The sequence below is a fragment of the Melampsora larici-populina genome (assembly GCF_000204055.1).
Source record: "Melampsora larici-populina 98AG31 unplaced genomic scaffold MELLAscaffold_3, whole genome shotgun sequence".
Classification (NCBI taxonomy): domain Eukaryota; kingdom Fungi; phylum Basidiomycota; class Pucciniomycetes; order Pucciniales; family Melampsoraceae; genus Melampsora; species Melampsora laricis-populina.
In genome coordinates this window covers 2,308,645-2,380,342 of record NW_006768767.1, presented here as the reverse complement: position 1 = coordinate 2,380,342, position 71,698 = coordinate 2,308,645, and the positions used below count along the sequence as shown (strand labels likewise).

Genomic DNA, 71,698 nt, shown 5'->3' with positions numbered 1-71,698 from the left:
TGTAGCACCAATTTGGCCTTTTGGATGAACATAAATACCTCCATAACTTCCAAAGGTCTATAATTCTTGCCATCAAGCACTCAACTTTCCCCATTGAATTTCAGAAAGCATTTAATTGAATTTTTCAACTGGTCATACCACTTTCTTGCTTCAATTGGTCAGCTCTCAGATACCTAGTCCCCCCCATTTCATTGCATGCCATTGGGTTAGTGAAGTTCAAGAATCATAAATTTCTCCTAATGTATTAAAAAAATTAAAACTGATTTTGGAAGGTCTTCTGGCTAAATACTTCCAACCTGATCTGCTTATTGTCTGAAAATCTGACCTCCTTATGTATTGTGTTTTCCTAGAATCTTATCACTACATCAATCATTCCATCAACACTGCCATCAACATATTCTTTTGGTATATTTGAAGGCCTAATATAAACATTAGGAAATCACCTCTTTAGTAAGTTTATATTAGCCCCACGATCATAAATTAAGCATCTAATTTCAGTTACTCAATTATGCATGATCTTATTCAGGTATGCAATTCAACAAACGTATCACCTTAGGATTCTTGGTGTCTGTTTCTGTGATTTCATTATCCAGTGGTCTCACATGTGATGTTTGCACAGATGACCTCGTGTATACAGGAATACAACGAGAGGCCTGTGACTATCCACTCACTTGTGATTGTGATTTAACAGTGGGGAATTGTGAAACACAAGTGGACAAAGAAAAATATCATTGCACAATCTGTGATCAGACCTACTACCATTGGGAATGTCCAGCAGAAAATCAACATGAACGTACATGCGAAGAGGCACATGGATGAAGGTAGACAGGATACAGATAAATTTGCTTTGTGTCTATTGTTGTTTGTCTCCCTTTTATTTTAAATTGCTCAATGGTCATCTGATTCAAATTTGTGTGGTCTCAATCAATGAGACCTTATCATTAAAATGGAATAAGCTTACAAATCTGCCAAAAGAATCCACAATGAATAAACATTTGTTATCTTGTTTGTCTTGACAAAATCTAGTCTAAAGTACTTTATCCATGTTCATCAAAGCTTTCTGACTGGAACCATGCTCAAGGGATTGGTAAATTGGCCTGGTAGCTTGGTATCTTGCATGGCGTTGTAGAGCTCCTACGCAGTGTAGGGTAGGCTGAGCCGGAGAGGGTAAGAATCACCACTCGTGAGAGCGGATGAAACTATGGGTGCGGTTAAGCTGCCCTCAACCTCTATTTTATTGCAGTTCAAAAAGAACGTGAAGCAATTCTAAATAACTTTCTATCTCTACGTATTCCTCCCGTAAAACTATTTTGATATCTTCAAAGGATCTGCAAGGTTTGTCGGAATCCAATGATACCACTCACAACTCTACACAAGATTGTGGTGTGAAGATGTGTTGATTTCAATGTTGACACGGTTGGGTAACACTTGTAATGTACAGGTCCAAAATGAAATTTTGGATCCCTGAATTGACCCGGCCTCGACTCGAATCAAGAGGCGGGTTTGGTGATTATTGATTTGACGACTTTGACTATCTGGCGACTGTCTTTCGGCTCACAGCTCAGCAATCAATCACGACACAAGCACAGGATAGAACAAAAAACCACCACCAAAAGCTCTCTTTAACAATAAACCAACTCAATCAACCTCCTTATGAGGTAAGTTCTTTCCTTTCTTTTCTTTCTTTTAATCTGATGCTAGTAACTAATAAAAAAAACTGTCTTTTTATAACTCTTGAAATTGGAAATAGAACACTTGTTAACACTAAAAAAAATCGATCACAACTTAAACACGCCTTTATCGCACACAAGAACACACGGACATCAATACCCCGATTCACAAGGACACCAATGCCCTCCCTTTTATATCCTTTTGACTCTCCAACCACAACTCGGCCCAAACTCCTTCACCAACTCTTTTGTATTTTTAAATCGCCCAATCGCTGTCTTTATCTAGCTCAGACCAGCTCCGACTGATTCCACTCCCTCGTCTCGATCTCATGCTCTTCCTTTACATACCAAGTATGTATTCCTTTATTTTTATTTTCCTTCTCTTGTTGTTTATTCCTATTTTTACTAATTTCAACACTGCCTCCTTCAATTCAATCTTTATGTTGATGTATCTATTTCGACTTTTCTTATTTTTAATCTTGTTCTAGCTTGATTCTTTGATTGATCTCATCTTCAATCCGTCCTTGTGCTTTCACATATCAAGTAAGTCTTTTATTATAGATTCTTTCCTTTCTCATTGTTGATTCTTTTATTTTTACGCTTTCTATTTCTACTTTCTTATTTTTTAGTTCTAATTTGGTCTTTTCTTACTTGATCTCGTACTCTTGTTATCTTTTGATTGATTTCTTTGTTTTGTTCATCGACTCGACATGAATGTTTCCTTCCAATCGACACAATTCTAAAAATGTAAGTTCTTTCTTTTTTTATTCTTCTTTTGATTCTTTACATAAGACTAATTGATACTTTGAATTTGTTTAACCATTGATTTAGTTGGCTGGTTCAGAATGTTCTAGATCAATTGATCAATAGATTTCTTTCAATTCGATTTCGTGCCTCCCATTAATAATGTTCAAATTGAAATGTTTCAATCGTCAGTTGATTAATTCTTCTTCTTTAATTCCTTTCTATACTGACTAAAGCTGCTTTTGTTTCCATCTTGTTTGATATTTTGTATTACTGTCATTCTCAAAAAGCTTGTCCGAGTTTTCCCGCAAAACTCGAGCAATTTGGCGGGAAAACCAACCCTGGGCCAGCAACGCGCGTGATGCGTGTTGCGCTGCGCGGCGTTGCGGGTTTTTGGGACCGTGGCGCAGCTGATGTTGCGGTTTTGCGCTGCGCTGGAACCCGGGACGCACCCAGGCCTCCAGATTTTGGGAATTTTTGGCACCGCAACGCACCCCGTAACTGCTGCTGAAAAACCGCAGCAGATGCGGTTGTTGCGGTCCGGGTTTGCCATTCTGTGCTATTCCCAATATGGCAAGGATCCCCTGTTGTCGCACCATACCACCACCCCAAACGGAGTCACTTGGACGCTTTCGATATGCCAATCTGGATCATTCGCGCTGTAGACACCTTCACGCCAGGGGAAGACATGCCAGGGATGGCCCAAGACAGAATCCGAGTCCAGGTAAAAGACCTTCCAGCCTCCTATTCCCATCCTTCTCGAATCTCATCCTTCCATTTTTCCTTTCCTCGTGATTCAATCCATCCGATTCCTAGTTTTTCAATACTCCCTTAACAATCATTCCATCTTAATTTTTCAATTTGTTTGATTTCTTCAATTACCTGACCTTGTTTATAAATCTTTAATTTTCTGATTCTCAAAATCCAGCTCAAACGTACATCCCAATCAACGCATAACTACTTATATAACTTTTCCTCATCCTTTCTTAATCGCTTCATCAACAAATCTATTAACATCATCACCATGTCCTCTCAGTCCATCTTGCCATACAATTCACATGCAAATGATGTCGATGATACGCCTTCCAGACCTTCTTGCAATAGGAAGCAAACCGACTACCCTGGGATGGTCCCTCAATCCCCTGACTGCCGTCGCAGAAGTGTGATCGATCAAACACCTTCGAAAAGAAAACATAAAGACAAGACTTATGACGGTGTTCCAAATACTGACAAACCGGAATCTGATACCTCGATTGTCAGCATGCGTTCCAAAGGGAAACACACCAAGAAGGTGGTATCCCAATCCAAGTCTCGAACCTCTAAGACCAGCAAGAATGTCACAGGCCAGCCCACACCCTCAGATGATGTGAGTTTTTTACATCACCTCTTTATCAATCGTTATAAACTTGGTTGACAGATGAATTTGTCAACAATTCAGCACATCTCGACGAACGTAACCAAACGAGTGTTACAAGCTGATTCCGACGATGAGGTTGTCTTTGTAGCGAAGAAGCGTTGTAAGGTTGATGAACCAGATACCGAATTAGGCCAGCTCAGAGGTTACTATGATGAGCCATTCCATAAACCAGGCGATGTATATATTTGTATTCTTCTTGTACTTTCTACATAAAGAAGAAATCTAACTGTGAGATTTCTTATCTGTAAATTAGGATCTATCAAAGCCACCTCTTTCTTACCCGTGCAAGTTCTGCAAGAAAGATAAGCACAATCCTGTAAGAGTAAGTTACAGCAACATGACTGGTGCTCTTCGGGTTCACCGAGATGGATCGACTCAAACCGGCCGCTCGGACGTTGGCTGCCCTGGGCGACTCAAAGCTCGAGAGCATAAGGAACTGGGTGTACCCTTGTCGGTGGCGGAGCGTAGACTAGCTGAGAAGAAGAAAAGCGGCCCCCTTGATGGATATGTCAGCACTACCATCGGATCGAAGTTCAGCAACAGCACGTTCAACAAAATGGCTAGCATATGGCTAATCCGACATGCCCTGCCTTGGACACGAGTGGAAGATCCAATGCTACGGGCCATGGTCTTCTATCTTAGACGTGAAGCTAGGCTTTACGGCCGTAAATGGGTAGCAGGTGAAGCAAAGATTATCAATTCTTCTCTGAAACAGAACGTTTTTAAGGAACTCAAGGTAAATCGACTTTCCTCTTCATCTTCTTTCATTGTTGAATTCTAACTATATCATCCTCTATGAACAAAACAACAGCAACTTACATCTCGGTTCAACCTTGTCCACGATGGATGGACCAGCAAAGGTAACCATCACGGTTTCATAGGAGCTTCCGCAACTTTTATTGATACGAAGTGGAAATATCATGTTCGACATGTCACCCTCAAAGTTGTGGCTTGGCACCACCATGGACCGTGGCTAGCCGAGCCCATCGTGAACCTCTTGGTCAAGCATGGCATCTTTCAAAAGATAAGTGTATTTCACTTATCTTTCTTCCTTCTTCCACTAGTCCTAATTTTCCAAATTAATTCTGTCACAATGTTCTTTCATGTTCCGTTTGTGTTTTACATCCTTTGCCAGACAACGGACTCAGGTTCGAACAATAAAACGATGGTGGCCGAGATGCATCGACAATTTGCTTTACAACCACAGACTGAAGGAATCAAGTATCAATGGGACCCAAGCAGAATGCATATATTCTGCTTTTGTCACAAACTGGCGCTAATTGTCAATGCCGGACTAGCCGAACTTGGTGTGAAGGCTCCCCCCCCGGCAAAGGTAAAATCAGCAGCTAGAGGTATATTTCCTACAATTGGTACAATCGAAGAAGTTGATGAAGAAGATGAAGAACAACAACAGAAGACAGTGGAAGATGAAGATGAATTACCTGAACACAATCTTGACGAACTAGAAGTTACACCTACACCGGAAGTTCTGAGTGATGAAGGAGCTGCAATAGCTGATGAGGCAGAGTGGGATGTTGCTGATGCCGAAGACAAGATGTCACCATCTGTTGCTCTGGAGGAGGAGGTCGCTCCCACCCATCGCCGCGAAGCTAATCACGTGGATTTTATTTTACGCAAGGTGACGCTTTTCCTTTCATTTGTAAATGTTTTTATACATATAAATATATAAAGTGACTTAATCATTTCAACTCCGCTTAGGTCGACTTTATCATACGTCGAATCACTTGGTTGGCTGCCTGGCGTAAGGAGTTTGACCGTGTCAGTGTCAAGAAGGATTTCAAGGGGTCTCTCATCGCTGGATATGGCATTAGGTGGAACATCAAGTACGAAAGCCGACACAAGGCATGGCTCGCAAGAGATGTAGGTTGATCATTTATATATCTTTCCATTTATATATCTTTCACTTTGGATATCATATGAGTAGACCAAACTAATTAATCATACTTCATTAGGTCATTAATCAGTTGTGCAAGGAGGATTTGGATCGAGTACTCGCTGTTGGTCGACGCCCACGCAGTAATGGTAAACCATATGGTTATTTTCATCAGATGGAAATAACCACTGCTGAGTGGGCTCAGGTGCGACACATAAATGTTGAACTTGAGGTATGTATATATTACTTCATGTTGTACAACTTGTAGTGACACCATTTCGTATAACTTAGATATTTCTTGCCACCACTAAGAAGATGGAAGGAGACGGCCCCACCGGATGTATGGTAATACCGGAATACGTCGAGCTTCGTCAAACTTTACAGGACAAAGTCGACAAATTGAGTTCAAGTGATGCTGTGTACCCGATGTTGGCAAAAATGCTTGCAAAGACTCAAGAATACCTCGACGAGGCACTAGCTTGCGATTCGCTCATCCTGGCAACATTGCTACATCCTTTTTTTCGACTGAAATTTTTCACCAAGTGGTTCAATGGTAAAACCAGTGCCATACCCATTAAAGCTGAGGGAATCCTGTGCCGCGTTTTTTTGGAGTACGAATCTGCTAACCCATCTCGCGGTACTGGTAATCCAAACGAGGTTTCTGCGGGCACCGGTTCTAATACATCTTCTCAGCAACAATCAAAGATTTTCCATGAAGACACTGATGACAAGGACGAACCAGCAGTTTCTATCGACAACTCCTTGGACAACTACTTACGAATGGCCAACAGGATGCGCCAGAAAGATTACAACCTGGCGGACCCGAAGGCTGGACTAGAATGGTGGTCGGTAAGTTATCAATTAGAGTTTGATTTCAATCTCAGTTCAAAATTGATTGGTGCGTTTTTAGGTTCATGAAAAGACCTATCGAATTCTTGCCATTATGGCGCGCGATTACTTGGCAACTACTGGGTCATCTTGCGCAGCCAAAAGAATTTTTTCTTGTGCCGCGGACGTTTGTGCAAGTGATCGAGGTAGCCTCCTCGCACGCACCATTGAGGCTTTGGTGTCGAGTCGTTTATGGTTGAGGGAAGGTGTCAATCTGGGTGTGGAATACGCGGAGCTTACTACTATTCTGAAGAACTTGAATGTGACCTTGGATTGATAGTAACCAACTGGCCTTAATTTTCTCTTATCTTACTTTAATGTTTTACAAAGTAAATGCTCGCGAAAAATGATTTGTATCCTCAGGTTGAACTTATTTCTTAATAAGTTATCACTATTGTTTTTTTGGAATTGTTTTTTTGAACTTATGACCGAAATGTTTCACATTTTCCTCATTGTTTGGTGTGTTGCGGATGCTGCGTTGCTGCAACGTATCTCCTGGGCTGCTGGCGCATCAATGAGCGCTGCTGTGCCTGTTGCGCTGCTGTTGCGCGACTGTCTCGAGCTGCGCTTCCGGTGGTTGGGATTTGATGTTGCGGTTTGAAAAGCAACGCAGCCGATGTTGCGGTACTTTTTGGCCGGCTGCGCCGCGACGCAACAAAAAAAACGATTGTTGCGCCGCGGTGCGTTGCTGGCCCAGGGTTGGGAAAACTTGGACAAGCTTTTGGAGAACGACAGTATCATTTTGCCTAGACTTGTATAGTTGGGTTTGTGTTTCTTCCTTTTTTTTTCTTTTCTGCTTATCATTTCTGCTTTGTTTATTTTGTTCTGTTTGTGAGTATCTTTTCTGTTATTATAATGAGATGGTCTGAAGTAATCAATTCACCCAATTTTCAACTATAAAAAACTATGATGAGACAATTGACTTGAGAGTGAAACTTGAGCCTTAATTCACTACACCAAATGACATCTTTACCCAGGGGTATAGAAAAGTAGTGCGGGCATAGAAAACTATGGGTGAAGTACTTTTCTATACCCATAGAGATAGTATCCTCTCTGCCTAGACATACCATTCTGCTCTATACCCACAGATGAAAATATCCACATGACCACAGGGACTGAATATAAATTTAGACTCAAAGCCCTTCTTGAGCCTTGTCCAATGGGAAAGCATGGTCCATCAGTCATATTGTACACCCACTTCAGCAACCGGTGTGTGAACTATGCGACCGACTGTGCACCACCAAAAAAGCACAGTGATTTTCGGTCGCATATGTCACCTGAAAATCTCGTTTGGTAAACAAAAATGCAACAAAAGAGACACACGGATTTTTGCACATATGTGCAAAGATTGTGCGCATTCTTGAAAACAACTCAAAGTCAAATATTTTCAAATTAATGTGACTGCAACTTTTCATCGTTCTCTCTTCTCAAGCCATCACCACCTGTTATTTCGGACCTCACCATTTTTTTCTTTGTTTTCTACAAGTCCTTTTCTCTTCAATTGCACATCATTCAAATCATCACCACCTCAACCTTTTTCTCTACTTAAACTTTTCAATCTCAAATCCATTCAATCTCATCGTGGTGTTGATTCAGACTCAAATCCAACTTCCTCAAAAGACTTCATTTCCACCAATTCAACTTTGCTGCCAACAGTGAAGAGCTTGGTCATTGACCATGTTATCATCAATTAAATTGCTTAAAAAATAATTGCAGAAGTTGAACGGGTAGATGATATTGAGAGCAATGAGAGCAATTAAGTTTTTTTTTGGTTTTTGAACTCGATCAACAAATGACCTTGTTTACCAAATGGTAAAAGACACCATTGTGATTCATTATCACCGTGGTGATTTTGCTTTTTATTTGGTTACCGAACCTTTCTAACAAGCACACTGTTGTGTGGTTTTACATATACATACATGGTGAGAAATTTTCTCACCGTGATGTAAAAGTTGCATTAAATTATTAATGCAACTTTTTTTGCCAAAAGTGGGTGGTACATATGTAAAAAGTGTCTGTCAATCTGTGTAAGATGGTGCATACATACTCACATACATTGCTGAACATGGTTGAGGATCTCTTTTATCACCATAGAATTGTATTTTAGGATAAAAATATCAAAAAACAGAAAATTGAGATTCTGCACACTGTAGCACTGCCTTTGGGTCCCAATACATACAGCTGAGTCAGGGCAAAGATAATACTCAATTTCTCAATCTGAAATATCTTATATAGGTTTATCAAAAGCATTTTTTATTGGTATAGAAAAGTACCCTACCAATAGTTTTCTATGCCCACACTACTATTCTATACCCCTGGGTAAAGATGTCATTTGTTGTAGTGTATGAACGCCGAGGCAATGTTGTGATGGATTTAGGTAAAGTACAAGCTTGATAACCCTACCACAGATAAAACGCCGCCGGCCTTGCACACCAACAACTCTCAAACTACTGCATTGTTTTCACCAAGGCCCGTTATCTTCTGTGAAGACTCTGAAGATGAAGCAGAAACTCAACAACCTGAAGATAATCAGATCAAGGACTACCTTCAGCAAGTAGATAGGATGAAGGCTGAAGACTATAATGTACTAGATCCTTCTGCAGGTCTTGATTGGTGGAAGGTGAGTCTACTCTCAGATTACATCTCATTATCATATGTCTGATTATATTTCAATTCATCTATACTTAGTTGCACGCAAAGTCTTATTGGATATTGGCTATCATGGCCATGGATTACTTAACATGTACTGGTTCGTCTTGCGCCTCTGAGCGCATCTTTTCCTGTGCATCAGATGTGTGTGCCTCTGGTTGAGGTGCTTTGATTGCTAGGACCATTGAACGACTTGTGTCAAGTCAATTGTGGTTAAGGGAAGGTGTGGAGCTGAGTGAGGATTATAAGGAGCTTGCGCAAGTATTGAAAACATTGGGTATAGTTATGAATTGAATTTTTTTTGTCTTACTTTCATTTCTACTTTTTATTCCTACTTTTTCTACTCTTTATATCTTATTTGGTTATATTTTCCTCTTTTATTACTTTAATGATTCTTTGTTTATAGTTGGATGATCTTTTAGTTGTTTAGCTGTTATCACCATTTTCTTATATTATTTTAATGCTTCAAATGTGAATATTGAAACAGCTTCTTTTGGCAGTGTAGCGTTTTTGCTGTAGCGCTGCTTCTTGGAGGATTGCTACAGCGCTGTCCAATCCTGGAGTTTTGAATTCAAGCTTTGTTACCCTCACCCGGGCCATAGCACCTATGCAATTTCAGCAATGGTATGTTGAAAACGGGTCGTAACGCATTGTTGCGTTGCTGACCTGGTGTTGGCAAGACAAATTGTGACAAGAATTAAAAAAAATAAACAAAAGGAAACAAGTCTTTTCAGATTGATTAATTGGAATTTGTAAACAAATAAGCTACACAGACAAAAATCAAGACAGAACTTAAACAAAATAAAACAAGTCATTTCGGATTAATCAATCTGAAGTTGTAAACAAATAAGCTACACCACACCTTATAAAGTAGAGAGATAAGAATAAATGAAAAAAATTTAAGTTGTTTGTGCCATATCAATTAGAGAAAGAAATGGAAAAAAACAAAATAAAATCAAGCATCTATAAATCAACTTGTTTGCCGTGAAAGTCCCATAAATGATCAATCAAGTCACTTTTAAGTTGTTCATGACGGTTTTGATTAAGGATGGCATCTTGAATGTCCAAGAATTCAGGAAAATTGGCACATTGTTCACGCCAGAATCCTGGTGCCTCGCGGATGGGCTCGGGCTCAATCAGTCCGTCTGCTTGTTCATTTTCAACAATCATGTTGTGCATGATCACACATGCTCGCATGATAGCTTTCAAAGTGGGAGTATGCCACGCTCTGGCTGGGCCGGCGAGAATTGCAAAACACTCCTGCAAAACCCCAAAACAGCGCTCCACGTCCTTGCGATATGATTCCTGGAACTTTGCAAAGTGCTATCAGGGAGGTAATTTCTGCTATCAGTTGGATGTTATCATGGGGCGCCTTCAACAACAACCATAAGCATAACTTTTTCTTTTCCCCTAATGGTTGCAAAATTGTTTGAACAAGGGTAGCCCATTTGGGGTAGATACCATCAGCTAGGTAGTATCCCATGTGATAATCCTTCCCATTATCTTTATATTTGCAAGGTGGCGCCTGGCCTTTTGCAAGGCGAGTGAAGATTTGAGATCTGTCCAATACATTAATGTCGTTTAGTGACCTGGTAGGCCAAAAAAACAGTGCCATATCCATAGGTCTTGAGAGGCAACAGCTTTGAGGATGAGTGTTGGGTAGCCTTGTCTTCCTTGGTATTGGCCTGAATATCCCTTTGGGCAATTCTTCCAGGTCCAGTGCATACAGTCGATGGATCCTAAAATCCCTGGAAACCCTTGAGACTTCGCCTCCGCCAAGAGACATGCGGTGTCTTCTGCGGTAGGCTCGCGTAGGTACTCTTTGCCAAAGGCCGTATTGACAGCCACACAGAACTGCTCGAGTGATTTGAGAGTGGTGGACTCGGATAATCTGAGGTTTTCGTCTTTGCGATCAGCTGGACCACCATAAGCGAGCATTCGGATCGCTGCTGTGCATTTCTGGAGGGGGGTTAGACCTAGTTGTCCAACTGCGTCACACTTTTGGACAAAATAGTTATCTGCCTCTGTGACACCTTGAACAATGCAAAGAAATAAATTGTGTCCCATGCGGAATCTACGTCAAAAGAGCCCCTTGTGGTAATTGGGCTGTTTGGCAAAATAGTTGTCCCAAAGTTGTTTGTGACCTTTGATATGACCTCGATCAATGTTGGGCGCTTTTCCTGGCAGTGAACCTCCACCTTTGCAAGTGCCATTATTGGGGGGTGGTTGATTCAAGATGTGAGTAACCAAATTTGCGGGTTTGGTGACCATTCTAGCACGGTCAGCAGTGCCCGTGCTGATTGCAGATAAGGCTTTGAGTGGTAGTGGCAGCTTTGTAGGCGGAGACATGACTTCAATGGGATATGATTCAAGTAAGTACTCTTTTGCAGGAGTCAGGTGCAGGACTGGAATGGCACACTCACTGAATCAATCAACAGAACAGTAAACTGCTTGAAGTTCCTATCAAAGAGTGTGATGTGAGAGTGATACAAGTGGGGGTCATTTGTAGCTAGCTTGATTGGCGAGGGATGTGAGGTTTGAGGGGTTGAGGGTTTATGATTGTCATTGATTGGTGAGCCGGATGTTGTGAGATACTCCAGCCCCGAGGTATCGACTGGAGTTTGGTCATGTCATAACGCCGGGAGCGTCCTGAGATATATGCTTACCCTAATTGGGGCGCGGGAATGCAAGATGCATGCCACGGGTGGCGGCCACGGTCTTTTTCTCCCACAGGTAAGGATTGACAGGCTGAGATACCCGCCCCAAATGAGCGTGTTTTAGCCATCACCGGTGGCGATGCTCTAAGTTGTTAAGAGCATCACCACCGGGCAGTGTAAAACTAAAAATACAGGACTTTTACACGCTGTGTGGGAAAATATTTGAGCCACTGGACCGTGTAAACACCCTGTATGGGTTACACTCCGTCCAAAATTCGACCGGGAGAGTATAGGAATCCACTCCGGATATATCCACAAATAGCCCCATTTTGATAGGTACCGTCAGACCCTTTCATGTCGTTTTCATGTTTGTTCCTCGTCTTCATTGCCCTATCACACTGTATACCCTTGATTTCGATCGATATCGATCACATCCGCCTCAGCACAATCACTCCCTTGCACCTCAGGTAGCCTTCGCGATCCCTTTTGACCCCTTCTATTAATCACGCAGTTCCCTTTCTGTGTCCTTCTCCACTCCAGCCAACTTCTTTTAACATCACCGCACCAACAATCACGCTTTAAGGTCTCTAATAAGCTCGATTTGGCCACTTCTTCATCGCGATTAAACTTAATGTTGTCCTTGATTGTCAGCAAGTATCCTCAGCCCGGGCTCACGTGTACGTGTTTCCGCGTTGGTATGTCAAGTCAAGGTATATTATAGCACTGACTTCAGCTCATGTATAAAAGCAGTGATGTGATGAAGGCTGATATTGGCGTTTTCGCGGTTCTTGGATTTATCTCTTATCCATCCACACACACAACGGCTCTTTCAAATCTGCTAATTTCTTTTCCTATCTTTTCCTACATCTTTCAGTCCGCCACCGGTTGGCTAGCTCTCTCTGTATATCTTCATCAGTCTCTCATTTGTTCCACGTACCTATCATCACCTTATCCCACTTCCACTCGCCCTCGTTGTTCAACTACTCCAATATGAATAACCAGTATGATACCGATGCCAATCGTAAGTTCTACACGCTTTAAGCACTTCACATGTTGGTTTTGACATTATTGGTTCGGTGTGTTATTAGCCAGGTATGATCACCAACAGGCGTATCACTACCCGGCTGACACTCACACTCCGAGCACGTATTCTGGATATGACCAGCGTAAGTGATTCTATCTTTCCTATGTTGAACAACATGACTCTAACCTGCTCACTTTTTTTTGTTATAAAGCAAACTATGATCGCCAACGGGTATATCACTACCCGGGGGACAACCGCACTTCAGGCTCAAGCTTGCAATCCGGAGGTTATGATGGTATGTCTGGAACTTTTCATCAAATGTTCCAATTCTGACTGAATGTATTTCGTCAGGCAACGTCAATCATCACCATGTGCCCAACAATGGCGGCGGCGAGATGGGCCCTCCAAGGAGTACTTATGGATCGGAAGCTACCTTAGGTACAGAGTACATTTTTTTTCGTTTCAGCAACTATCATCGCAGCTGAAAGTTGTGGTTGGTTATTTCAATGTAGGCATCAGGAATCGAGTGGCTCACCTACCTCGATCAAATCCGCCACCCCAATGGCAGACTCCACCAAAATCACATCAGCCAGTCCAGCCTCCCCCCTTGGTCATCATTCAGAGCTCACCGGCGGCGCCCAAGGCCTCTTCCTCCCAGCCTTCGCCCCAGGCTTTCTCGGTGTCAACAGGAGAAGGTGTTAAGCGCAAGGCCCCGGCATCTTCTTCTCGAGCAAAGTCAAAAGTTATCGACACGCCCCAAATGCCACCTCTCAGCGATCCCCCTGATGATAATGCAACTGGTCGCAAGGGTAACTTCACTCCTGATGAAGACCTCCAGCTTTGTCAATCGTGGCTTAACATCTCACAGGATCCGCTTATCGGCAATGGTCAAACTTCAAATGCAATGTGGCTTAGAATTGCAGCAGACTTCAAGAAACAAATGCTTCTCAAGACCAATCCTAAAGACTACACCGAACAATCTGAAGAATCCCTGCAATGTCGATGGCGCCCTATGAACAGAATGATCAACAAGTATGTTGGATATCTCTCCAAGGTTAAGAGCTTCCACGGTAGTGGTAAATCCGCCCACGACATCACCGCAGACGCACACGAGATGTACTTGCAGAGAGAGAAACATGTCTTCAAACACGTTCGATGCCACAACCTTTTATCAACTGCCCCGAAATGGGCCGACTACAACACTGAACTGGCTAGACGTAGCAATCCAAATCCCACTCCTCCCAAACCTACCCCTTCTGTCATTTCAATTCGGTCAACCACGGCGTCTCTGACCGATCTTGAAGATTCTGACATCGAAGTCATATCTTCTGACTCTCATGATCGCCCTATGGGGAACAAATTTGCCAAAAAATCAAAGCACGCGGAATCTCTTTTGTCGCAGTTGGTAGATAGCACCAAGGCCATCGCGGTGGCTAGTGGCTCGATTGCTTTAGATTCACGAATACAAGCCTCAGCGGTTGACTTCCTTACTGATGATGTTGTACTCAAGACAGATCTTTCCACGCTTCAAGGTGATATCAGATTGTATTATCAAATGAAGCAGGCTGAGATAATCAAGAAGAGAATGGCTAATATGAGGGCTGAACGTGGGCAGTAGTAGTCATTTACCTCATGTTGAGATCAGTCATGGTTTATTTACTCGTTTCACTCAATTTATGCTTCTTGGTTGTTTGTCTGTGCAGTTTATGTTTTTGCTTGTAACTTTCTCTTTACTTACTTGTTAACCTTCGTTCTGTCTCTGCCTCTGTGTGCTGTGTGTGATTTTGTAGATACGACTTTCCCAAAAAAAATTATTGCTGTGTATTTAGTTCATTGCTATTTTTCATGTCATGTTGATAATTATAAACATATTGATTTTTATACACCTTTGGATGATAGTATAGTAGCATCAACCGGCTTCCGCAAGTAAGCTACTAATCGCAGTTCCCCCATTCTGGAACAAGTTGTGAGAGTAACCAGGTGCGTTATTGGGTGATTTGCAACTTGGGTTATTTGCAACTCTGGTGTTTCTCCAGGTTGCCATGACTGATCTTAGATTAATATTAATTATTTCAATAATGAATAATCTACGATGTGGCCTCCTCGCAATACTATAAAAAAGGCTTGATCTTATGTGAGGTTCAAGAAAGATCTCGTTCTCAAACTCCACTGTTTGTTCATAGTTTACTTTACCTCTGTATATATCAACGCTTACACATTCCTTCCGAGTTAACCTTGTCGAACTCTTAAATCATAATGTCTTCTTCCAGTGGCAATTCCGGGAATCAAGCAACCCCAAGTTCCCCCGATGTCACCTGGATGGGTACGACGTTTGGAACCGGATTTTCCCCCCAAGGATTCCTCTGATACAACCGGATTCATCAGGACCTAGCCAAAGGACAAGGCGATGAACGTCGGGAACTTGTAGATCCCAGATTGCGAACACCTGAAAGCGAAGGTGAGTATAAGTCTGATAGTTTGTATTAAACCATCATACTGACTTTCTAATCATTAGGAAACTCCCGCGATTCATCTCCAGATATAATAATTATCGCTTCCAACCGCGGTAACAACCACACGCCCAACGTTCAAGGTCAGCATGATCTTTAATGCAAAAACCCTGCATGCAACACTAAGTTAACGTATTTTATCCTTAGGCAACCATCCCAGCCCCCGAGCTCAACAAGAATTAGAGCTATTGGAGGAGTATCAACGCCGACAAAGAACCAAACAAGAAATGCGACGTATCATTAAAGTCATTCAAAGTAAGAGAAGAGAAGAGTTTCGAGTCCTTCGTGAAGCTCTTGGCCAGGTTTACAATTACCAAGGACGGTACCTTCAAGGGCCGGGTGAAAAGGAGTCTGCCGCTCATATTTTACGAGAGGGTGGTTTGGGAGCTGAATTTGTAAATGTATTTGATCATGAAGCCAAATGGGCTTGGCTTCAAGCTCGTGTGAACGCGCTTTAGAACGCGCTTTAGTTAGCATTTTATGATAGTCTATGATGTGTGGTTGAATCATTCTTGTATTGTGTTGTCGCTCTTCTCATGTTATCTTTTGGTAGTGTCTCGCTCTCGCAGAAGCAGAACATGAAATGAATCTAAACTGATTCATGGGTCCGTATACTCTTGCATACAATACAAATGCTGAGGGATAAAGTGAACATAAAGTAAATGGCAAGGTGAAAAAGTATATGTACAATATATAATAAGACAAAAAAAAACCTCGATGACCCATGAACTGAGTAAAAAGATGGATGACATTCAGATTCCACCAGCCTCACCCCCTCTCCTTAATCCCGCCGCACCTCGTAAGCTCCAGAGATGCTCGATAAGGTTGTTTTGTAGTTGCTGATGTAAATTTTGATCTTCAACTTGGCTTTGCATATTGAGATAACGCTGATAAGGAGTTATGTCATCATCTGGATGTAGCACCTCTGCTATATCCACCAGAGGAATTACTTCGTGGGGCTCCCCGCCTCGCTCATCCTCAACTACCATGTTGTGGAGGATGACACAACATAACATGATAGATTTCAATACTTTTGGACTCCACATACGCGCTGGACCAGCCACTATTGCAAATTGTGATTGTAGAATGCCAAAAGCGCATTCAACATCCTTTCGAATAGATTCTTGCAACGTTGCAAACCACTGTAGAAGTTAAATAACATACCACATGTCAGTAATACTGTTCTCGTAGAGAGAATATACACAAGAGTATAATAAATACCTGTTTTTCACGTCTTGTGGATGTGAAATGGTTTTAACAATAGTAGACCACTTGGGATAGATTCCGTCCCCCAGATAATATCCTTTGTTGTACTGGTGACCATTAACTTCAAAATTAACCTCGGGTGCTTCACCTTGGCAAAGACGATCGAATAACGGAGAATGGTTGAGTACATTGAGATCATTAAGTGAACCAGGAATTCCAAAGAACGCGTGCCATATCCAACGATCTTTGGATGCAACGGCCTCCAACACAATAGTTGGGCCACCTTCTTTGCCTTTATACTGACCGCTATGCGCCCTGGGGCAGTTTTTCCAACGCCAATGCATGCAGTCGAGTGAACCTAGCATGCCTGGGAAGCCCCGTTCTTTGTTTTCCTCAAGAAGTCTTGCAGTGTCCTCTGCGTTGGGTTCTCAGAGGTATTCTGCTCCAAAACGAGACACAACGGCGGCACAAAATCGTTTCATACTCTCCGTAGAGGTTGTTTGGCCCAGACGTAAGTTTTCGTCGTTCATGTCCGCAGGAGTCCCGTAGGCGAGCATTCTAATGGCGGCGGTGCATTTTTGTAAAGGAGTTAGGCCCAGTCTTTGACAAGCATCGCGTTTTTGAACAAAGTAGCGGTCCTCTGCAGTGACGCCTTCGACAACGCGCAAGAAAACATTGCGTCCCATCCGGTAACGACGACGAAACTGATAGTCATTGTAACAAGGATTATCCACGAAGTAGTCTTTCATCAATTTCTCATGTCCTTCTTCGCGGTTACGTTCGATGTTGGGAGCTTTTCCAGGCTTGGAGCCACCCCCTCGTCGCTTGTGAATATCTTGAGAAGTAATGAAGTGACGAGCTACAGACGAGGTCACTTGGCCAGCGTCAACTATTGTTTGCATACGATTATTTGTTTGGGCACATATAGATAACAGGTTGTTTAATGCGAGAGGATGGGGATCTGGCTGATCAGCCATTTGATCACACGTTAAGATTAAAGATCACCGTGAAGAGGAAAGGAATACGGAAAAAGATAAGATATATCGAGAAAAAGATGTGATCGGTTTCAACTGAGCAGTGAAACCGATCACCACCAAAAACCGACTACTCAGAGATAATGTCTGTCACTTCCGTGGCAGACAATATCTCTTTGTGGATATCTAAATTTCCACTTTCTCGTGTTTACACGGCAACGGTTTTCTCGAACGCCGGGCATATTCCATTGACCTGTCATACAGTCTTTGTACAGACAATTACAGAGACCCAAAAGGGTCGGATTTTACACTGCCCGGTGGTGATGCTCTAAGAGGAAAACTTCCTTGATGTTGTTTATGTATTATCATATTTAGTGAGTTATTACGTGTGCATGGTATGAGGTATGAGGTATGAGTGAGATATTGTGCGCTTGGTGGCACTTGTGGTTTCAGTAACGGGACTGCTATTCAAACTCGGTTCTTTCAAAACCTTGACGGACGGCTTGGTCTGGATTTAGATCATAAGATTCCTTGATTATTTCTCAATCATCATTCATCTCTTTCAAGAGTGATTTTTTGTTTTGCAGGTTGACTAATTCACTGATTTTAGAGTGGAGATTTATTTGAAATAAAAGATCACCTTGAAATATTTATCTTGTTATCAACTAGAAAAAAAAATAAGGAGGATTATCTACACACATATATATATATACTTTCATATATCCTCATTACAATCTCTTATATTTGATCACTTCTTTGATTTTTGATTGTCAAATTATTGAAAATTATGAAAGTCTGGTATGCATCCTCTATTTATAAAGAATTGTAAGTATGTCCCAATAAAATGGAAAAACTTTGTAAACAAAATCAAACTTCCTCGCTCCTTGTGTCAGTGAGGATTGTTAAGTTTGAGTAAAATTTAGAAACTTCCGCTCATGAAAGAATCATTCATTTTTGGCCGCCAATCTTATGTCACGGCCTACAAATCCTATCTACGATCCGCCGGTGCTACGATCATACCATGCAAAAAGCCCCCAATTGTCACCAAGGCCCTCGCTCCTCAGGAACTCAAGTTTACCCGACGCCATTGGCGCTAGTAGTACGCCTTCTCGAGGGCGAGGCGAACGCCGCTCGTGAGGGGCTTACTTAAGCTTGGCCTTCCTATGCCTTCCGCTTCTTCACATGCTGGCAGGAAGATTCTCAATCTATCAAATCGCACCCATTCCAAACTGGTATAAAGACACAATAGTTCGATTGACGTTTGACTCGGTGTCATTTTACCAAAAATGCTTCACTTCTTTCCTAAGATCGCCATCCTCCTCTTCCCCCTGTTCATCAAGGAGACAATCCAGCTCCAGGGAGACTGTACTGTATATTTTGCAGTCGAGGGAAACAGTAAAGCAGGTACGGTACCATCCCATTTCAATCTTTCCCTCAATCTTAACTACCAGAATGATGATTGATCTAAACCCTCGACTGACGTAGATTTGTTTCTGTTATCACTCATTACATAAAAGAGTGCTGGGGGGAATCAGATCATTTTGAATGCAATTATGCAAGCTGTCACAACGGTAGTAAGTAATTCACAAACCGATGATTCTTAATCTTGTTTACGATCCCACACCGTCAAGCTGATTAGTGGACATGTGTATCTTATTCATTCTGTGATGATGTAGACTTTCAATGGACTCCGATGACTGGTTGCCAGTTACAAGATTCACCCGACCAAAGCTTTAGTGATCAACAGTGTGTGGAATATCATTTCGACACAATCTCGGCTCGTTATTGTGAGTAGATTTTGATTTTTAACTTATCCATTCCCCATAAGTTCTGACGTTCAAGATTGATATTTGTTTGCGTATGTGTTTGGAACTCTTTAGTTTGTAAAGTTCATCGTCATAAGACTTATGTATGCCCTTTGAAGAATAATATATCCAAGATGCGTTCGTCACTCTTTTCATACTTATCAAAAAAAAGTTATTTAACTGAAGTTGATTTATCTCTTTTTAGAATGTGGCAATTGTGTGAAAACTAGATAACACAGAAAAAAAAATTGGGCATCTCGTACTTGATTCTTAAAAGAAAAAGAAAAACCATGATATTTCAATTATCACTTGATTTTTTCCTCATCATTTATATTTAATCAAGATTGATTCTTTTCTCAAAGATTCACTTTACTGATACAGATTTTAAAATATTGATCTTGGTTTCTGATTACAGAAATCATCGTATCTCTTATTTTCCAATTCTTTTAGTTTTGATTCTCATTATGAATTTGTGGGAAAGCTTGTACATACAGATTGGATAGCTCCTCATGAAAGATCAGTAAAAACCCAAGAAACCTTGAAATGGAACTGAGAGAATCAAGAGCTACTTTATCATGTTTCCATTTAGCACATAATCTGAAGCATCTATGAGAAATGTATAACGTATGCATGCTTACTGATGATGTTGTTTTTGTTGTTCTTGAGCAGCTGATCCTGGTTAAGAAGACAAGTTTTTTTGTCATGACTTCATCTCTGAAACTATCCCTTTTGAATCCTTTGTCTTCATTTTGACATAAAAGGGTCTACCACTTTTTTCCTTTTTGTTTGTTCATTGATAATTTGATATCTCATCTTTTAAATGTTGAACAAAGTTAGGAATATGTGTGTTGATGTTAGAGAAAAAAGACTTTTTCAAAATTATTGTCAATCAAGATTATCTATCGAATATAGGTGTGTCCATGAATTAATCATAAACAAGCTTGTAAATACAAGCTATTCAATGATCTTGTTTTACGATTCTGCCCTTTTTCGCAACCACTCCATGAGTGAGGAGCTCCCTCTATCTGAGTAACTCACGATAAAGCTTTCTCTAACAATTGGCAAAGACCACCTTTGCAAAATACGCATAAAACAAATACACTCTGATAGGTTGCTCTGTATTTGCCATGTGTTAACCATATGGAAGGGTGGAGCCAGGTGGAGCCTCGAATTCCGTGGTTATATACATTTGTACACCTACGGTTCCGCCAGTTGCCGCCAAAATTGTACAATCAGTAAACAAAACGCCACCATTTCATCTACCTTTTGTAATGTGAAAAAGACTGATACGGTCAATTCAGAACCCGCAAAATATGGAGCCCACTGTGGATGCTCCGCTTGTCATCTTCTCTTGATCAAATCCCATCCATCTGAAACTGGTGTCAATTTTGATACTTCCAAGGGTGATCATCTTCGTTTCTAGCTTTACCAAAAAATGCTTCACTTCAAGACCTTCCTCCTTCTATTTTCCATGGGTATCAAGGCGACAATGCAGGAAAGAATTACTTGTGACATAAAGCTTAAAGTCGAGGGAAACAATAAAGCAGGTATGGAAATCCCATTTCAATCTACTTTGGCACTTTAACTACAGTATGATCTACAACCACGGCTAACGCGGAGATGTGTTGTGATCCCTTGTTTCAAAAGAGTGCTGGGCGCACCCGGCAAACTCACCAGGAAAGTATGAGTGTCATTATTCAAGCTGTTTCAATGGTCTTTATGGTAAGTATCCAAAAACCGATCATCATCCCCCTTGATGTGAAATCGCACTGTAAAGCTGATTAGTCGGTATGTATCTTGTGCATTTTTGATACTAGGTTTTCAATGGACTCCGATGAATCTTTGTATTGATGCCGCCGGGATCTTGCTTGATGGAACTCAAAAGTGTATAGAATACGAGCTCGACACAGCAGCGGGTCAATATAGTCAGTCTTCTGGATCATTAACTATCCATTCTTCATAAGTTTCATCATTGAAATGTTTGGGTTATGTGTGTGAATGTGGAATTCTACAGCTTGTCAAGTTCGTCATGCCAAGAATGGACCAAGACTTATTTATAAGTGCCCTCTTACCGACGATAATATACCTCAAACGCGTCAGTCGAGTTTCGCCACCCATCATAAAGGCATATATACTTAACTGACTAAAATTTATCTCTTTTTAGAATGTGGCAATTGCAAGTTGAAGTAATACATAGATCACACCGAAATCACTCGGGTATCTTGTGTCGTTCTACAAGTGATATGGAAGGAAATTGCGATGAATCTATTGACATTATTCCCTGATTTGTTCCTTGTGATCTATATTTGTCGAGAGTCGCGTGGTGAGCACGGATGTTGAGTCTGGGGCAGGCCAGGCGCGGGGTTTGAACTCTCCAAAGGCGCGCCTAAAGTAGGGCCGCTGAGGCGTTAAATCACCCCCCCACTGGCACAAAGCAAAAAAAAGTAAAAAACACTTAGGGCGCGTTCACTTAAGCGCTTTTTCACGAAAAAGCGCTTTCTTGAATGTTGATAAATCGCATTCTGTGAAATGCGTTTGATTTCTTATTTACAAGCATTCTTGAAATCACAGAATGCTTGAAAAAAGTCTTTTTTTGGCACTTTTCAAGAATTCGATAATATCACATTTTTTGCTCTCGAAATCGCATTCTGCCTCAACTTTTCCCACCTATCATTTCATTTGTGAACTTATCCTGAAATCTCACAATGTACCTTCCACTGTACAGGACCCCTCAGATATTTCCCGAGTCCCCATTCATCGTACACAGCTCTCAAAATCCGTCATCCACCACTCTCCTCAAAAAACGTCTTCGATTCATCCTCACTTGATCTCATTCTCAACCCAAGTCACCTTTATACAAGCACAGGAACCTGATCTAATTTTCGTTTGGAAGTGAGGCAAATAGCCATTTGAGCTTTACTGTCATAAGATGATTTAGCTAAACACTGTTTCTCACTCAAACTGAGTTCCAGTTCAGTCTTTTTGATAGACGTCAAAGCATCTTTCTCGATCAATCAAACTTCAGCTGTGATTAGTCGAAGATAATGCTGGTACAAAGACCTGATTGAGTTTGATTCGAGAAAGGATTGAAAGAAAGGATTGAGCATCAACAATTTGCAAAAGTGAGGATGTATGATTGGTTTATGTAGTGGGATTTTTCAGATCGAAGGGTTTGTCTGGGGATCAACAAACAAAAAAATCGTCCTTAATTTCACCTTTAATCAAACGCTTCATGACCTCTTTTGTCATGAAACGTGAAATTTTGTTTTTTTACAAAAATCGCTTTTCTACATGTAGAAAAGCGGTCACCTAGAATGCGCTTTCTGGAAATCCGGCCTAAGTGAACGCGGCCTTAGGGCGCGTTCACTTAACCAAATTCTGGTGAGAAATCACATTCTGCAAAATTTAAAATGTCTATCTGGTGGGGCATGTTACGTTTTTGCATTAAAAAATTTACAGAATGTGATCACTGGTCCGAAATTCCTTAAGTGAACGCACCCTATAGAACATCAAAAATGGCATGTTTCATATTTCATATTACTGCTTTGAATGATCAAAGGAAGCATTTCATCAACAGCCAATAGGCAAGATTATCAAAAAGGATATCCTTGTCCCAATCCTTAGTCTCAGACGCCTCATCTGAAACAATAGTATCAGGTTGTTCTGCTTCAACTCAAATATTGAATAATTTTAAATCAAAAATAGTATCTATATACTAAATCCGGTATAATTCTCTTGTCCTTCTCCCTGATCCACTTCATCTTTGCCATGAATTTCATTTTCAAACTCTTGAATTTTGTCAAGATCTTCAAATCAAGGATCTGGATCTTGTGAGTCATCACTGACACACCATCGGGCCACTGCTTTGCTCTCAGCAAGCAAAGTTGGGCAACACAAAGCAACACATACATTGAAGAAAGATAGGGCAACACATTGGTTCAGACCATTGTCTGATATCCTTTGGATCAATATTTTCTACCATTGCAATGTGGTGCGGCACCATTGTCAGCAATGCAGCGGGGTAACAGGGTATGCCCCACTGGAATGGTGGATCCTCATGTTTTGTTACTTGGAATTCAAGGATCCACTGCATCCGCCAGAAAAGGTCTTGATGTCAAGATTTTAATGTACTACAAAGGGGCCCCTTTGTAGTGGGTGATGTTCTTGACGTCAAGAACCTCTCTGGCGGATGCGGTGATCTCAATTCAGTTGTCCTTAGGCTTTTGACGGTAGACAAAATAAGAAAACCAAATAGTATCATGATTTCAACAATTTTGATACCTTAACACATAATTTTTCTTATACTTATACTTTGATAATTTTTTTTACTCAAACACTTTGATAACTAATTTTCTTATACTTCAATACTTGAATACTCTTTAGACTTGAAAAAACACATTTTCTATTGATTTCTATTTTTTTCTTGTATAAAAATACTTTGATACTCTTTTCTCTTTTCTTTGTTTCAAATTTGATTCATTTGTGTATATTATAAGGTTCCTAAGTGTGTTGTCCGCAACAGCAGTGAATGCAAAACACAACAGCAAGTGGTGCAACTTTGCCAGTGCTTTGCGGCTGATGAGTTGAAAAACACAGATTTTGTGTTGTGCATAACACACATTACTCACAACACAAAGCGACAGCCCATTGTTGGTCATCAGTAGCAGCAGTATGATTGGAATTGGTGGTTGGTTTGGGCACACAATTTAGGTTAGGAATTAGGGTGAGGTTTAGGGTTAGACAATAAGTGTGAGATACATATTTGTGGGAGGACAGTCCCATTGTAATCAGGTGTATGTTTAGTAGCAAATTACAGACTGACTGTGGCCCTGTGCATACTTTGTTGCTTGCGCAAGCAAAGCGGCTTTGTGATTTGCGCAACCCTTTGTTTGCTCTCAAATATGGGCACACCAACCCTAAAATCAGGCCCAAAAGGCCTTCCCCTGGGGCAGGCCAATTGCGCCCCACCCACCACGTCATTTGAGATATGACAGGTATCTACTGAACAAGAGTTGTGAACACAAAACAAAAAAATACAAAGGTCTTGCAGAGGGGGGATATGGGCTATGCTCTTGCCAATGCTACACAGAGCCATAGTTTGTATCTTGAATTCAAACCTGCAAAAAGTACCAGAAATCCTGAACAGCCTCAATTGTGCCGCAAGTAGAGGCCTTTGGGAGATGACTGGCAGCCAGCCGCTGGTATTGGCACTGACACTGCCAGTCAGTTATATCCCATGAATGTATGGCTTACGCGACCTGAGTCTCTTGTGCTCAACCATATGACATACCCACAACACATCAGGTGAAACCTTTTCACCTGGTGCCACCCTTTCTGGACATATACTGCCTGATAACACCATCACAAGTTGGAGCCAACTTCACACTCTGCAGGTTTCATACCTCACAACCTCAAAAATTATTTCAAGATGCTGCTCTCCAAATTCATTGACAACCTCTCTCAGCTCTATCCTGAGCTGCACTTGACACTTAAACTTTGTGATCTGTTTGGTTCTGCCATCCTGGCCGCCAAAGTCTCTGATAAAATGAAAACACTTGAAAGAACCAATTGTCCAGTGAGCAAGCAATGAACAAGCATCATTTACTTTTGACTGCTCTCTTGGTTCACATGGGGGGCTGGCCTGGCACACCTCACATTGCAAAGAAAGAACAAGCTGTTTCCAACTGTGTTTGAAAAAACACAGTTACATAATATTAATACATTGCAAAACATAGAAAAAATGATGGGCTGGGAATCCCCCTAATTGATCATCATATGTATGGCCCTCTCTGACTCAGACATGCACCAACCATTGTTGTTAATACCATTGAAATCTAGTGTCAAAAACTAATTCACCTGATTTTCAAGTCATTTTTTGCTACAGCTGATTGTGTACTAGGCTGGATGCCGCACTACATAGTCTCAGACATAGGGATTCCAAGGACTGGTTAGCAAGGTTTTCAGAACAAGGATATAGAAAGACAACAAAAGAAGGAACCAGACTATTCACATCAACACCACAAGTGAGGATATTTGAGGATGTATTTGAGGGGGGTCCACTTATCCTTGTCTTCCTCAAGAAATCCAGGACAGATGATGCCAGCCGCACCAAATAAAGTAGCTTGGGATATTGTGTAGGACAATGGCAGGCTACATTGGGGATTGAAGTCAGAAAGCAGGACTAGATGGGTGGTAGTGCTGGTAGTGTGCATGACACGTAACAATTGGGAAGTGGTAGGAAGGGGTACAAGTTGGCAAGGGGCCCTGTTACGTGAGGTTTGACATTACTGTCCAGTGTCAACAAGGGTAATGTGGCACAGAGCTTTCAGCAGCGCTGTGAGCCCTACCACCGGTGAGCCCTACAGCATGGAGCGGCATGATGACACCGCTTTCACGGGGGGTGGGTGATGTAAGTGAAAGGAGTAGGCGATAAATTGGCAGTACCATGTTCTCCCGAAAGCCCGTCGTTGCCGGTTGAACGCCGGTGGCGCTACGTCGGCTGCCGCTTTTTCGCATGGTGTGCGCCCTCATGTATCTGTTATAGTCTGCTATTCTCTTCCTCCCTTCTTTGTTGTAGTCATCTTCTCTTGATCAAATCACACCCATTCCAAAGTGGAACAATTTTTAATACTTCAATTGTTGCTCATCCTCGTGTCGAGCTTCACCAAAGATGCTCCACTTATTTCCGAAGGTCACCCTCATTTTATTGTTCCTGTGCATCAAAGCGACGCTGCAAAAAATTCAATGTACCGTAGAATTTCAAATTATCAGGGGACAAAATCGAGCAAGTATGTATGGGATTCGGGAACCACATTTCAATCTTCACTTCCATTTTAACTCCGGTATGATCTACACCCACGACTGACACGGATTTGCTTTGTGATCACTCACATTGACAGAGTGCTGGACAAAAGATATAAACGGACTTGAACAACATTATATATGCCATCATAATACCTGTTGGAACGGTGGTAGGTATCTGCAAACCGATCTTTATCCCACTTGATAAAAATGACACCGTAAAGCTTATTAACGGAACTAACCTCATGTGTTTTCTAATATCAGATCATCAATGGACTCAGATGCGAGATTGTTGGCCGTTGTATACCGGCACCCCAAACCGCGGACCCTGGAGTGATCAACAGTGTATAGAATATAATTACGACGCAGCCCAGCGATATTATGGTCAGGATTCTGGATCTTTAGCTATCCGTTCCTTGTAAAGTTTTTCACTCAATTTTTATTGTTTGCGTTTGTGGATGTGGAATTCTCTAGTTTGTGCCCCTACTGGTCACCTGGGGTTTGCGTGCCCTACGAGCATTGTGAATGCACCCCAAATGTGTCAGCCAAACAGTTTCCCACTGATCACGAAGCTTATTTAACTGAAGACGATTGGTATTTTTGTAGATTGTGGCCATTGCACGTTGGTGAAGTAGACCACAAGAAACACTGGGGGATCTCGTAACGGTATCACTATTATTCTGCACATAGTGTAGAAGGAAATCGTGATGAATCTTTTCGAAATGATTTGTACCTCACATTCTTACATGCGTTAACAGTCATTTTACCTTGACTCTCCACTCATCAACACACAATTGATGTATTGATGTTGTTTTCAAATACAAAAATGTCAAGACTGTGACTATCACTTTCATACACCCTCATCACTTATTTGCCGCTTCTTTTCCTTTTTATTTTCATTTAGACTTGTGAAATTCTGGCACAGATGGTAGAGCCTCCCCAAAGACCAAAGAAGGGGGGACAAAAAAGGAAAGCCAAAGAGAATTAGGTAGTACTAAGATTCACAATAAGAAACCGTAATTTGAACTAACACCAACGGGAAAAAAGTTCCATAGAATGACAATAGAAATGATCAAGACATGTACCAAACATTGTAGACAGCAAAAGAAATGTTTTTATAGATCAAAAAGTAAAGATCAACATGTGGAAAGGAGTAAAAAACTCACTCTTGATAAGTTGAACAGTTACTTTGGTATCAAGGATTAGGAAGCCTCAAAGCAAGCTGCTGGTTGACCTCGAGGCTCGAACATGAGTTCAACGTTGTGGAAAGGGTGTTTTGCCGAAACACTGTTTCACGTTGATGAACTGCATTTAAACAGCTGTTTCACGTGAGTCTCGATTGAAAGGTCAAGTTTTCATTTTCCTTTGATGAATCCACCAAATCACAACTTACGACCAACTTCAACTAAATTCCTTTTCTTTTATTTGACAACCAAGATTTTATCAATCCGCATACGATCAACGCGTCCTAACATCGAAAATGTCTTCCGATGAGGTAAACAGCTATCCTGCTTGACTCACTCACCTTTCAAGGTCAAAAGACGCGTGATATCGGATTTGGTCAATATATTGACACACCGTTTTCCTCACTCCTGCAACCGATATTAACAAAAACAGGAAGAAGACTTCGATATGCCTGATGTAGCATCAGGTTCTGACTTTGAAATGGACGCGCCAAAATCGAAAGCCAAAGCCAAACCGAAAGCTAAAGTAAGTCATTCTCAACTACCATACAACGTTTTCGATCTTTGCTTAATCTTGATCCAATTTGAATGTTTAGGCCCCTGCCAAACCCAAAACTACTACAGCTACTACAAAGCCTGCAAAGACAACTAAAGCTACAACCACCAAGGCTACGACAGCTAAACCGAAGAAGAAAGATGTACTGCAGTCTAGAGATGAGAATACGCTGCACTCCGATGACGATGCGGGGCGGAGTGAAGAGGATGATGTTGTGGCTCCATTACCAGCTAAATCCTCTACAAGTGGCCCTGCACCTTCTAAGAAGTCAGCCAGTCAAACTTATCAAAAGGTTAGAATTAGATTTCTGCTCATCTGTTTTTGATTTGATGCTGAATAATGTCTTGACCATTTGGATATCTTTCGGTTTCGAATTAGTTGACTCAACTAGAGCATGTACTCAAAAGACCGGATACGTATATAGGAAGTGTTGAAGCGATACGACAATATATGTGGGTTTATGATAAAGAGAAAAAAGCAATGGCCAACAAAGAGATTTCCTTCGTACCTGGTTTATATAAGATTGTGGACGAGATCTTGGTGAATGCTGCGGATAACAAGGTAAGAGAGTTCTTAGAGTAGTCTTCATTAGATAGAGCAAGAGAGCTTAAAGTTGGGATTGATTTTAGCAACGTGATGATAAAATGGACACCTTGAAAGTTACTATTGATCCTGAAAAGAATCTAATATCAGTGATGAATAACGGAAAAGGAATTCCAATTGAGGTAGGTTTACTTTTTTGACGTGTTTGGCTGATTCTATTGCTTTGAGTCAGCTAGCTGACAAGTTATATGCTTTTTTTCTCCAAGATTCACGAAACTGAAGGATGCTACATTCCAGAATTGATCTTCGGACACCTTTTAGCGGGTAGTAATTTTGATGACGACGAGAAAAAAACAACTGGTGGAAGAAATGGATATGGAGCTAGTTGAGTCATTTCTGTTCTTTTAGCGTTTCGCCCATTTCGCAAATCCAACCGAATCTGTCATCGTCCCTTTGAACTACGCTAGAATTGGCAAATATTTATTCGACCGAGTTCATTGTGGAAACTGCGGAAGCAACTACATGTAAGAAGTATAAACAAACTTTTCGAAAGTGAGTCTTGATCTCAACCTAGGTTTTGTAAAAATTGATCACTAACCGATCGACATTATTTCCTATAGCAATATGTCGGTCAAAGAAAAGCCGAAAATTACAGAAAACAAGAAGGGAGACCAATACACTAAGATCTCGTTCAAGCCAGATCTTGTAAAATTTAATTTACCAGCTGAAAATGGTCTCGCAGGTGATATGGAAGCTTTGCTGAGTAAACGTGTGTATGATATGGCTGGTACATTGAAGAATGTCAAGGTCTGGTTGAATGATGAGCGGTTGAAAGTGACTACATTCAAGAAATATGTTGAAATGTATACTAATGGCATCAATGAAGTAAGTCTCATGGAACTCAATGCCTTCACTCTGATTGAACCAGGATTTAGTTTGCTCATCCTTTTGACCGTACCAACAATAGGCTGTCAAGGGCGGTGTAAAGGAAGAAGAAATTCCAGGATCACCAGGAGCCGGTCCTCCCAAAGCCACAATCTTATATGAAGAATGTGGTAAAAGATGGGAAGTGGCCTTCACACCTTCCGATGGACAATTTCAACAAATCTCATTTTGTAACTCGATTGCAACTACCAAAGGAGGTACACATGTCGATCATGTGGTGAAACAACTTGTAGAAAAAATCACAGAAGCTGCTAATAAACATAAAGCTAAAGTTAAACTTAAACCTTTTCAAGTTAGAAACCATTTATGGGTCTTTGTAAATTGTTTAGTTGAGAATCCGGCATTTGATAGTCAAACTAAGGAAAATATGACACTTGGAGTTAGTAAATTCGGGAGTAAATGTGTGATGTCAGATGAGTTTTTCAAGAAAGGTATGTCACTTCTTTTTGAGCATCGGCTTTTTGTCCTTGAAGCCTTCAGAGAAACTGTTATTGATTTTGTTTTGTTTTGTGAAGTGATGAAATCCGGTGTGATTGATAGCGTGGTAGACTTTGCGAAATTGAAGGAAGAAGTGGCATTGAAGAAGACGGACGGGTCCAAGCGATCTCGTATCACCGGAATTGTCAAACTAGAGGATGCCAATAACGCGGGGACGAAGAAAGCGGCAGAGTGTACTTTAATTTTAACGGAAGGAGATTCAGCCAAATCATTGGCTGTTGCTGGGTTAACAGTCATTGGACGTGATAATTATGGTGTTTTCCCACTTCGTGGAAAATTATTAAACGTTCGAGAAGCTAGCGGAACTCAATTGTTGGCGAATGCTGAGATTCAACATATTAAGAAGATCATGGGACTTCAACAAGGCAAGAAATATACCAGTCGAGAGTCCTTGCGATATGGGAGTTTGATGATCATGACGGATCAGGTATTTACACCATGTTGGATTGTACCATTCTTTTTGGTATGTTTACTGATGAGTGTTTGATTTGATAGGATCACGATGGATCTCACATCAAAGGCTTGATTATCAACTTTCTTGATTACTTTTTCCCATCACTATTAGAAATTCCTGGGTTTCTGGTTGAATTTATCACTCCTATTGTTAAAGTGACCCGTAAGAAACAAGAATTATCATTCTTTACTATGCCAGAGTTTGAAAGATGGAAAGAAGAGAATAATGGAGGAAGGGAATGGAAGAGTAAATACTACAAAGTAAGCGTCTTCAATGCTTTTTATCAATTTCTGGCAGGTCAAGGTGAACTGATTTGGTTATGTACGTGTATAGGGATTGGGTACCAGTGATGCGAAGGATGCTAAGAAGTATTTTAGCAAGATGTCATCTCATAGAATTAAATTTGCTCCCACTCAACCTACTGATCGGGACCTTATTGACATGGCTTTCAACAAGAAAAAAGCTGATAACCGTAAGGAATGGTTACGCGGATTTGAGGTCAGTTTTAGTATGCCAAAGAGACCTTAGTAGGCCAAGCAGGACTGACTAAAACACCTGTTGCTCATCCAGCCCGGTACACACTTGGATCACAACGTCTCCCAAATTAGCTACACCGAATTCATCAACAAAGAATTGATTCTGTTCTCTATGGCTGACAATATCCGATCGATACCATCGATGGTTGACGGCTTTAAACCGGGTCAAAGAAAAGTTCTGTTTGCTTGCTTCAAAAGGAAATTGAAAGCGGAGATCAAAGTAGCTCAATTGGGAGGTTACTGTGCCGAACATTCAGCCTATCATCACGGAGAACAAAGTCTTACACAAACGATTGTCGCACTCGCACAAAACTTTGTCGGAAGCAACAACATCAACGTACTTTCACCTAATGGACAATTTGGTACACGGGCAAATGGTGGTAAAGATGCAGCCTCTGCAAGGTATATCTTTACCAATATTGAAAAGATTACTAGAGCGATCTTCCCACCTCAAGACGATCACGTTTTGAATTATTTAAATGATGATGGAGCTCAAATCGAACCTGAATGGTATGTACCTGTCTTACCGATGGTCCTAGTAAATGGATCAAGTGGAATTGGGACAGGATGGAGTTCAGATATACCGAATTATAATCCGATGGATATCGTTGAAAACTTGAGAAGAAAGTTATCAGATGAACCATTAGAACCGATTTATCCTTGGTTTCGTGGGTTTACAGGTCATATCACACCTGAAGCACCTGGTAAATTCAAGGTTACTGGAGAATGGAATCAACCTGATGAAGATACGGTGGAGATTACTGAATTACCGATTAGAGTTTGGAATTTGACTTATAAAGAACTGCTGGAAGCTTGGATCACTTCGACGGACAAGGTGCCCGCATTGGTCAAGGTAATATTTCAATCTTCTTGTCTGCTATCAATATTATATTATCTTAAGATCTGATGAGAGTAAAAATCGATAGGATTATCGTGAATATCATACAGAAACCACAGTTCATTTTATAATTCAATTAACTGATAAAGGCAAAGAAGCCATCAAAAAAGATGGTCTAGAAAAAGTGTTCAAGTTAACTGGCAATGTGTCTACTACCAATATGGTTTGTTTTGATTCGTTTGGAAAAATCAAAAAGTATAGTACACCTGAAGAAATTTTGGAAGATTTTTATGACATTCGACTTGAATATTATCAAAAGCGAAAGGTTTGTCGCATATTTTCAACTTCTTTTTCATTCAAGAAAATGCTTTGAAAGTTGAAACTGAATTGAGGGCTTTGATAACTTGAATGTATATATAGGAATTTTTGGTTCAAGATTTGACGACTACATATGAAAGATTATCAAATCAAGCAAGATTTGTTTTAATGATTATTGAAAAGAAACTAATCATCAATAATCGAAAGAAAGCAGAAGTAGTAATCGATTTACGTAAACTTGATTTTAGACCATTTCCTCGTAAACCTAAACCTAAGACTGCAGGTGATCCCGATCAAGTTGGTGAAGATGATCAAGAGGAAGAAGAACATGACGAAGTCGAATCAGCTGGGGATTATGATTATCTTTTGAGCATGGGTGAGGTCATGTTTTTCTACCTCTGCAAAGAGTTCTTTTGGGTTCGTTTATTGATTGTGTTCAATACTGCTTCAGCCATCTCGAGACTTACTGCTGAACAGGTTGCTAAACTATTGGCTGAACGAGATGAGAAAGAGAAAGACCTCCAAATCTTATTAGGTAAAACTGCTAAGGATCTATGGCATGTTGATCTTGATGCATTTGAGGCAGAATGGACCGTAAGTTTAGATTTCCCGTGAATTTCCTATGTACCAGTCGGTCTGATGTTTCCGTCTTTTTTGCAAATCCAGAATATCATGCAAGCAAGCGATTTACAACGTCGTACTAGCGTGAAGCGTGTGAAGCCCATGGGTTTTAAGCCTCCTACGGCTGCTGCTAAAGCTAAAGCTAAAGTAAATTTGAAATCTCACTAAGTAGAAAGTGACACAGTCTGATGTTTTCATTAATTTTACTCCAGGCAAAAGAATTGGATAGCGATGGTGAAGAGATTTACAAGCCTAAGGCAGCCGTAGCTAAGAAACCGGCCACCAAAGCCAAAGCAGAAAGTGGACAGACTAAGCTTGATTTTAAACCGAAAGCTTCGGACCCACTGGCGGAAAGTTCAACAACTGCTCAGAGTAAACCAGCGGCTGTGAGAAAGGTTTCAGGTTCTCGCGGAGCCAAACGTGGGTCGCAAGAAGCTGGCGAGGATGATGATGATGATGATGACACGAAGGATTTAGGAGGCAATAAAGCAGCGCAAGGGTCATCGAAGGCTCCAGCGCCGAAAAGAGCTAAAAAGGTTTGCTCTTGATATATCTTATGACAGTCACCTGAAACAACAAACTAATTCAAAGATGCAATCATGTGTCAAATTTATCTAGGCTCCAGCTAACAAAGAGCCAGAGAGTGATGGACCATCAGAAAGTGAAGATGATTTTACAATCAAATCAAGTAGTAAGGCACCTATACCTGCGAAGAAATCAACTAAAACTAAAGACTTAAGTGATAGTGATAGTGATGAAGTAAAAGTGATTAGTTCCAAGAAAAAGGCGGTACCTGCACCAAAGAAGACAGTAGCTAAGAAGAAACCTAAAGCAATCGTCGATGACGAAGATTCGGTTGATTCAGAAATTGCTGCTCTTGATTTGGATACGGGTTCTGAATCTGATGGATCAGATGATGACAAACCAGCGGTGAAGAAGAAAGTGGCGACAAATGTTAAGAAGGCTAAAAAGATCTTATCAGATGACGATGAAGATGTGGATATACCAAAGAATAAGAAAAAGGTTACAGCTACCAAAAAAGGCAAAGAGATCGCACTCGATAATGATGAATCTTCAGATGATTTGATCATGAAGAAGAAACCAAAGAAACCGAATTCAGCTGGGTCGACCGTTGAAGAACCTGCGAAACGTCCAGCAAGGTAAGTTTTGATTGTATTCAAGAGTAAGACATTTTGGGTTTTGGAGAGGAATTTATTGATTTGTATCTTTTGTTTCAATTCATAGAGCTCGTGCACCTATTAAATATAATGTGGCAGAAGTTGATAGTGGAACCAATGAATCTGAAGCTGAAAGTGATTTTCAAATGGATGAAGATGATTGAATAATCACAAACAAACATGCGTTTAATCAGAATATTTTCAGTGTTTTTTCCATATCATCTGTGTTTTTGTTTTTTTGTTTTTATAATGAGGCTCTTATAAGTGAATATCTTGTGAGACGTGTTGATCTATTTGTAGATAATTGAGAGTGTTTTTGGATTTGTTTGGTTTTTGTATTAGTTGACTCATATACATACGTAGTCAAAGTGTTTTTTTGGATATCTTGAGTTTTTGTTCTTAGTCATTTTATCAGTACTACAAATGTCTCTGATTGTGGAAAATTTGATTGTGGATTTGGTTTGCATGTTGGTTGATCGGGATTGCCTTTGATGCTCTGTGACGTCACATTGAGGAACATGGAGGCCATCGCGTTGAGATGAGCTATCCATCTATTTTTATTCCTGCGCGCTACTTCAAGTGATCAGCCTTCCCGGTCGCGACCCTCCACAGCTTCCGGCTGATACCGGACCGTCCGACAAAAGCTCAAAAGATGATGCTCCGCTGGAAGATTTGGTCAGACGCCACACCAAGAGCCGACGTACAGAACCCTACTGAACCAGCTTGTACATCTGGTGGACCAGGTTGATTTTTAATCTGCCAATGCCATTGAGGACATCGCGCTGAGCCGCATTGAAATTTGACACCCTGAAGCTTCCGTACCAGATTTCTTTCCTCCAATGTCCAACTATATTCTATCTTCACGAGTTCCGCGTTCATTTTTCTATCGGAGCATAACACTTGACAGGCCTCATCCTCGGCAAATCGTGTTGTGATCCCAAATTGATTTCTGCAATTTCTATGTTGCGTTTCAAGCTGGGGGCGCGTGTGAACAAACGGGCGAAAAGGCGCCCAGAAAACTCAGAAAGTAGGCAGGCGCGCCCAAAAGTATGTACTATGTTGGCTATTCCCTGCTCAGGGAAATTGCTTGGTTGCGTTGAGTCTAACCAAACTTGTGCCATTGTTTGGTTGGAAAGGCTAAGATCAAGCATTCAACTCGAGTTAAAAGCTGGCAGGAGTGGAATCAAGAAGTTATCACATGAATTACACCTTCAAAATCCTCAAAATCCGCCAATCCTTTTGGGAAAAAGTTGTTAGCCTGACTTGTGTTGCTCTCAAATTTGATGGATTTGTTTCTTTGGCCATCAAGGCTTGTTTTTCTGTTACATTTTGCGCAAAAGATGCCAATAGAAATAACATGTGAGTTATTTTGAGCTCTCTTATCATTCAGATTCAGAACACCAAAATATAACTTATGTATCTTTAGATTCACACAGACTAGGTATAAGTCTGGGCTCAAGTTTGTAAAACAGTTTTTGTCAGATAACACTTGTAGGCTGTGTATGATGACTGCACCAACACAAGAGCATCTAAAAGTTTAGCATGATCTTCTTCCTTTCTCATGGAAACAGTGATCTCATTCTTGATTACCAAAAAAGAAATCAAAATGATAAAATATAATGATGTCATTATCTAAATTGAACCCCTTTTACATGTCATCTTGGCTGTGATTGGTGAGCAGATTACCAAGATCTATAGGACATACCTTTTGCATTTACAAATCTTTTCAGAATTGAAACTCATCTTGTTCATTTATGAAGAAACCAAATTAATAGACCTCCCTCCAAGAAGGAGTAGGTTCTAATTTGAGTTTTTATAAACTTATTTATAAACTGTAAATTGATAAGAGGTGTAGGTAAGCGTACAGGCATGCCAAGGAGCAAGGAACTTTGTTGAGTTTGAATGTGGTGAACTTGAACTCATAATGTTAAACCTACAATTCAAAAAACTTGACATACATATTGAGCAGACTCCCTCTTGCCTTGGTTGTTGATCTCCCATATTTAAATGTGGACAAGATAGTGTTTACTTAGGCGTCGTTCGGCAACAGAGTCAAATTTGTAGGTACTGTGAATCTACTAGGGTTCAGAAGTACCGAGAGTCTAATTCGGGTAAAGGCTTATAATGCGAGAATAGCGGATTCGAGGATTATAAGGAAGTGATTAGGCAAAAGGCACTGTGCGGTGAATCAGTAGAGAGCAAGCTGGGGATTGAATTGCAGCGAAGAAAGGTCCGCCTTTTATAGGCGAGACTTTCGCAGTGAAATCTCATTCTAGGCTACAAGATAAGAGCGCACAAGATAAAGGCCGGAAGCGGCGAACAAATAAGGAAACAAGATATGGAAAAGGATATCGAGAAGATATCCATATAATATATATGGAAGTAAGTAAATAAAACATGCGCGTCGCGTGAACCATCTGATGGTTCACCACTACAGGAAACCCGGATCCGGCGAGGCTTTGTTAAACGGATCCGGAGGTTTCACATCATCCCTTCTCCAGTTCGAAGCACCGTATTCAAGAAGAGAAATATTTGGAAAGAAGTATAAAGGAAAACAAATAAAATATAAATTGAAACATATCCATTATACTACTACAAGTTAGTTATAAGAAAACAATTGAGAGAAAAATAAATATAAGAAATAAAAAGGAAAAGAAACAATTCTTAATTGTTATAGCTTAACATTCCTCTGCGTTGCAGAGCCCATTTGTCGCGTCTTTTAACATCGGCGGACGCGTAGAAAAAGTTATTGGGGGGACCTTTATAATGTTTTAAGCGGTCTTGGTTGGTTGGTAACATTAGAGAGTGTCCTCCAGAAGTCATGAGCACACAACTTCCATTTGGATGGATGTCTTGGATGACAAAGGGTCCGTCCCATCGAGGGTGAAGTTTGGTTGGGCGGTCTTCGAATCTTCTCAGGACGAGATCGCCTTCTTTGAAGTTTTGTTCGACATAAGTCTCTTCAGACTGAGCGGCACGTCTTTGAGCTTTCTCATTGGCGGTGTTGATAGCTTCCTGTCGGGCTATGTTGAGTTCTTTTGAATCTAGGTTGCGTTTTCGGTAGATTAATTCGGCTTCTTGAGTTGAGATAGGAGGTACTGGACCAAAGAAGCGAGGATTGTGAGGTAGGCGTGGTTCTATACCGTGGACTAGGAAATAGGGAGATTTTCCTAATGTCGCGTTCTTGGACACACGGTAGCCAAAGAGGGCTTGTTCGAGAACTTCATCCCAGAGATTTTGAGAGTCAGGCGAGACAAGTTTTCGAACTGATGAGATTAAAGTTTGATGGAATCTTTCGACGAGTCCATTGGATTGAGGGTGGTAAGGGCTGGTTTGGTTGTGTTGGATGAGATTGGCCTTTAAGAAGTTAATGAATTCATAGGAGTCGAATTCAGGGCCATTGTCAGTGGTTATTTCTTCGGGAAGTCCAAACTGTAAGATGAGACTCTTTACCATTTGGATTGCAGCTTTAGCAGACTGCTTCTTGAGCGGGATCGCACAAGCCCAAGCTGTGCCATAATCAATGGCGGTGACTAGGTATTGATAACCGTTTGCGGTTTGAGGGAGAGGACCTACAAAGTCCATTCCCCATTTCTTGAAAGGTCCACCACGCTCTATGACTCGGAGGCTGGTGGTTTGTTTTGAGGTTGGAGGTGCGGAAAGTTGGCAAGGGTTGCAGACTTCGATGACACCTTCCACGACTTTGGTCATATCAGGGCACCAAAGCCTTTTCTGGACTGCGTCTAATGTATCCTTGACGCTTCGATGTCCTAAATCAGTGTGGATGCCTTTAATGATTTCTTCGGCTTCGCGGCGGTTGCTAGGCACTGGGAGTTTGTCTTCGTTGTCCAAGTTCTGGATCATCAAGGTATTATCTTGAATGGAGAATCTTCCAGATCCTACGAGAGAGGGGTCGACGCCTTTAAGGAGTTGGTCGCGGTACTTGGTGATAGTGTCGAAACTGTCTAAAGTTTCCTGTTTGGTAACGAATAAGGGAGCGGCGGTTTCGGGTGGATCAACATCTGCTTCAGTGTTTGGGCGTCGAGAGAGAGCATCGGCGGCGAGCTGTTGAGAGCCGGGTCGATAAATGATTAGAACATTGAAGAATTCAATTTCGTCCACAAATCTTGCGAGTCTTCAATTGACGTGGCGTTGAGTTTTGAAATGCTTGAGGGACTCGTGATCAGTCCGTACGAGGATAGGGGATCCTTCGATGAATCCTCGGAATTTCTTCAATGCATGTACGATAGCCAGGAGTTCACGCTCCTGCGCTGAGTAGTTCTGCTCCGTCTTCGAGAGCTTTCGAGATTCGTAGGCAATGGGCCTAAGGGTCGAGTTCTTGGCCTTCTTGTTGTATTCGACAAGTGAGAAGGAGGAGTCAATAAGTTCTGAATTTGGATCTTGCTGCAAGACGGCGCCAATGTTGAAACCGGAGGCGTCAGTATCAATAACGAAAGGTCTGAATGGAATTGGATGGGATAGGAGGGCGGTGTTGGCAAGATGATGCTTGAGGGATTTGAAGGCAGCATCATGCTCCTTCCCCCACGAAATTGCAGCCCGCTTTTTCGGGGAGCCTTCCGTCAAGGCGTACAGTGGGGTTGCAATTTTTGAAAAATCCTTGATAAAACGCTTGTAATAGGTTGATAAATTAAGAAATCCACGAACTTCGGTAATGTTCGTAGGGGTAGGCCATTCTTGTATTTTCTTGATTTTTTCGTCGTCAACTTGAATACCTTGACCATTGACTTTGTGTCCTAAAAAAATCAAATCAGTATGTGCCCATTTGCACTTCTTTGGTGATAAGACAAGGTTCACACCATCTAAAAGTTGCAAAACTTTTGTCACATCCTTGATGTGTTGTTCGAAAGATGATGAATAGATCACTACATCGTCTAGATAAACCAAAGCACATTTATCCAAAACAGGTCTCAGTATATCATTCATCATAGATTGAAAGGTTGCTGGCGCATTGCACAGCCCAAATGGCATGACCAAGAATTCATATGATCCTTTCTTGGTCCCGAAGGCTGTCTTTTCAATTGAAGATGGGTCCATTGAAACCTGCCAAAACCCACTTTTTAAATCTATGCACGTGAACCAAATTGCGCCTTTGAGGAATTGATATGCTTCATCAATTCTAGGGAGTGGATACGAATTCTTTCTTGTCAATGCATTGAGAGATCTGAAATCTACACAAACACAAGTCTCTCCATTAGCTTTCTTTACAAGAATTATCGGAGCAGACCAGGGAGAGTTAGAAGGACGAATAATACCTTCTTCGAGTCCTTCTTTCACAAATTTATCAATTAAGAGATGTTCCGGTGGCGTATAAGGTCTGCCATGAACTTTTACTGGTTTGGCGTCGCCAGTGTCGATTATGTGTGACCACTTACGCTTGGTGTCAGTTGATATTGATTCCTTGAAACAATTTGGAACAAACTTTCTAGCTATTGCTTCCATTCGGATTGATTCGGAGGATCTTCCTTCTGCGTCGAGTATAAATAAGGTCTGTTGTTTCCCTTCAGGATGGTTTTGAGGTAAGATCTTGATGTCCTTGTGATGGTATTTAAAATTCCATCCGAGAGTCTTGTAATCGGGAACAACTTCATTTTTTCTTAACCACGGTAGACCAAGAACAAGGTCAAATCCGGGCAAATCAGTGATGAGGGCTTCACAGTGTTGGAGGTAATCTTGGCCCCATCGGAGGCTAAACTTAGCCTTGTGTCGGATGATCGTAGTTTGACCATTAGCTACTTTGACTTGTCGAGCTGGGCAGATTTCGACCTTCATCCTTCCTTGAAGACATGCGGTCCTGGCGAATTTCTTGCTAATATAAATTGTACCGGCGCCAGTGTCGATAATTGTGGTGGCTCGGAGACCACCGGCTAAGAATTCAAATCGGGGTAATTGAGTTTCTCCTTCAGAGAGGTTCAATTCGAGATAATTGAATGACAAAGTTGAATTCGATGGAAGGTAAGGATAGGGAGTACCACGACGAGGAAATTTCTTTCGTGGGCTTATTTCTTCTTGTGGAAATAGAATATCAGGTTCATACTTTCTTTTACCATTGCTGACTGATTTTCTCCATTCTTCGATACTAATTTCTTTGATGTCTTCTGTTGCGTCAACTAGAGTGATCTGACTTGAACTAGGAGTTTCTTCTATGAAGTCCTCAACTTCTTTTACGAACAAGGGTTGAGGTTCTTCTTCATCTTTAGTAAGATCTATAACAATACGTTCTGGGGTACTTTCTTTATCACCATATCCGGCGAAGATCTCCAATAATTCATCTACATTGAGCTGATAATCTTCTTGAATGTAAACTTGTTCTTTTCCGTCCCATAGAGAAGGAGGCAGGACTGAAGAGCTGCAAGAAGAGGCGTCCTTTTCGGTTGTCTTAGTGGTGATGTGACTATCTAAGCTTTCATTTTGATTTGAGTAAGCGGCTATGTCGGTCTCGTAATGGGAAGAGACAGGATTCAAATAGACATCTTCGATCTCGTGAAGGAAGTGTTCGAGATCTTCGTCTCCATCAGACATAGTTTCACACCATAATTTCTTGACAGCCATCATCTCGTCTTGAGCAAGAAGACCTCTAGTATGGTTTACGTTGCGTCGGGTGTAATGGTCTCGTAGACCCGGCGTGAATTCAATGGCTTCAGGGTGTAGGTGAGTGACGTCTTCATCAACTTCTAAGTTATTCTTGAGTCTTTCCATAGGAGTTCTATTGTCGGGGGTATTGAATACTAGGTCTAGGAGTTTATCGGGTATGTTGTTCTCGTCGATAAAGTGAGGGTTAAATCCAATCTCGGGAGTTCCTTCTAAATAATGTAAGTCCAGTTCCATTTGAGTAGTTTCTTCTTGATAATGTAGATCAACTTCTACAGTTCCTTCTCCGGAATCTTCAATTCTATCGGAGTCTTCCATTAAGTTAAATGAGAATTTATTCTGTGTGCGATGATTGGAATTTGGTTGATTAGTTTTCTTCCTTGGAGCGCGACATTCTTTCGAGAAATGTCCGGTCTTATTGCAATTATAACATCTTGATTTACTCACCTCGGCGACGTCTAAATCCATGGGAGTCGCTGAGGAATTTCGAAAATTGTTGTGAGAATGATTTGGTTGACGGTTACGGAAATTTGAGTTGGTTTGCCAACGGGAATCAGATGGTAATGGGGAAGAATGAGACTTGTTAGAGAACACTGAACGAGACAACCTCTCATTTTCACGGAGAGATTTAGCTAAGGCGTCCAAAGTCTCACCTTTCTCAGACAGGACTCGCCTCTGGAGATCGTGAGGTAAGTTCCTTATAAATAAATATTGAGTTTCCCAGTCCGTAAGTTTTTCTTTAGGAATCTTGAAACTGAGGCGTTTAAACTTTTCAATATATTCCTCTGCGGTTCGAAATTTGAGATTATCAATGGCTTGTCGGGCTTCCAGTTGTTTAAAAGAATAGTTATAATGTTCCAGTAGCTTACTTTTAAACAATTCCCAACTCATGCCTTCATAGCCGTATTCTTTGGCTAAGTTATACCACCAGGTTTCGGCCTCATCTTTCATGCAACCAACAATAGTGTTGGTCCAACGCTCTAAAGGGTATTTTCGAGAGGTAAGCATGGCTTCTACTTTAGTTAGCCAAATTTCGGGATCGTTCTTACCATTGAAGATGGGTAAGTCCACACGGATGGTTTCGACACGCTCCGTGTGAGTGTGAGGTGGTTGTTGATTTTGCTGAGACGCGTTGAGGGATAGTCTGTTGACTTCCTCTTGAAGTTGAGCAATTAAAGTGGCGGTTGCGGGGTCCATCGCTGATATAAGTGACTGATCTCTAGTATGTTGATTTTTAGGGGAGACTCTTCGCGAAAAGATTTCGGCAAGTTCTTCCGGACTATACTTATCCCAACACGGTTTGCAAAGCTGTGTCAGTATAGTGAACTTGGTCGTGAATATATATAAATTAGAGAGATAGTCTTAAAAACGGCTTACACTAAATTCGGAGTGTAAGAGATATAATAATAGTCCTTGGAGAATGACTCCAACGGAAAAAAAACGATTAATGATCCTTGGAAAGAACGGTTCCAACAGATCCTTCGGAAAGATACGGTTCCGATACTAAGCTTCTATAAGCTTTCAACGGTTCCTGCTGATCAGGCGAGGAAAGATAACGATAAAAAATAAACGGATGCTACGAAAAAAAATCGCAGAAATATTTCTGTGAATCTACTAGGGTTCAGAAGTACCGAGAGTCTAATTCGGGTAAAGGCTTATAATGCGAGAATAGCGGATTCGAGGATTATAAGGAAGTGATTAGGCAAAAGGCACTGTGCGGTGAATCAGTAGAGAGCAAGCTGGGGATTGAATTGCAGCGAAGAAAGGTCCGCCTTTTATAGGCGAGACTTTCGCAGTGAAATCTCATTCTAGGCTACAAGATAAGAGCGCACAAGATAAAGGCCGGAAGCGGCGAACAAATAAGGAAACAAGATATGGAAAAGGATATCGAGAAGATATCCATATAATATATATGGAAGTAAGTAAATAAAACATGCGCGTCGCGTGAACCATCTGATGGTTCACCACTACAGGAAACCCGGATCCGGCGAGGCTTTGTTAAACGGATCCGGAGGTTTCACAGTACCTACGCATTCGACCACATTCATACATGTATGAATGTGGTCGAAGGCGCTTTTTGACTGAGAATCCAGAGGAATGTAGTCAGAAAGCGCATTCAGCTCGGTCTGAAGGTGAATGCGATAAAAAAATGAAAAATGAAATTGATCAATTTTCAAAAAGTTCCAAGTCCCAAAAAAAACCTTTTGAATGTCTGAATCAGCACGTTCATCGACATCGAGCAATCAAGAACCCCATCTTGACCTATTAGGGATGGTCTTCAGAGCCGGCCGAGCCGTCCTCGACTTCCTTGGTCGCCAAAAAGTGCCATGTCGAACATCAAAGCTTCGCGGAAACGCTTATGCTGAAGAAGTTTACAACGGCTCTCCAGTCCGCTTCCGAGAACTGTGTCGGATGAACAAACCAGCATTTGATGCTTTGGTTGATCGTCTGAGCCCTTCAATCCAAAGTTCAATCGAGGTGTCGGCTTGAGAACAGATTATGATCTTTCTCTTTATTGTGGGCAACTCCGGTACGAATCGATTAGCTGGAGAACGCTTTCAGCGGTCAGGAGATACCATCAGTAGATACTTCAACAAAGTCTGTGAAGCCATTGCTGAGCTGAAGGAAGAAATTATCGTGATGCCTGGTGAAAACACACCGATCCCACCTGAAATCGAAGACAATCCTAAACGATTTCCTTACTTCAAGGATTGCATCGGTGCAATGGACGGAACCCATATACCTGCAGTAGTTCCGCATGAACTACATCCGTCCTATCGAGGTTACAAGAAGGGCCTCTCACAGAACGTCTTGGCAGCTTGTAGTTTTTCAATGCTATTTGTATTTGTTCTCGCAGGCTTTCCGGGGTCCAATCACGATGGTACTGTGTTTAAGGAAGCCTGTCGAGGGGGTCGCTTCAAAGTCCCAGCAGGTATGTTTGTTTGTTTCTCTCAAATCAAATGTACCAGAACTAATCTGAACATTTCTAGGTCGCTACTTTTTAAGTGATGCAGGTTATATGTGCACTCAAACTCTTCTCACACCCTATCGAGGGGTTCGATATCACTTGCAAGAGTGGAGTCGGTGTGGATTACAACCCCGTACCTTCAAAGAGCTTTTTAACCTGCGCCACTCCGGTCTAAGAATGGTCATCGAGCGCATCTTTGGAGTACTCAAATTTCGATTTCCAATCCTTCGAGATATGTCTTCCTACTCTCTCAGGACACAGAGCATGATTGTAGTAGCTCTTTGTGTCCTACATAATATCATACGACTTCACGGTGGACCTGATGAATTTGACGAACTCAAAGATCTTGAACATCGCATGCAAGATCAAGCTGAAGCGGCTGCTCGTCAGCCTGCTCCATATGTAGAACCTACAGCTCTCAATTGAGCTGAAGGAGCAAATCAACGTGATATCATAGCACAAGCTATGTTTGATGAATATCTTACTCATTGTCGTGCTCAAAGACGTGGCTAAACTCAAAGTGTATAAGGATGCTGAAATTTCACTCAAAAACAAACTTGTGTTTCTTTTGTTCATTGATCAAAGGATACAAATAAACAACTACTTTTCATTTCTTTTGTAACATTTGGGATAATACATGTATTTGTAGTTTAAAATATGTGTTTACAAAAGAGTTTGGAATAATACCTACAATTTACTCTTCATTCTTCTTGATTTGTTTGAAAAGCCATTTGAATCTGAGTTTTGCTGATAAATTTACAAATGAACTAGCCTTAGCTTCATCACAAAGAACATCAGCAGCCTCCAATTCGAGGTCCTCATCACCTCCAAAAGCTTCAGCCGCTCCTTGGTCAAACAACTCCATCGCTTGTTTCTTGTAGGGGAACTTCTCCAACTTCGCCGAGGCTATTGCAAGATCAGAGGTGAGTCGAGTCTTCTCTACTTTGACTGCTTGGTCCATCGAGCTCGCAAGGGCTGAAGTTCCTGTCAATCAAGATTTGGGAGCTGCGGTCGGACCTTTGGTTTTTTTTCCAGCTGGTGACGGTGGAGGTGAAGCTGAAAGAGAGATTTGACGCTTAGAAGTCGAAGCTCTTGTGCTGGGAGTGGTCACAGCTCTCTTGATGACCGTGGTTGGGGTTGTGTTGCTGGGAAAGTCCATAATGCCACTCTTAAACACCACGTTCTTGCCCTTCAAGAATCGGTTAAAAGGAAGTGGGTTTTTCGTAGTGACAGGGGTCTGAGCAACGGTATTGGTGGCTCCAGGCTCATCTAAATTGGGCTGTATCATAGAGTCTAAAAAAAGATATCAAACAAATGAAAAAAAAAGAATTAGCAAAATCAACTTACCTGAAACTCCACCTTGGTCTAGGTCAGACGTGTCCTCGTCCTCAGCTGGTTTGTGGTGGTTCGAAGGTGGAGAAGGAATCGGAGCACCAGTTCCGATTATGTTGCTGGGAAGACCTTGATGCTGTTTCCCCATAAAAGATCCCATGAGCTCGAGAAACGGGAACACTCGTTTTTCAAATTGTTTCACATCTGAATGTGACTGTAAAAGTAAAGCACATTTGAGTAGATGAAATGCATGATATTGAACAGAAAAGAAAGCTGCTTACATCAATATAAGTCTTCCACTGGTCCGGACTCATATCAACATGTTGAGTCTCGTTGTTCCAGCCAGCGCCCGATTTGAAAGCAATCTCGTAGTATGTGTTGTAGGCTTTCTTGAGCTAGAGGAGCAAAGCAAATTTCATATGAGTTACATGGAACAGAGTTCGCATAGTCATATATACAATGTACCTTTTGAAATTGATTCTTGAGTTGTTTTTTTGAGTTAGAAACTTTGTAGTTTTCATACCAATTTGAAACTACATCAGTCCAACCACTGGCTTGAAGACCACTATCCGTTCCACGACCCAGCTCGATCTGTCAATTGACTTCTTCTAATAACCACTTCGATCGAGAGTCAGTCCACTGAATTGGTGGATCTTTCGGGGAACTTCCGTTGTTTTTGGATGCCATTGAAGGAGTTTAGATGATTGGAGAAAATTGGAGATGATTTGGAATGACTTGAGAGAGAAACAGAGAGGTAAAGAAGTGTTGAGGGAAACGTGAGTGGCCAAAAACCGTCAAGTTCACGGTCAAAACCATGAAACCGTGGTCAAACCACGAAAAAAATCCACAAAAAGCTGTTTCTGAGAAAGAGGCAAAAACCACATTCTTTTGTGGTTTTGTAGGCGATAAAACCATGGTTTTTGGCCGATGCTTAAGCTACCGAACGCTTTAAAAAAAGTGTGGTTTTATTGCATTCTGACCACAGTCAGTAGGCGATAAAACCATGGTCAAATGCGTGGCCAAACACCGCCTTAGTCAACTTTGGTCCTGTCATCATTGTTAAAAAAATGGGTTTAGCTAACTTAACCAAGGCCCTCAGAGCACCCACTATCATGAGGGTGATTTATTGTAAATTTTGAATTCCTGAGCACAAAATTTGATCATGTGTGTTTTATCCAAGTTGGTAACCACAACTTTGGGATGATTTACCATCTGATTTACCATGGTTCCTACAATCAATCAAGTTGTAGGCATGTGTAGATTTGAACACACGGGGTGCAAGATTTGATGCAGTTGTACAGACCACAGGTATATAACAGGTCCATAGTGGAGCTGTTTGTATTTTAGCATTAAAGTGACACTGATTCATGTTGTTAACACAACCATAGTGGATGCTCTCAATGCCAAGACAGATGTCATTCAAGCAAGTTGAATCCACATGTCTCAGGAGTCAGCATGAGGGACTTACATCTAAACTTGTCATTTTGGCCTGAGGAGTAAGGATTCCTTTTCAGAGGAAATCCCAATTTCCTCATTCCTGTGAGTTCCCCAAGCAATACTGGAACAGCTCCACTCGAAAGTGCGGGAGCGGAGCAGGAGCGGAGCGCTTTTTTGTGCGCTCCGCGCACCGCACATCCGAGTGGAGCCCTCCGCTCCACTCCCTGGGACCGGGAAATCATAGAGCGGAGCCATCGCTCCGCTCCCCGCTCCGGCCCTGCGCACCCCGCTCTATAGAGCGGAGCAGAAACCCTGTACCCAGGGGCAAGGGTACAGGTTGTAGAGGTGGCTTCCCTCCTCAATTCCAATCACTTATCCCTTCAAACACCAACACCAAAGATCGTGGCGCTTCGACTGTTTTGGCAACATGGACGACCCCTGGCAAGACTTCCGACTACGGCTAGCTTGTGGTCTGTCTTTTTTTTGGACTTCTTGGTTTACTATCTTGATTAGGTTAGTCCCCCTCGCTCTTTTTTATTCAGATCAGAAAAATAAAAAAATCTTACACTTACCTTGCATTTACCTTCGTATACTTCCTTTACTTATCTTTCATCTTCCTTCCCACACTTCCTTTTTTCTCGTCTGCTTGATCAAATGGCACCCTCTAAAAAATCATCAAATAGTTCCTCGCTCCAGGTCCCCAGTCACAGTTCTAGTAGACAACTTCGTCCACCCAGCCCTGTACGAACCCAGCCAGGTTTTGTTGTACCTCCAAAAGATTCATGTCAACGAGCATCTCCTTCGATTCATGACGAGGAGGAGGAATCAACTCCTGGACCTCTTGCTAATCGATTGGCTTCACCTCGGCCGCCAGCTTCTTTGAACAAGGGCAAGAAGAAAGCTGGTCCAGCACCAGTTCAATCAAAAGCAAAACCTACCTCGCCAGGAAAAGTGAGTTTAATCATTTCAATCAATATCATTAAACACTCAATACTCATTCCCAATGTCTTATGTTTTGGTTTGGTTATCTAGACACGCTCTTCAACTTGCAAGCGTGCCAGATCACCATCTGGTAGTGTAGGCACAGTCTCACCCCGAACATCTAAGCGGACCAAATCGGACAAATCAGATGTAAGTCAAGGTTCTCACCTATCATGATTGTTTGATTTAATCATTCGATCATTGTTTTAACAATCTTTTGCTCTCTTTATCTCTTTAGGCTTTTGAGGTCCCAGAAAACGCCGACCTTGACCAAGACTCCGATGTTGAGTTTGTTAGTCAGAGCGAACCTGGATACAACGCAGTTCGATCGGCCCGCGTTGAGGACCTGCTTACATATTATTTTCCTCCTAAGGTATTCTCTGACTCTTCCTTTCTTTCCACCTTCATTATATCATGCACGACACAGCTCACTGACGTTGCATTTCTTTAGGGTCTACTTTACAAGTGTAGATGGTGTCCTAAGTCGTATTCTGCCGGGGACAGATCCTTCTGGGGTCTTTGGTGCCATCGCGATGGAGGCGAAGGACGACCTCAATGCAAGAACCGTCACAAAGCGATTGCTGCGGGTGTCAAGCTTCTGATTTCATACAAAGAAAGACTGCAAGATGAGAAGAAGGAGGAAAAGGCTACCAAATTAGATTCATACCTTGCTGGACCGAAGTTTTCACCCAATCTCCTCAACATGTTTCTAGTCATGTGGGTGGTTTGGCACGCTCTACCTTGGGTTCGGTTCAAAGACCCACTCCTGAGAGCAGCATTCAGCGGTGTTAATCGAGGAGCTGTGCTTCGCTCAAAGACATGGGCGGCACAGCAGTCACACCATCTGTTTGCTGGATTGCACAACAAGGTGATTACTACGCTTCAAGTAAGTCATTTCCGATCTTTTTTCATTTCCGAACATTTTCACTTATATTCATCTTCTTATGTTTCTAAAACAACAATGTCTTTCAACAGCAAAACGAAGGCAAGTTTTGCCTGATCCACAACGTCTGGACCACTAAAGGCAACCGATTCGCCTTTGTGGGCGCATCAGCGAACTACATCAACAACAATTGGGAATATAAATCAACTCACCTTACACTCAAAATGGTCGCATGGCGTCACTTTGGCGCTCTTCTTGCAAGACCCATCGGAAGATTCTTGGTCCGACACGGACTTCACAAAAAGATAAGTCGTCCTTCTTTGTTTTCCTTGTATCTATTTTTCTTTATTCATTTAGTTAGTTCTTCATACTGATATTATCTTTTTCAAACTACTTACATGCTAGCTCAGACCACGGACAGTGGAGGCAACAACGGTCCGATGGCAGCTGAGCTGCAGTCAATGTTCTCAAAAGCTGACGACCCGATTTATTGGAATGCCTCAGGGCATCATATAAAATGTTATGCGCATAAGTTGAATTTAACCGTTGGCCACGGTTTGAAAGCTCTAGGTCAGACGGTTGGAACTTCAAAACCAACGACTCCCAAGAAAGTTTCTCTCCCGATTCCTGCTCTCGAGATTAACAATGGCGATGGCAAGGTTCAAGTAGACGATCCGGACTCAGAAGAAGATGACACTGACCTACCTGAGAAGCCCGATGGAGTTGATGATGACGGAGAGAGTGATGTTGACATTAACATCAATGCGGGCGAAGGAGAAAAGGATCAGGATGTGGCCGAGGATGTTGTTGCGTCAGCCCTTGCAAAGGTCAGTACCCATCTCCTACTTTTTGTCCAAGTGTGAGCGCTGATATTTCAATTTTCCCATTAGGTCGATACAATTTCCGGGCAGATTGCAAGTAGTGCCGCTCGTCGCAACAATTTCAAGACGCGTGCGACCCGTATGGGATACAAGGGTCGCATGCTCAAACGCCCATGTAAGACACGCTGGAACAGCCATTACGCGAGTTGGCAGATAGCTTTGGAGGCTCAAGAGGCAAGTCTTCCTTCTTTGTGATCTTTCTTTAACTTTTCAAATGTCCAATTTATTTCTTGAATTATACTGATATATGTTTGTCAATGAAGGTCATCAACTCGATGATCGCAGCAGATCGTAAGGCATGTTTTTTTAAGGGTGTTACAATCTCACCTGAAGAATGGCACGCAGTTGAGATGGTCAACAAGGTCCTTAAGGTAAGTTTGTTTTGTCTTTGGTTTCCTCTGGTGGTTTTGAACTGAGATATTGACAACATTGTTTGACTAGACCTTTGTCGAAGCAACATCTTGTGTCGAGGGCAATGGCCCTACTGGCTGTATTTTACTACAAGAGTATCGCCGGGTGATCTCTGACCTCAAAACTCATCAAGCCGAAGCATCCACGTTTCCAAGTCTCGACAACTCGATCAACATCATGATCGAGTGGCTTACCAAGTACCAAGAAGAGGCGGCAGATTCTGAAGGCATTGTCTTGGCGACAATTCTGAACCCTCGACTTCGTGGAAAATTCTTCACCATCCATTACCCCCAACACGAAACCTCTGCACTTGAAGCGATTGACACTGCTTATACCACTGAATTAGAAGCTTCTCAGGTACGCAATGCGACCCCTCCACCTGATGACAACAATGAAAATACCGAGGTCGATGAATATGATATCTTTGGAGTGGCGAACGGAGGTACAGAGACTTCACAGAAGTCTGAGCTGGAAGAGTACATGTCTGGACGCTTCCCAATCAGAAAGGAACAGACTCCACTTGGTTGGTGGAAGGTTAGTCCAGGTTTTTTTATCTTTTTTTTATCTGCAACTTGGGTTTGAAGTTGACTATCATTTCTTTATGTTTTTTCTTTCTTAATTCACAGGACCACGCACAACATTTCCCTACACTTGCTAAGCTCTCCCGCGACTATCTAGCTATTTCAGCCACCTCCTGTGCATGTGAGCGGACCTTTTCCGCGGCCGCCGATGTGTGTACACCTTCAAGAGGTAGTATGCTCCCAAAGACAATGGAGCGTCTGGTTGGGTGTCAAGCGTGGATGAAAGAAGGAATCATGCCGGATGGGATTTTTGAAGAGGCTTCAAAGGCCCTTGAATGCTATTTAGGACTGAAAAATAAAAAGAAGAACGAAAATAAAAAGAACGAAAATAAGAAGAACGAAAATAAGAAGAAAGGCTAGGTTCTATCATTTATGCTACTTTACATAGTTATATCATCTATATAAACATGTTTTCTATTACATCACCTTTGAAAAAAAACAATTTTTTGTTTTTCTCGCTAATCAAGCGCTCAAAAGAGCGGTGCGGAGCGCGAGCGGAGCGGTTTTGCCGCTCCACTCGACCAGGGTCCAATTTTTTTTGAGAAAGAGCGGAGCCGGTGCGGTCCGCTCGAGCGCAGTGACTCCGCTCCGCACCCCAAACTGGCCAAAATCCAGAGTGGTGCGGAGCGGTTCCAGTATTGCCCCAAGGATCTTCTTCACCATGCTTCATGGGCATATGTGCTGCTACTTGCTTCAAAATGTGCCACTTGAATGATTATAATTCCTGAGTTTCTCACTGAGCTACATATTTACGGTACTCAAAGTTGTGTATACTTTGCCTTAGATAGTTTTTTGTCTTTTTCACAACTACACACGACCAGGAAAAACTATGTTTCTGGCTCAGAAGTACATATTTTTGAGCTTTGAACAAAAGACATACTTTTTCCGGGTTGTGTCTACAGCCATTCCGATATTTCTTGTTGCTCTGTTTTGAAAAAGAAAAAGTGAAACTTGGTGAAACCTAAGTTTTTACTCGATAAAACTTTGAATTTGGCTGTAATTCAAGGAGATACAGCCATTTTTCAGGTTTTAACTGGTTAAAACTTAGGTTTCGAGCTCATAAACTTTTTCTTTCCAAAAATGTGAGCGACAACAAATATCAGAATGGCTGTAGCTTCAAAAAAACCAAAAAAAAAACTAGACACGGCAAAGTATACACAACTTTGAGTACCATAATTGTTTTGTTTTGTCATTTTCACATGTAATTCACCTGTAGCTGGCATGTAGCTCTGTGGTTCATGACAATAATTCCTCAACTTAACAGAGCTGTGAGCCATAGGTGAAAATCACAAAATATCAAATCATGTAGCTTAGTGAGCAACCAAGGAATCTTTATGATTCCACTTGCACATTATGAAGAGGGGTTTCAGCGCATACATATCCCCATGAAGCACGGTAAAAGTTTCTTTGGTGAGCTCATGAAAAAGGACAAATCAAGATTTCTTCTGCAAGGAAATCCTTATAAGGCCTCAGGCCAGTTAACACAACATTAGATGTAAGTCCCTCATGCTCAGCTATGCAGATTCAACTTACTTGAATGACAGATGTCTCAGCATCAAGGGACTTAGTTAAGTTAATGGTCTTGAGTATCTTAATCTTTCTTCACACCTCCATCATCTTTAATGTGGTATCAAACCGTGTTTTTCACATGTTGAATATAGGTCATGAACGCGCCCCTGGCCTCAAGATGGCCTTTCCGGGCGCGCCTGGGCCAAGCATGTTGATGTGGTTCTAGAAAATTACGGTTTGAAAAGGAGAAGTTGATCAGTGTTTGATTTACATCTGAATTCGATTTTTCTGAAAGCTTGAGAATGCAGAAATTGGCAAGGGTTTTGGTTATTTTATTTGATCAAGTCTTGAATTTTTTTTTCTAGCCCCTTTGTTTGTTAGAATGCCAAAATGGGAAATCCTATCACAGTGTTGTTGAAGGATTGACAATTTGAGGTTTCTGAATTGAAAAGTGAGATGATTATTTTCTACGATCCAATCCTATATGTACAACTTGCTGGAGAGTATCGGGGGATTCATGGAATCCGCGAGGCTCACCAAAGGGTGAGCAGTGAGCTTTCCCCCCCTGTCACGCAGCGATACAGTCTGACCCAAATAGAAGTGTATAAATATATATACAACCAATTCGGTATATGTAATTCCGAAGGTAGACGCATCGAATCAGAAAGAACACATCCGTCATTCCGTTCTCCCGTCACCTCCTCGTTTGCCCGCCGGTCATCCATGCCACCTTTATCCATTCAGCAAAATGAACCAAGTTAGCACATTTCGCTCAAGCAACCCGAGCACTGGCGGTGATCAACACAAGCTGACCAGGGGAATATTAGATCGTAACAGAGAGGGACTTTGCGATGGTCATGACTTCGGGAACGAAGACCACCTAGATGAAAGGGAGAAAAGCCGGGTAGAAGAAGCTGAAGGAATGAACTTCTTTGCGGTTTTGAAACACTCAATATATAAACACATAGTATATATATTTGCAAACATTATCAATATCTTTCTAATGCCTGCCAAAGTTCCTCCTAATTACAACCTCACTGCGATTAACCCATTTCAACGAGTACCATATCCACCTCTTTCCAACCGCGCAGAGACCGGCCTGATCTGCCCGTCTGACGCTTGCAGGAGAAGACCCACTCATTCAACGGTGTACTTCAAGTCGAAGCATAAACATCTCGTTGGAGTTCAGGTAAGCGGATATTATATCTATTCCTTAGACACCAACGAATTGAATTAGTACTTCAACGTGTTAGTGCCCGATCGACAAAGAAGGATACACTCGAACTTACAACTCGGAGCACTTCCAAGCACAACTGCGTGACCTCAATTGACGAGTGATTGATCAAGCCGTAGAAGGTTGTCCTTCAGCCTGAGTATAGTATTCACGACTTTCGCCACGACGCATATAGCACGGTGTGTAAGTTGCATTACAGTCTGTAAGCAAAATACTCAATATATCAGTCCGTGAGTATGTGGATGTTAGGGAGATATGCCTTTACATGAGGCACGATGTGTGAAGTTGATCCATGAAGGGTGCACTGAGATGAACGACTGATAGGAGTTGAGGATTTAGTAATAGACCACCGTGTCTTCCTTCAGACCAAAAGAGAGAATATCAAATTCTTCTTTGGAATTGTTGAAGACTATGTTAGACTATGAAGTATCATATGTCACTAACAAAAGAAGACACGTATCAGGAAGGAGAGTATAAGTCAGAAGACTAGAACTAGAGATCACTCTAGACCTAGTTCCCTTATCCCCCCTTTCCATTTCCTCTTCATTATCCTTCAGTTATCACCACAGTAAAACACCTTCTATACGTGCTCAACTTCGTTTAAGAATATAGTCTAGTTAACCTAGTAATCTAGCATAAAAAATTCCTTTTTGTCCAGCCCTCCCTCCCTTACATATGGTAAAAGGTAAACGTGCCGTTTCCCCCGTGAGGAGACCCCGGCTCCCCACGCTCTAGTCTTTCTAAGGAGTTGGACTCTTTGATTAGTTCTAAGAGCGGTTAAGAAACCACGAATAGAACTAATAGGAGTCGAACCCCTTAAAAACTGGCCTTCCCGGATCCCTAAAGATTCGAGAAGGCCTCTAGCCCACACAGATTCTTACCTTGCTAAGTAAAGAAACTTAGGAAGGTAAGACTCAATTCTTAAGGAAGATTATTGAGACACGGAAAAATGGATGAAAGATTCTTACTACGACAATACGCCGTGAAGTATTGCAAGGTCTCAACACCGCCAATGTCATACAAGTATCCATAGACTTGGCATCGCGTCTCGAGTGGAAGAGGCTCTTCGTATTCGGTAGCAGTCACTGTAACGCACGTCAAACACACTGTTGTAGGAGGGCTGAATGTTTTCTCTGGAATCTTAACGGCGTTTGGAGGACGAAGTGAGGCTGAAGGAATCCCATGGTGGTAGAAATGGGAGGTGTCGTAACCACACGCCGGCAGGTCTTTGTACATCAAGTACCATAGTTGAGCCCAGGTAGTGGGGGGCTGAGCTGGGTCGAGGCAATGGGTGATGAATTCAAGAGGCCCCTCCTCACATGAGGGCCCATAGGCGATGTCGGTCCTCTTCAAAAAGTCTGCCGCGAGGGCTCCAAAGTTGCAAAGTTGGCCTACAGTCAGGGTGTTGTGTATCAAGGGTGTCAACTCGAAGAGTTCTTTGATCAAGTCTTTGACGAGCATGATGGTCAAATGGAAATAAGATGAAGAACAAGGCACACTGGGTGTGAGTAATAGAAATTGAATTTGTAGCGGATGGAAATGCGACAAAATAGAAGAAGACGCCGGGTCTTATTGATGGAAATTGAAGTCGTGCTTTGATTGAAAGCAAAAAAGTTAGAGAAGGGGTAAACAGTCAAACTATCACATTGTGGGTGGTTGAAGCAAGAAAGGTAGTGGATATGAAACTAAATTGGGCAGAGAGATGAAGAGAAGTATTGGTGATCTATGTCTTGTCAAAGCCTTATATCACTTTGGTGCTCTTTAAAACTCAAAAGCAAGGCCGAGTGGAAGTGGTTTTAAGAAATAAAGTGGGTTGATGCCTCATCAATGACGCTTTGCTGCTTTGCCCTTGATCTGCAATTTACAAGGTATCACTGCTTTGGTCTTGGAACAAATACCTTCAAAGTAAAGGCAAGGCTGAGTGAAAGTGGGTCATCTGAGGGAATAGAGTGGGTGGTTGCGTCGTCAATTACTTTTGGCCGTAATCCCAAAACTACGAAAATGGTGTGGTCTTTTTTAAGCTTAACTAAGCCCCTCTCGGACGAGCGAGTAGTCGAGAGAGGGGCTTAAATGGGACTCGCGTTTCATGGCGGGAGAGCTCCAGAAATTAAGTACCTTTATGTACTTTTCTGGAGCTCTCCTCAAATACTCATTGTGGGATTTCTCAAGGTTCAGATATGTGTAGCTTCATGAGAAGCTACACAACCTCGTACCACTTTCAGCAAGATTTGTTGGAAGTAAGGGTATTCAAAACGGATTTCCAGTTTGTTGCAATGTGTAGCTGGCTATTTCAGACCAGGAGGCTGAAATGGCAGCTTTGTCGGAAACTACCAATTTCTTGACAAAACACCACAAGGGTTTCGTCTTCGTAAAAACAATAAAGGACCTCGCGCCACCGGGATAAGTGTCCCTCGATATCCAAGGGTTTTGATGAATATCTTAAGGGTTTTAGCTTTTATCCATTTCGACAGCAGTTTTGGCGAAGGACCAAACATCCAAATTTCGGTGAAGGCCAGTACAGGCCTGTACTGGCATGCTTAGGCTGTTACAGGAGGACGTAAGAAACCATTTGCGCAACGTTTCCTGAAAGCGTCACAGCTCTCAGTTGTTGATGAAAGTGGTACGAGGTTGTGTAGCTCCTCATGAAGGAGAACATACCTGAACCTTGAGAAATCCTACGGTGAGGAATTGAGGAGAGCTCCAGAAAAGTACATAAAGGCACTTAATTTCTGGAGCTCTCCCGCCATGAAACGCGAGTCCGATATAAGCCCCTCTGCGAGGGCGCGGCGAACGCGCTAGAGGGGCTTAGTTAAGCTTAGGTCTTTTTCGAGGCATATGAGGTCACCGTTAACCGGTGTCAATTTAGGTCAACATGGGTCAATCTTGGAGATACATCTTAGTTCACTTGTTTTTGGTTTTTTTGTTCACCGAAAAAACCCAAAAAGTTGGATGTATGTACATCTTATTACTCCTTGCTTCCGAGTTTCTAGCGGTATTTTTGTTGGTATTACTTCCGCTTTATTCGCGGGTATTGCAAGGTTACACATCAAACCTTGGTTTGGGGTAAGGATGAGGTCGGGATGGCGGACGGGTGGATGAGATGAGATCTGATGAGATAGTCTAGCCGTATTGCGTTACTGCATGTGACACGTATGATGCATCCGTCCGTGTGACTTTCAGACCCGTCAGACAGTTGGGCACATTACAAATAGTCTGCGGAACTGTACCATGCTCACAACTCCCCGTACAACGAGGCTCACGGATTCCATGAGTCCCTGGATTCTCTGACTTGCTGGGAATAGAAGCCAACTTGTTGATTTGAAGGCACATGAGAGTTTGAAGAAAAGTGACGTGGAATTGAATTGAGTATTGTGTAATTGAGTTTTAATCTAAATCAATTTTGACAACAACACACTATAAAAGAAGCGCGTTAAAAGAGAAAACAGAGAAATTAAAACTTGAAACAGTTTCATGAAGTTCAGCTTTAAAGGACATTAAACCAAATCAAAATAAACAAGTTCAAAGAAATATAATATCAGGATCGATCTAGATAGACCATCAAGTAAATATTTCCAAATAAGAATTGATGTTTTGATTCGGAAAGTAGAAAATGTTTAACAAATTCACATCTCGATCCAAGAAAACCTCATCAGTTAGTTCTAAATTGATAATTTCAAATGAAGATTCACCCAATTCATCATCCATCACAGAACCAACACCTCAACCAGGATCAAAACCATCAGGAAGTTTGGATAATCAAGAACAAGAATCAAGAATCGATCAAAGAAGTCATGATGACCATAACTCATTATTAGTCATCACACCACAAAATGAATTAAACTCACCTAGTGCTTCATTCTTCAATCTCAACTCAAACACTCCCAAATCATTAAAAACATTAAATATCAATCCAAACTTTAATTCTTCAAAAACTTCAATCTCATCTAAATCGGGAATTGGTATTGGAAACTCAACTCCAACTGGCATTCGTTCATCATCATCATCATCATCAAATCATCAAACAGCAGTACAAGAAGAACCTAAACCATCTCATCAGAACCATCATCAACATACTCATAGTTTACAACAACTTATTCAAGATTCAATAGATCAAGATTCAATCGAATCCACTTCAAATCAATCTATCGAAAACACAACAACACCTACCATCAACAATTCAAGCCAAGCTCCCCCTTCACGTAATTCACCTTCAACTACATTATTAGCACCATTACCATTATCATCGACATCTACTACAGCTACACCTACTCATTCACCTATCTCATCAAATCATCAGATCAATCCACGAAAACCAAATAAGAAAGCTTCTAAATCATCTTCGATCACTAGTACCAATAGTGTGATTGCCACTGGAGGAATAGCCGAAGCATTAGCCATGTCAGGTGTAGCTTTGTTAACCCAAGCAAATCATGTACCATCACCACCATCGATCCGTAGAACGTCTAATCCGACTTCAACTCATCAATCTAATGGAAACTTAAACGATCCACAACTTTTGAATATCAACTCTTCGACTTCTAATGGGTTTCGATCACCTACTTCTGTACTTCATCAACATGGCTCTAATTATGATTTGGCTAGTGAATTTGATGATCAGTTTCTTGGAACGGGCTATGCTGTGGCTTCTAGAAAACGAAACTTTGATTTCCATTCAATCTTTAAAGCTATTCCTCAAGATGATTATTTAATTGAAGGTTCATTTTCGATCATTCTTGAGTCTTGGATTCCGTTCTGAAAAGTACTGATGTTGGTTTCCTTCTTTCTTTTTCGGGGGGTTTCTTGGCTTACAGATTATGGTTGTGCTTTACAACGTGATATTTTGGTTCAAGGTAGATTATATATTTCTGAACAACATCTTTGTTTTAATGCGAATATCTTTGGATGGGTTACAACTGTTAGTAAAATCCAAGTCATCTTTAAGAAAAAAAACCCTATTTTCAAATCTTTTTTTTTGGGGGGAATTCGTGTTGACTTTTTTGGGGGGGTTTAAGTTGGTCTTACCATTTTCAGATGTGGTTTCGATTGAAAAGAAAATGACTGCTTTGATTATTCCGAATGCAATACAAGTGATGACCATGCAAAGTCGTGTAAGTCAGCTTTTTCTCTTTGTCCTAAATGATTAACTAACCAAGAGTCTATAATGTCTTTATAGCATACATTTGCTTCATTTATCTCACGTGATGTAACATACGATTTAATGAATAATATATGGAGGATTTCACATCCCACAATTCCAACGCATAATAATTCATCAACAATTTCATTGAATCCAGCTATAGGTAATGATGAAGTACATGTAGAATATCTTGGACCATCAACTACAGATCCTAATTCGACTACCAATTCTAATCCCAATGAAACCACCAACACTAATCCTAATACCACCACCACCATGACGAAATTACCTGAATCAACTGTTTGTGCTTGTTTGGGTACTGATGCTCATTATAAAGATGTAGCACTTGATACAACTTATAAAACTTCAGTTGAGAATTTGTATAACTTGTTATTTTTAAATAGTGAATTTATGATATCTTTTTGGGAAAATGATCAAAGATTAACCGGTAAGTTAGTAGTTAAACTGACTCTCCTCTCCAAAAAAAAGCTCAATACTCTCTTTCTTGAACTTCTTGATTGATTTTCTGAATTTCTTATCCTTTTTTTTTTGGTTTGGTTTTTTTTTAGAATTAGAAACAAGTGAATGGACTAATAAGACGAAAAAAATTAGTTATATTAAACCTTTGAATGCATCCATGGGACCTAAACAGTGTAAATGTGAATTGAATTTACAAATCATTGAATTAGATTTTTTAAATTCGATTACAGTCTTGACGACCACACGTACACCGGATGTACCGGCTGGTTCATCTTTTTCGGTCTTGACAAGAACTTGTTTGATGTTTGTACCTGATGGAGTTAGGATTGTGGTCACTACTTCTGTTGAATGGTCTAAAGTTAATCGGTTTTTAAAAGGTAAGTATTTTTTTAGATTTTTTTTTTTTCGTTTAGATTGGTTGTTAATGAATTTGGGTTTTGGGTTTTAATAGGGATTATTGAAAGTTCAGCACTTAGTGGACAAAAAGCTTATCATGTTGATTTAGATGTAGCTATACGAGAAGAATTAAAAAGACAAGAAAATGATCAAGTTCAAAGGAATGGAGGAAATAGTGATGAGAATCAAAGGAAAGAATCAGATCAAAGAAATGGTAGTTTGAATGAAAAGAAATTAAATCCGATTCGAAATCAAAATGAATCTATTAAACCAAATCAAAAAGTTGATTCGAATTTAACTTTTAATTCTTCTAATCAACAACAACAACATCAAGCTTTTTATAAGGTTATGAATTTGAAGAGTTTTAGTATTACTACTTATTTAGGAATCTCAATTATCATGATCTTATTAATTTCGAATTTATTGAGTTTTAGAAACCATCAATCTATTGGAATCAATCATGGGAATCAAGAAAGAATCGTTTCTAGAGATGAGATTAGGAAAGCTATTAGAGATGGAATTGATGATTGGGTTTTAAATCTTAAGAGAAAAGAAAGTGATGAGATTAGAGAGATCGAAGTGGTTTTGGATCGGTTTGAGGAAAGGATTAAGGTTTTGAGAGGAGTTCTTTTGGGTCATAGGAAAGATTTTGGAAAGGCAGATTTGGATGAACAATCAGATGGAGATGTGGATGAATTTAGAGTTGAAGGTGAATTTAATGTTGAAGGTAATAGGATTAGGAATGAAGTACTTGATGATCATCTTGATGAGAAATTAAAAGAAAAAGAAAAAAATGTAATAGGTAAATAAGGAAAGTTGAAAAAATTATTCAAAGATTAAATGGTTTAATCGTTTTGTAATGTGTGTGTTTGTGTGTCTTTTCTTTACAAGAATAATAAAGAGACTTGGGATTTTTTTTTCATAAAAAAGCATCTTTTTTTTATCTTTCTTTTTATTCTTTCTTCTTCTTTTGAATTGATCCTTTATTCTTTTTTTGGGTTTTTTTAACCTTTTTGTGATATATATATATCTTTTTTTATTGAACTCATTTATTTTTAAAAAAAGTCATCAAAATCTTTTCATTAACTTTATGGAACTCTTAAAATCTCTTTATTTTTTTTCAATTGTTGTTGTTGTTTTATTTCCAAAAGTTTGTTGATTTTTTTTCTTTTGTTGTATTTTGAAAATTTTGGTTTCTTTTTTCTTTTTGGTTATGAAAAGAAAAGTTTATGAATTTGTTACAAATTGATTGTTTGTTGAAATGAGAAAAAATGATTAGGTTATTTGGATTTGAAAAATGAATTTTTTAAAGAAAGTTTTTAAGGAGAATAAGAGGTTTTTAGTGTGTGTGTAATATGTATGTAGGAGATGGTTTACTTGAATAGTTTTTTTTTGGAAATGATTTGGGTTTTGGAAAAGAAAATTTCAAGATAAAGATTTCCAAAAACCCAAAGTCAATTCATTCTTTTTCCATCAAGAAGACTGATTTCCAAACATTATTCTCTGGAAATCATGGAATGATTTTATCCACATCCACAATTCTAATTAATTTGATTTCTGTCTGTTGCATTTGGTTCAACTTCAAGAAACGGCTTATGTGCAAGTTGATTCTTACTACTCATAACACTTTACTCATCATACTTTTTCATCTTGCTTTAAATGAATTCTTTATGTGATAGTTTATTTACAAAGACCACTCCCAATGTGTTGATTGACCTGCATCCTACTAAAACACAGCTTGTAATGAGATATAATCTTTAGATACCAAGGCAATTACACCATTAATTGTAGCACAATCCTCAGGAAATGTATTGATAGACAAAAGCCCCACATGAATTGCAACACTGGGAGATAACCACAAGGATCTCAAGTTTCAATCTGACCAGTGTTCATATAACACAGCCTGTGTTTCTTACAAAACTTCACTTCTTGGTGAATCCAATTGATATCTATAATGGGATGTTCTCTCATAGAGCCTTTACTTGTCAGGCGGTCCTCATTGACTATTTGAATAGAGCAGTCTAGAGCACAGCCGTGACAGATAAGACAAATTACAGATCTTTGAAAAAAACCTCATCATGGTGTCAAGTTTCACTCCAATTTGTAATTGTCTTGCACTGCTGATGTTTCTTCTGACACTTCACTGTGACTTGTACATTCAATATGGCCTATAAAAAGATGTCCACAATAAAGCCATAACTTGTCAGACAATCCTCAATGAATGTTTCAATAAGCCAGTCAAAATGACAGTGCATGCTATGATAAGGATGATTGCCTTCAGCTTGCAAAAAAAAACCAGGGATGTAATGTTTATCAATTGAGTCAGCTACATTGAAAAAAATAGACACAATAAGCTTATCTGTCTCTGTGATGCATTCATTTATGAAATTGATTAGGTAAACCTCCTGTTGCATCAGCAAGGATTCTCTGAAATGATTTGATAATTTGCCACCATCAGATTTGTCTGTATGACAGGTGTTTTGCCTATAAATTAGGTCCCCTTTTTGCGCATGTTCAGGTCAACTGCTTCACACATCTTTTCAGAAATTAAAAGCACCCAACATGAATGTTATCAAGGTGGAAAAAATCATTTGTGTTGCATTATCTTCCTTGTGTCTTTGGTCAACACTTTCATTGGCTCAATTTACACCTGAAAATATATTGGAGCATCTTGATGATGGTCAGAGTGAGTTTAAATAAATACCTTGAAATCACAAATGAGAATAAGTACATAGGCTCACCAATATCTTGCTTTGTGCTCCCAATGAAGAAACTTCTTGGTCAAGAGTTGCTGAATTCTATGATGCATTGGATGACCACCGAATACACAACCACCAACACCCATTTGCCTCAATTAAAGGTCGTATGTTTCAATTTTGGCAAACAGATACTGCACCAAATGCAGAGCTGACAGACTGTAAGGCCCAAATAAACACTTCTTTTGGGGGAAATAATTTTGATAGTTATTTACATATTTTCATTCACTGTATTTTTCACTCACTGAAATCCATTTATTTGGTGTTAAATTGGTTTATCTCTAGTCAAACTCCCTGGTTTTAGAAATGAAGTAAAAGGCTGGCAATACAAGATCATCAATGGTATGTCATTCTTGAAGATGTTTTCAATTCTTCCAGACCATTCTTAAGGAAATATTCCTGAAATCTGTACATAAAAATCTGACACTAAATTTAAAAACACACTTCAGTCACTTACGATTTGTCAGCAGGGGAAATCGAATTCAAGTTAAAGGGGCATTTTTACCGAACACATCCATTGTATCCAGGTGTTGAGGTAAAGAATCATGAGGCCAGGTTTGAATTGAAGGCTATGCGTCGAAGTTGGTCAATTCAGAATGTCGTAATTGTTCATGGAACCCCCAGACACCAAGCAGATTCCCATTATGTAGATGAGAATTTATTTGAGTTACTTCCAGGTTCATCTTCCCATTAGTCAATTATGATAAGCTTGTGATTTAAGGGAGATCAGAATAGATGTATCATACTGTTTACAAACACTTCTGCAAGAGCTTATCTTGATCATCTGTACAGGATTAGTGTAATGATGTCTAACATGGATCCTCATAGCATTACAGTTGCTCTCACCTAGTCACAACAACAGCCTGATGTGGCTTGGCCTTGCCCCTACCCTGGTCCAAAATGTTGATGAGTTGTGACCATATATGTTTGGTGCTTTTCTGGTATTTTTGCAGTCATTATCAACCAGATTGAGTTGTCCTAGGACCTAGACCCATGAGTTCTACCTGAAGCTATAATCCTGACCCATAAGTACAGCCTGAACCCATTCTGGAGGGCCATAAAGTGGACTATTGCAAGAATCTAAAGAAACTCGAGTCACCAGAATGGTAACTTAGGATGCCAGTAAACGGGCGTCAGTCTTTACGGTTCTGAACACCGAAGACAAAGATAAAGAATCACACCTTAGGATGCCAGTAAACGGGCGTCAGTCTTTACGGTTCTGAACACCGAAGACAAAGATAAAGAATCACACCTATTAAGGGTGAAAGAAAACAACAAAGTACGCCACTTTGTTCCTCAGTGAACTGATCATAATATTTCATATAGTTAATAGTGTCTAACCTTAGGATGCCAGTAAACGGGCGTCAGTCTTTACGGTTCTGAACACCGAAGACAAAGATAAAGAATCACACCTATTAAGGGTGAAAGAAAACAACAAAGTCTGAAGAGAAATGGAGAAAGAGATTAACAATTGATCTATCCGGATTGAAAGAATACAGACTATGAAACCACTTACACGCCACTTTGTTCCTCAGTGAACTGATGAGGAGAAAGTGGCGATTGTGGATGAGCGGTACTATTTAAATGTGATACAAATTTAAATTAGGTTTAAGTTTGATATAAACTAGGTTTGAGTACTGTATGTAAATATGATTTTGATGTAATGTGTTTGACGAGTTTGATAATCTATATGTATTCTAACACCCCCCCTCAAACACGTCAAATACTGAAAGAGATCACAGTCTTTATATATAAGCAAGGAAGAAGTAAAAAAAAAGAAAAAAAAAGAGAAAAGAAAAGAGAAAGAGCAAAAAAAATACTAAGATGTTGGCTCGCGATGATGAAGTCCAATTGATTTTCTTAGCCATTGAAATGAAGCTTTACCTAATGGTTTGGTGAGTACATCAGCGATCATCTTGTGAGATTGGCAATGGGTTAATTCCACCGTTCCACGTTTAACCAACTCCCGAATCCAATGGTATTGAATCTCAATATGTTTGGTACGAGCGTGGAAAATGGTCTTGGAGGTCAGATGGATTGCGCCGAGATTGTCACAGTGAAGACGTGTAGGTTGATTGATGTTGAAGCCAAAGGATTTGAGCAAGTTTTGAAGCCATGTTGCTTCTTGTCCAGCCTCGGTGGTTGCGCGGTATTCGGCCTCGGTGCTGGACAGTGCAACGGTTGGTTGGAGGCGACTCTTCCAGCTTACTGCTCCTCCTAAGAATTTGAAGACATATCCGGTAGTTGATCGACGGTTGTCCTTGTTTCCGGCCCAGTCAGCGTCTGAGAATCCATATGGGCAATCCCAGGATTGGTTGCCAGATAGTCCTTTATCATCAGCACTGTATTCAATAAATAGGTGAGTGGTTCCACGAAGGTATCGTAAGACATGGATGAGGGCGTTCCAATGCGCACGTGAGGGTCGGTCGAGGTGTTGAGATAAAACACCAACAGCGTATGCAATATCAGGTCGAGTACATTGAGATAAGTACATCAATGATCCAACCCCGTTCCTGTAAGGAAGATTTTGACGAGCGAAATCTTGAGCATCAAAGTCGCTAGCTCGAGTGAGTTTCTGTTCGGCTGGAAGTGGGGTGCTGGCTGGTTTACAGTTATTCATTCCAAATCTTTCTAATATGCTTTCAATCATAGCAGGTTGACCAATGGCGTATGAATATTCAGAAGTTCTACTAATTTGAATGCCTACTATACAGTGTGAGATACCCAGGTCTTCCATTTCCCAGCGTTTTGAGATGAGCTGCTTGACTTCTTCAATTTCATTTCCGGTAATAGCCATGTCGTCCACATGAACGTACATTGCCGAGAATTTTGTTCCATTCATTGAGATTCTTATAAATACGCACGCATCGGCTTCAGATTGAACAAACCCAATTGATAATAAAAATTCGGTAACATCGTCACTCCAATATTTTGCTGACTGTTTGAGACCGTAGATTGTACTTCCTAAACATGCAACCATATCAGCTCCGTAAATTTCTTTAAGATTATCCGGTAGCTCCATATAGATTTCGTAATCTAGTTTGTTGTTTAAGAAAGCACATATGGCGTCCATTGAATGAACAGGCCATCCATTCAAAGCAGCAATAGCGATCATGATACGGAGCGATGCAGGTTTACCGGTTGGTGAATACGTCTCGTGATAATCGACTCCAGCAACTTGAGAGAAACCTTTGGCCACATATCGGGCTTTGAATTTGGCTATTGAGCCATCAAGATTGGGCTTAATCCGAAATACCCATCGGCCACCAACTACTGATCTGTTCTTTGGTCGCTTTACGATGGTCCATACCTTCCTTTCATTGATTGAGTTGATTTCTTTGTTCATGGCTTTGATCCATTCTTCTTTCTCTGATGATTTCATGGCTTGTTTGTAAGTTTTCGGTTCATTCACAAGTCTGACGGTTGGCATGGTACTGTAAGCGTATAAGTCCTCTTCTTCTCTGGTAATGAATGCGTTGATGTCTGCCCAGAAAGTATGCTGACTCGATGGCGTATATCGATCAGGGGGTTTTCTATCTCTAGTTGATTTCCGGATAGTTGGTTGTTGGTTGGGGATTTGTTCCGCATCCTGTGAAGCATCCGAAGGAGGTTCAGACTCCTCGGTTGTTTCAGGTGGGGTAGATTGAGGCGCTGGAATATTATCAGTATTAACATCAGGAGGTTCAGACTCCGATGTAATAACTGGATTCACGTCAGGCCGAGGATTAGGGAGGATAGGATAGTCGTCATCATCAAGGTTTATGACAGTTTCTAATCCAGGATGTGAGTCTTCAAGTTCATTCAATTCTTTCTTTGAAAATAAATGATTGTATTGGAATTTGATTGATTTTCGAAAAGGGAAGAAGTCTTCACGGAATTTCACGTCATGAGATGTGAGAATCTTCTTGGATTCAAGATCGTATAATCGATAGTTGAAGTTGTCAGTTGCAAAACCGAGGAGCACAGCAGTTCGAGTGATAGCATGAAACTTGCCGTCACGTTGACTCTTCCTGACAATATATTCTACACCACATCCAAAAGTCCGGATATGAGATACTGACGGTTTTCTTCCATACCATCCTTCAAAAGGTGTCATGATACCTTTGTTGTACGCTAAAGATACGGTGCGATTATCAAGATAGACAGCGGTATTGACAGCTTCAAAGCAGAAACTAGGTGGTACGTTTGAGTGTTGGAGTAGAGCTCTTGCTTTGTAAGTGATAGTCTTGTTCGAACGCTCGGCGACACCGTTTTCCTCAGGTGTGTAGGCAGCGGTTTCGTGTAGCCATATGCCATGCTCCTTACAATAAGGTACGAAAAGAGAGTTGAAAAATTCTGAACCCTGATCTAATGTGAAGCATTTGACTTTTCTTTCGCTCTGGCGCTCGGCAAATGAAATAAATGCACATAATGAATTAAAAACTGAATTTTTATCTTTTGATTTCAAGAAGTACACAAAACGCATTCCAGTTAAGTCGTCGGTAAAAAGGATGTAGTATAGATAGCCACTGTTCACATATCCTCTCACAATTCCACTCAAGTCTACATGAACATTATCTAATTTATTTTCAGCACGAGGTCGGGTATTGGAGAAAGGGGTTCGTTCACTCTTTGACTTGATACAAGCGATACATTCAACAGGTTTAGAAAAATCAAAATTCTTAGGAACTCCTTCAATCATCTCATCTTTAATCATTTTTCGGAGGTAGGTGAAATTCGGATGACCTAATCGATTGTGAAGATTGATTAGTGTGTCAGATTGAATGATTGATATTGAAGATGATTGCTGAGAGGGAATCTGACGTACAGGGCATTCGATCAGTTTGACTATCATGAGGTTGCCGGAAAAGAATCCTCGGAAGAGCGTTTTCTTGCCAAGAATCAGATCAAATAGATGAGGTTTAGTGGGATTAATGGAAGGAACGACTCCTTTTTTGATAAGAGCACCAGCAGCAATCAAGTTCTTGTTCAGATGAGGTACGTATAATGAGTTTTCAAACTTCATAACATTTCCATCAGCGTCTAATAAATATGCAGTTCCGATCTTCTGAATCTCAAGTGTATCATTACCACCAGCTAAGTTAAGTCTCTTGCTTGGATCAGGATTTGGGGTGAGCGAGTTTTGATCGAAATGTTTTAGATTATTAAACATGTGATGAGATGATCCCGTATCAGCTAGTCCAAAAGAGTTACTCGGAACTTTAGCCTGTACAGCTTTATTACTGCAGAAGTAATCAATATGGAACACGGTTGGTTGACTATCATCTGTTGATACGTTCATGGAATTCATAGCTTCAGTTAATTCATCTAAATCACAATCGATATTGGTCTCTGGCTGAACATTTGATGAACTTCGATGTTGAAACGTCTTAGGCTGACTACTTGATTGTAAGTGATTCGGAATCTGACCTCGCCATCTACCTTTCTTGATTAGATCCTTCTGCCATCTGATCTTCTTCTCTTGATTCTTCGGGTTTTCAAAACACTCATCTCTACCATACTTGCATACACATCGGTCGGCAGTACATTTGGGTCGTGTAAATTGATTGTTGCGATTTTGATTATTACTACGATTCACGAAATGAGCTCCAGGATGAAAAGATTGATTTTTGTGAAGATTAGCGAATTGAGGTAAGTTTCGTAACTCCTTTTCTTTCTTCAATATGTACTGCTCTACACCATCATAAGTAAGGGGTTTTACCATATCAAATACATTCGATAAAATAAGTTGATTATCGGGATGAAGTGATTTGATAAGTCTCCTAGCTAATTGACCATCATTTAAATCTCCACCAGCTAAAGTTAATTCATCTTTCAATTCTCTGAACTCTGCTAGATGAGCTTCTAAAGTTGTTCGATTATCTTGACGGAATTCATCCAGTTGATTATCGAGTTGGAATTGAGCAGCTTCGGAAATTGGGGCCTTGTTTTCTCGAACTATCTTCCATAATTTAGATGGTTCGTATTCAAGATCAATTTCTTCATCAATTTGAATTTGTAATTTTGATTCTACATATGCTGACATTGATGAGTCCATGCGACTAAGTAGAAAATTCATGATGCATTCTTTGTTTGCTAGGTGTTCTTCCTCAGTAGTATCGTCGGGTCTGTTAGGTGATTGGAGATATCTGTCAAGTCCTAAAGGTCTTAGTGATCGTTTAATTCCAATTGCCCAATGTTTATAGTTTGATTTTCCTAAGATGATGGTAGTGGGAATTTTACTTAAGCTGATGTTTAGAGCGACGGCAAAGTCTTTTTGTGAAGATAGTAATGGAGTTTGTGTAGATGGTTGTGTCATGATGATGGTATTTCTAGGTGGTAGTTCGGTATGAGAAGTATGAGTAGAATTAAAAGATGATTCAGAAGATTCCTCGTTCTGATCCTCGATAAGATCGTCAGAGGTATTGGCAGGTGAAGGTGCTTCGGCAGGTGATGACATAAAATTATAAGATGATTCGAGTTTCTCTCGCTACCATGCAAGAATCTAAAGAAACTCGAGTCACCAGAATGGTAACTTAGGATGCCAGTAAACGGGCGTCAGTCTTTACGGTTCTGAACACCGAAGACAAAGATAAAGAATCACACCTTAGGATGCCAGTAAACGGGCGTCAGTCTTTACGGTTCTGAACACCGAAGACAAAGATAAAGAATCACACCTATTAAGGGTGAAAGAAAACAACAAAGTACGCCACTTTGTTCCTCAGTGAACTGATCATAATATTTCATATAGTTAATAGTGTCTAACCTTAGGATGCCAGTAAACGGGCGTCAGTCTTTACGGTTCTGAACACCGAAGACAAAGATAAAGAATCACACCTATTAAGGGTGAAAGAAAACAACAAAGTCTGAAGAGAAATGGAGAAAGAGATTAACAATTGATCTATCCGGATTGAAAGAATACAGACTATGAAACCACTTACACGCCACTTTGTTCCTCAGTGAACTGATGAGGAGAAAGTGGCGATTGTGGATGAGCGGTACTATTTAAATGTGATACAAATTTAAATTAGGTTTAAGTTTGATATAAACTAGGTTTGAGTACTGTATGTAAATATGATTTTGATGTAATGTGTTTGACGAGTTTGATAATCTATATGTATTCTAACAACTATGACCCGATATGTTCAAAATCTGTGTCCATTATCCACTTGCACACCTGAGGTGTAGGGTGGAATAGATTTCTGTCCCAACTATAAGTTGGGATGTAAACCTGATACCTGGTCAGTATTGTCCTCTAGGAGGACCACCCAAGTGTGCTTTCTTTGTGTTACGTCAAGATAGAGTGGGCTGAGGTAGTGAAGCACCCCAGACTGGGGGCTTGGTATTCAGGAACCAATTGGCCCCCCAGCTGGAGTCCTCCATACCATGCCCCCCCTATCTGACACACCTGGTTTGTGATCTGTGTGCATGTCTATCTGCCCACCACTTGAGGGTGTGGCTCATGAGCATCCTGAGCCACACACCCCTCATGCTTGCGGCACCTGGGTCTGTCTGAATAACTCTGCATTGTTTCCTTCCTGCCTCTTCTAAATCATAATGGATAGACAATCGGTTGCATGCAACACTTACCTATCTCAATAGAAATAAGGTTTGGCTGTTCTGCTGCTCTAGATGTATGCTCACTTACTTGCTTGTCTGTCTGCCAGCTACCTTAGGATGTACCACAGAGCTCTCTCTATTTCCACAAATTCAGTTCTATTTCTCCTTTGCTGTGTTCATTCTATTTCTCACAGGTTTCCTGTCATCTTCTCTGCCCAGCATTTGTTGTGAATTGCTGCTGACTTTTTCTCCAAGTCCTTTAGATCCTGTGGGGTGTATGATTTCAAGTACCTTAGGTATGTTGTTGAAGTTCACCTTCCTTACCGGGTTATCCACTTAATTGGGGTGTTCTGATTGAATTCTGATTGAATATTAACAATGCCCCTCCTATGCAAAAGGAGTAGCCACTCAATTTTCATGTACTCACCTTTACCCAGATCTTCTCAACTCCCTTTACAAATCTTGCTTTCAACAGTGGCCTGACCTGACTAGTCCTTGTTTGATGGTGGAACACAAGATGGTGTCTGGGTCCAGGGTTGGGTTCTGTTCCAGTCAATGTTTCCACACCAACACTGGGTCTAGTATGTTTTGCACTTGTTGCAGATGGATGATTTGTGTCTGACCAGGTCTCGCAGTATTTGATTTCCATTCTCACATAATTCAAATCTTTGATCCAAACACCACATGTTTCCAAAGGATTGCTCCACTCTATACTAGAGGTCTTAAGAGTATTCCTGCTAAGGCTAGTGACAAGGTCTCAAGATGGTGGTTGATTATCTTCAACACTAAGCTGACCTTGAACACTACGGAATGTGAGGTGTGTCAAAGTGACAAATCAAATTTCAAAAAGTGAAATTTCAGAATTCCCGGGTCAGAAATTGACAAAACTGGATTAAACATCAGATTCAACCCAAATACTGGTCTGAAACCGCCTGTATTTGGGATGAAACCATACTTTCTGCCAGTTCTTACCGGTTTCCAAACCACAACCCTGAATTTGACCGCTGAGTTGGCACTTTGGCACAAATGATACACAAAAATTTCAAAAATCAAATTTCAACGCTAGAAAATTCACATACACGCAAAACAACTAAACACAAAAGTGATTCTGTACCATAACTCCTTTGCACATCCACACAAGACAAGTTTACTGATAGCATATTATCATGGAATGGACCCACTAGCCTGCTGGGTGATGTATTACGTCAGTTGATTGACTGCAGCTGCAGACTGGCGGAGTGGGTGGTCACAGGCCCTGGCCACCGCACACTTATGGTCAAACTTTAAAAGGTAGACTACCTAGACTTAGGTGGTCCATCTCTCCAGTCGATCGACTGAAAAAATCTGTAGCTCCCGCCCTGGCCACTGCCTGCTTATGGTCAAACTTTGATAGAGAGACCACCTAGCCTTAGGTGGTCTATCTTTCCAGTCGATCAACTGAAGAAATATTCAGCTTTGGATCTGGCCACCGCCAGCTTATGGTCAAACTTTAATAGACAGACCACCTAGCCTTAGGTGGTCCATCTCTCCAGTTGATCGACTGGAGCCACAGATTGCCCCAGCCAATCAAATGGCCTCACCTGGAGCTCCAGTCAATCGACTGGAGCAGTCTGTGGCTCCAGCCAATTGACTGGGGCCATCAGGAGCTCCAGTTGATTGACTGGAGCAGTCCGTGGCTCCAGCCAATCAACTGGGGACATTGGGAGCTCCAGTCAATTGGCTGAAGCAGTCTGTGGGTCCAGAAAATTGACTGGAGAGATGGACCACCTAAGGCTAGGTGGTCTCTCTATCAAAGTTTGACCATAAGCTTGCAGTGGCCAGGGTAGGAGCTATAGATTTCTCCAGTCAGTTGACTGGAGAGATGTACCACCTGGCTAGGCAGCAATCTGATGTCAAAGAGAAAAAGGAAGCTGTAAAGCGGGCTGCACATATGGCAGCTTGAGATGCTAAGTATAAACAGGAGAAGAAAAAGAGTTACATGACACAAATTGTGAAGCTGTGAGAATTCACACAAGAGAAACTGTCAGCTCTAGACTAAACATTAGAGGTGAACTATGCGTACAAAATGTATTTCTTAAAGTTTGAAAGGTGAGTTCTAGACTAGTGAGGAATTAGTTTTCAATTCTTTGTAAGGTAAACTGTTTGAACCTACAATCGTTACTTGTAGTTGTCTACAGTGTGGAGGAAGAACCTCTGTCAGTGTATCAGTAAGTGCAGTCACTTATTAATCTGGCTAGGTAAACATGTACTAACATCTAAAATCTTTGAGTGACACTTTAGTGTTGGTTTGATAAGATAGAACCTTATCAAAAGAATATAAGGAACTTAAGGAGCTTCATTTGAATAACTTATGGTTAAACAATCTGTGGTATCCCAAGGGTAAAGAGCAAGATAACAAATGGAAGGAAAAGTGACTGTTTGATGACTGTGGTAAAGCTAAAGGAAATGACTACACGTAGAGTTTTTTAAAGTATAACCAACAAGTTTTTGAGCTGGGTAGATTTGTTTGGTTGATTCCATTTTTAACGTAAAAAGTAAAATGAAAATGGGTTAGAAGGTTATAAGCTATTCTGGTCAACCAGGCAAGCTGGCAAACACAAGTACAGAAGGAAAGTCAGTAGGCAGAATTTTTGTTTTGCAATTAAGCCTTGAGG

The 71,698-nt window shown here is 40.9% G+C and overlaps 8 protein-coding genes across 8 annotated transcripts; 7 read left to right on the top strand and 1 right to left on the bottom strand.

Moving 5' to 3' along the window:
- Positions 1-3,181: 3,181 nt before the first annotated feature.
- MELLADRAFT_115265 (uncharacterized protein) lies at positions 3,182-3,924 on the top strand (the record flags this gene model as incomplete). Its single annotated transcript, XM_007405202.1, has 2 exons — positions 3,182-3,780; positions 3,853-3,924. Coding segments are annotated over 2 exons (414 nt in total), but the record flags the coding sequence as incomplete, so codon positions are not given.
- A 14,995-nt stretch (positions 3,925-18,919) lies between these two features.
- Positions 18,920-19,672, top strand: MELLADRAFT_123778 (uncharacterized protein; the record flags this gene model as incomplete). Its single annotated transcript, XM_007405203.1, has 5 exons — positions 18,920-19,037; positions 19,151-19,207; positions 19,310-19,420; positions 19,514-19,576; positions 19,644-19,672. The coding sequence occupies 5 exons, from the start codon at positions 18,920-18,922 to the stop codon at positions 19,670-19,672; spliced, it is 378 nt and encodes a 125-aa protein (XP_007405265.1).
- Positions 19,673-20,873: 1,201 nt separating this feature from the next.
- MELLADRAFT_123580 (uncharacterized protein) lies at positions 20,874-21,628 on the top strand (the record flags this gene model as incomplete). The annotated part of the gene is made up of 5 exons (XM_007405204.1): positions 20,874-20,985; positions 21,086-21,160; positions 21,256-21,363; positions 21,453-21,533; positions 21,603-21,628. The coding sequence occupies 5 exons, from the start codon at positions 20,874-20,876 to the stop codon at positions 21,626-21,628; spliced, it is 402 nt and encodes a 133-aa protein (XP_007405266.1).
- A 4,856-nt stretch (positions 21,629-26,484) lies between these two features.
- MELLADRAFT_102451 (uncharacterized protein) lies at positions 26,485-27,227 on the top strand (the record flags this gene model as incomplete). The annotated part of the gene is made up of 3 exons (XM_007405205.1): positions 26,485-26,657; positions 26,714-26,870; positions 27,144-27,227. 3 exons carry the CDS (start codon positions 26,485-26,487, stop codon positions 27,225-27,227), a joined length of 414 nt encoding a protein of 137 aa, XP_007405267.1.
- Positions 27,228-27,631: 404 nt separating this feature from the next.
- On the top strand, positions 27,632-32,726 carry MELLADRAFT_46846 (uncharacterized protein; the record flags this gene model as incomplete). The annotated part of the gene is made up of 16 exons (XM_007405206.1): positions 27,632-27,734; positions 27,857-27,949; positions 28,020-28,271; positions 28,358-28,540; positions 28,609-28,704; positions 28,789-28,906; positions 28,990-29,074; positions 29,143-29,411; positions 29,518-29,898; positions 29,983-30,392; positions 30,461-30,679; positions 30,753-30,917; positions 30,990-31,808; positions 31,882-32,118; positions 32,214-32,487; positions 32,563-32,726. The coding sequence occupies 16 exons, from the start codon at positions 27,720-27,722 to the stop codon at positions 32,724-32,726; spliced, it is 3,780 nt and encodes a 1,259-aa protein (XP_007405268.1).
- A 408-nt stretch (positions 32,727-33,134) lies between these two features.
- Positions 33,135-33,739, top strand: MELLADRAFT_74074 (uncharacterized protein; the record flags this gene model as incomplete). The annotated part of the gene is made up of 2 exons (XM_007405207.1): positions 33,135-33,268; positions 33,351-33,739. Coding segments are annotated over 2 exons (521 nt in total), but the record flags the coding sequence as incomplete, so codon positions are not given.
- A 10,329-nt stretch (positions 33,740-44,068) lies between these two features.
- Positions 44,069-44,681, bottom strand: MELLADRAFT_70828 (uncharacterized protein; the record flags this gene model as incomplete). Its single annotated transcript, XM_007405041.1, has 1 exon — positions 44,069-44,681. One exon carries the CDS (start codon positions 44,446-44,448, stop codon positions 44,182-44,184), a length of 267 nt encoding a protein of 88 aa, XP_007405103.1.
- A 12,451-nt stretch (positions 44,682-57,132) lies between these two features.
- MELLADRAFT_46844 (uncharacterized protein) lies at positions 57,133-58,041 on the top strand (the record flags this gene model as incomplete). The annotated part of the gene is made up of 4 exons (XM_007405208.1): positions 57,133-57,451; positions 57,548-57,651; positions 57,749-57,844; positions 57,910-58,041. Coding segments are annotated over 4 exons (651 nt in total), but the record flags the coding sequence as incomplete, so codon positions are not given.
- Between the last annotated feature and the right edge of the window lie 13,657 nt (positions 58,042-71,698).